At 54.8% G+C, this 68732-nt stretch overlaps 2 protein-coding genes and 1 long non-coding RNA gene across 11 annotated transcripts; 1 reads left to right on the top strand and 2 right to left on the bottom strand.

Annotated features, from left to right (window-relative positions):
• Positions 1 to 5544: 5544 nt before the first annotated feature.
• On the bottom strand, positions 5545 to 23908 carry ENDOU (endonuclease, poly(U) specific). Its single transcript, XM_026000178.2, has 10 exons — positions 23725 to 23908; positions 18407 to 18529; positions 15985 to 16056; positions 15365 to 15502; positions 14733 to 14904; positions 14183 to 14382; positions 10831 to 10944; positions 10319 to 10425; positions 9426 to 9568; positions 5545 to 8741 (listed from the first exon to the last, which is right to left on the bottom strand). Exons 1-10 carry the CDS (start codon positions 23777 to 23779, stop codon positions 8621 to 8623), a joined length of 1245 nt encoding a protein of 414 aa, XP_025855963.2. The 5' UTR covers positions 23780 to 23908; the 3' UTR covers positions 5545 to 8620.
• A 12093-nt stretch (positions 23909 to 36001) lies between these two features.
• RAPGEF3 (Rap guanine nucleotide exchange factor 3) lies at positions 36002 to 58316 on the bottom strand. 9 transcript variants are annotated; one of them, XR_012002880.1, is made up of 28 exons: positions 57435 to 57876; positions 51466 to 51519; positions 51275 to 51381; positions 50797 to 50918; positions 50484 to 50652; positions 49870 to 49978; positions 49384 to 49444; positions 49197 to 49273; positions 48845 to 48991; positions 48251 to 48353; positions 47904 to 48047; positions 47521 to 47599; positions 47163 to 47313; positions 47002 to 47084; positions 46154 to 46193; positions 43574 to 43655; positions 43112 to 43258; positions 41190 to 41287; positions 40613 to 40738; positions 40336 to 40517; positions 39981 to 40071; positions 39829 to 39879; positions 39622 to 39740; positions 38819 to 38906; positions 38448 to 38512; positions 37449 to 37503; positions 37285 to 37356; positions 36002 to 36355 (listed from the first exon to the last, which is right to left on the bottom strand). XR_012002880.1 is itself a non-coding variant. In XM_026000179.2 (28 exons), exons 1-28 carry the CDS (start codon positions 58119 to 58121, stop codon positions 36237 to 36239), a joined length of 2796 nt encoding a protein of 931 aa, XP_025855964.2. In that variant the 5' UTR covers positions 58122 to 58316; the 3' UTR covers positions 36002 to 36236. The 9 variants fall into 9 exon arrangements, 8 of the variants coding, with proteins under 8 accessions (XP_025855964.2, XP_072621566.1, XP_025855965.2 ...); XM_026000179.2 differs by lacking the exon at positions 39622 to 39740 and adding an exon at positions 58116 to 58316 and having other exon boundaries at positions 47904 to 47992; positions 48241 to 48353; positions 57435 to 57647; XM_072765465.1 differs by lacking the exon at positions 39622 to 39740 and adding an exon at positions 58116 to 58316 and having other exon boundaries at positions 57435 to 57647.
• A 4380-nt stretch (positions 58317 to 62696) lies between these two features.
• LOC140599880 (uncharacterized) lies at positions 62697 to 67899 on the top strand. Its single transcript, XR_012002879.1, has 3 exons — positions 62697 to 62877; positions 67116 to 67216; positions 67682 to 67899. It is a non-coding gene; the product is annotated as an uncharacterized lncRNA (long non-coding RNA).
• Positions 67900 to 68732: the final 833 nt, after the last annotated feature.

Here is a 68732-nt window from a genome sequence, read left to right as displayed (position 1 = left end):
AACTTACATTGACATCACAGTCACCCGAAGTCCATAGTTTACCTAAGGATTCACTCTTGGTGTACAGTGCATTCGGACAAATTTTTAACAACTATATATCCATCATTGTTCTATCATTCGGATTATTTTCACTGCCCTAAAAATCCTCTGTGCTTTTCCTATTCATCCCTCCCCACTACCTGCATCTCTGGAAACCATGGATGTTTTTTTATTGTTTCCATAGTTTGCCTTTTCCAGAATGTCATATACTTGGAATATGACAATATTCCGATATGTACAATATGTACAATATGTAGCCTTCTCAGATTAGCTTTTCCCCCCACTTAGTAATATAAATTTAAGGTTCCTCCATGGTGTTTTTCCTGGCTCTATAACTCATTTCTTTTTAGTTCTGAATAATATTCTATTGTCTGGATGTACTACAGTTCATCCATTCACCTCCTGAAGAGCATCCTGTTTGCTCCCAAGTTTTGGCAATTATGAATGCAGCTGCTATCAACATTCACATAGGTGTTATTGTAGGGGCATAAGTTTTCAAATCCTTTGGGTAGATACCAAGGAGAGTAATTGCCGGATCTTATGGTAAGAGTATGTTTTTGGTTTCTTTTCCTTTTTTTTTTTTTTTTTTTTTTAGAGAGAGAGAGAGAAAGAGAAGGTACGTATAAGTGCATCCAAGCAGGAGGGGGAGGAGAGACAGAGGGAGAAAGAGAAACTTAAGCAGGCTCCATGCCCAGCACAGAGTCCGACACAGGGTTTGATCCCACAACCCTGAGATCATGATGTGAGCCAAAATCAGGAGTTAGATGCTTAACTGACTGACCCACTCAGCACACCAAAGAGTGTGTTTTGTTTTACAAGAAACTGCCAAACTCTCTTCCAATGTAACTGTCCATTTTGCATTCTCACCAGCAACAAGTGAGAGTTCTTATTGCTTCACATCTCTACCAGCATTTAGTGTTGTCAGTGTTCCAGATTTTGGCCATCTAATAGCTGTGTAGGGGTATCTCATTGTTCTAATTTGCATTTCCTTGATGAAATATGATATGGAGCATATTTTTTTAAATATTTTTTTATTTCTTTATTCATGAGAGACACACACACACACAGAGAGAGAGAGAGAGAGGCAGAGACACAGGCAGAGGGAGAAGCAGGCTCCATGCAGGAAGCCTGATGCGGGACAGGATCTCTGGTCTCCAGGATCAGGCCCCAGGCTGAAGGTGGCGCTAAACCGCTGAGCCAGGGGATCCAGGGAGCCTGCTTCTCCCTCTGCCTGTGTCTCTGCACCCCCCCCCCATATCTATCATTAATAAATAAATAAATAAAATATTTTAAAAAACAAATAAATAAACCGCTGAGCCACCCGAGCTGCCCTATGGAGCATCTTTTCATATTCTTATTTGCCTCTGTATATCTTCTTTGGTGAGGTGTTTGTTATGGTCCCATTTTTTCATTGAGCCATTTTCTTTTTTTTTTTTTTGAGCCATTTTCTTGTTGTTGAGTTTTTAGAGTTCTTTGTATATTTTAGAAACAGTCTTTTATTGTGTATTTCACAAATATTTTCTTCTTGTCTATGACTTGTCTGCTAATTCTCTTGGTGGTGTTTTTCACAGAGCAGATACTTTGAATTTTAATGAAGTATAGTTTCTCAGCTTCTCTTTCATGGATCATGTGTTTGGTGTTGTATCTAAAAAGGCATCACCATCCCCAAAGTCATCTAGGTTTTCTCATATGTTATCTTCTAGGATTTTTATGGTTTTATGTTTTACATTTAGGTCTATGATCCATTTTGAGTTAATTTTTGTAAAGGGTGTAAGGCCTGTGTCTAGACTGATTTTCTTACATGTGGATGTCTGGTTATTCCAGAATCTCGTTGAAAATAATATCTTAGCTCCGTTGTATTACCTTGGCTGCTTTGTCAAAATTATTGACTACATGTATGTGGATCTATTTCTGGGCTCTCTATTCTATTCCATTGAACTATTTGTCTTTCCTTTCACCAACACCACACTGTCTTAATTACTATCGCTAGCTGCATAATGAGTCTTGAAGTCAGGTGGCATAGTCCTTCACCTTTGTTCTTCTCCAATATTGTTTTGGCTTTTCCGGGTCTTTTACCTCTCATATAAAATTTAGAAATGGTTTGTTGATATCTATAAGATAACTTGCTGGGATTTAGATTGGGATTGAGTTGGGAAGAATTGACATCTTGACAAATATTGAGTCTATATGTAAACATGGAATATCTCTCCATTTAGTTATTTTTATATTTTGTTCATCAGAGTTTTTTAGTTTTCTTCATGAAGATTTTGTGTATACTTCATTAGGTTTATACTTAAGTATTTCAGTTGGGGGTTATTTTAAGCAATAAATGGTATCATGTTTTTTATTTCAAATTCCACTTGTTCACTGCTGGTATACAGGAAACCAACTAACTTTTCTGTATTAACCTTATATCCTTTAACCTTGTTATAATTATTACTTTGAATTATTACTTTGAAGAATTTTTTTACTGATTCTTATAGATATTCTACATAGATGATCATGTCATCTGTGAATAAAGACATATTTCTCAATATGCATAATTTTTATTTCCTTTTCTTGCCATATTGCATGAGCAAGGACTTCTAGTTTGATGTTGAAAAAGAGTAGTGAGGGCAGCCTGGGTGGCTCAGCGGTTTAGCACCGCTTTCAGCCCAGGGCATGATCCTGGAGTCCCGGGATCGAGTCCCATGTCGGGCTCCCTGCATGGAGCCTGCTTCTCCCTCTGCCTGTGTCTCTGCCTCTGTGTGTGTGTGTGTGTGTGTGTGTGTGTGTGTGTGTGTGTGTCTCATGAATAAACAAATAAAATCTTAAAAAAAAAAAAAGAGTAGTGAAAAGGGACATTTTTGCCTGGTACCTGATTTTAGTGGGAAACCTTCAAGTTTCTCAGTATTAAGTATGTTAGCTGCAGGTTTTTTGCAGATTATTTTTAATCAAACTGAGAAAGTTTCCTTCTATTCCTAGTTTACTGAAAGTTTTCATTATGAATGGGTGTTGGATTTTGTCATGCCTTTCTCTGTATCTATTGATATGATATACAGTTTTCTTTTTTAGTCTGTTGATGCACTAGATTATATTAATTGATTTTTGAATGTGAACCAACTTTGCATACCTGGTAAAAACCCCACTTGGCTGTGGCATACAATTCCTTTTAGAATTTTCTGGACTCTATTTACTAATATTTGATCGAGGATTTTTACATCTATGTTCATGAGATATATTGATGTGCAATTTTCTTGAAATGCCTTTGTTTGGTTTTGATATTAGCATAATGTTGACCTCACAGAATGAGTTAGGAAGCATTCCCTCTTTTTCTATCCTCTGAAATAGATTGTAGAAAATTGGATAAATTTCTTCCTTAGCTATTTTATAGAATTTACTAGGGAACCCATCTGGGCCTGGTGCTTTCTCTTTTGGAAGGTTATTAATATTACTTCTTTCTTTAATAGATCATCTATTCAGATCATCTATTTCCTCTTGTGTTTTTCAAGGAATTCATTCATTTCACCTAGGTTATTAAATTTACGAGCATAAAGTTGTTCATAGCTTTTCTTTATTATCTTTTTAACTTTCATAGAGTCTGCGTTATTATTCTTTCATTTTTATTTGTTTCTTAAATAGCCTGGCTAGAGGCTTATCAACTTTTCAAAGAACAAGCTTTTAGTTTCATTGATTTCTGCTCTAATTCTTATTATTTCTTTTTCTCTACTTTGGTTTTATTTTTCTCTGCTTTTTCTAGTTTCTGAAGGTAGAACCTTAGATGATTGATTTTAGATCTCTCTCCTTTTCTATTATATGCATTCAATGCCATAAGGTTTCCTCTAAGCACTATATCTCACAAATTTTGATAAGTTGTATTTTTATTTAGTTCAAAATATATTAATACTTATCTTGAGTTTTTTTCCTTGACCCATGTGTTATTTAGAAAGTGTGTTGTGGGATCCCTGGGTGGCGCAGCGGTTTAGCGCCTGCCTTTGGCCCAGAGCGCAATCCTGGAGACACAGGATCGAATCCCACGTCGGGCTCCCGGTGCATGGAGCCTGCTTCTCCCTCTGCCTGTGTCTCTGCCTCTCTCTCTCTCTCTGTGTGACTATCATAAATAAATACAAAAAAAGATTTTTTTTAAAAAAAATAGAAAGTGTGTTGTTTATTGTCCATGTATTTTACGATTTTCCAGTTATCTTTTGTTATTGATGTCTAGTTTAATTCCATTGTAAGCTGAGAGCAGACATTGTGGGATTCTGTTGTTTTGAATTTGTTAAGAGGTATTTTGTGGCCCAGAGTGTGGTCTATCTTGGTGAATGATCCATATGAATTTGAGAAAAATGTACATTTTTATCTTCTGGATGAAGTAGTCTATAGATGTCTATTATATTCAGTTGATTGATAGTGTGGCTGAGTTTAACTGTATCCTTAACTGATTTTTCTGCTTACCAGCTCTGTCTGTTTATGAGAAAAGGCTTTGGCACCTCCAATTATGGTAGTGGATTCATCTATTTCTTCTTTCTGTTTTATCAGTTTTTGCCTCATGTAGTTTCATGCTCTGTTGTTATATGCATACATCAAGAAGACATGGAGTTGACTCCTTTAACATTATGTAATGCCCTTCTTTTTTCCCGATAACATTCCTTACTTTTAAGTCTGGTCTGTCTGGAATTAACATAGCTATGCCTGCTTTCTTTTTGATTAGTGCTAGCATGGTGTGTTTTTCTCTATTCATTTATTTCTCATCTACATGTGTCTTTATAAAAGTGGGTTTCTCATAGACAACTTATAGTTGGTTCTTGTTTTTTGATCCACTATGAAATCTTTTACTTGTTGCATTTAGACCATTGACGTTCAAAGTAGCTATTGATATAGTTGAATTAATATCTGCCATACTCCTTACTGTTTTCTCTTTGTTCTCCTAGGTCTTTGTTCCTATTTTTGTCTTCCATTCTTTTTCTGGCTTTTATGCTTTTAAGTGAGCATTTAATATGATTCCTTTTTTTCTCCTTTATTAGCAAATCCATTATACTTTTAACTTTTTTTAGTGATTGTCCTAGAGTTTGCAACATACACTTACAAAATTAATCCATGTCCTCTTTCAAAAAACACTATATCACATCATGGGTAATGTGAGTACCTTATAATAACAAAATTATACTAATTCCTTCCTCTCCTCCCTTGTACCTGCTATTTATTTCACTTAAATATGAGGATGAATATGTATGTATATGTCCATAATACACATGTGTATACAAGTATACATAAATATCTGTGTGTATATATACATAATATATATAATTGAATACATTACTGCTGTTATTTTGAACAACCTGTTGTCTGTCAAATCAATTAGTAATGAGAAAATAAGTTTTTATTTTACCTTCACTTTTTACTTCTTTGATACTCTTTTTTCTTTAGGCAGATCTGACTTTCTGATCTATGTCATTTTCCTTCTCTCTGAGGAACTTCTTTGAAAATTTCTTGCAAGGTAGATTGACTGGCAACAAATTCCCTGAATTTTTATTTGACAAAATCTTTATTTGTCCTTCCCTTTTGAAGGATCATTTTTCAGGGTACAGAATTCTAGGTTAGTGGGGTTTTTTTCTCTCAATATTTTTTAAAGCTTTTATTATTTATTTAGAGGGACAGAGAGCATGCACAAGCAAGGGGAGGAGCTGAGGGAGAGAGAGAGAGAGAGAATCTTAAGCAGAATCCATGCTGAGCACAAACCCAACACAGGGCTCAATCTCATGACCCTGAGATCATGACCTGAGCTAAAATTGAGAGCTGGACACTTATGCAACTGAGTCACCCAAGTGCCCTCTCTCAACATTTTAAATATTGCATGCCATTCTCTTCTTGCTTGCATGATTTCTGAGGATAAGTCAGATGTATTTCTTATCTTCATTCCTCTGTAGGTAAGATTCTTTTTTGCCCTCTGGCTTCTCGCAAATATTCTTTATCTTTGATTTTCTATAATTTGAAAATGATATGTCAAAATATAGTGGGTTGTTTGACATTTATTTTGCTTGGTGTTTTCTGAACTTCTTGGATCTCTGGTTTGATGTCTGACATAAATTTGGGGAAATTCTCAGTCATTATTATTTCAAATCTTTTTTCTGTTCCTTTCTCACTTTCTTCTGGCATTCTCATTATGTGTATATAACACCTTTTGTAGTTGTCCCACAGTCCTTGGATATTATGTTTTGGTTGTTTTTTGCTCTTTATTCTCTTTGTTTGTTGGCTTTTGAGGATTCTATTGAGATATCCTCTAGCTCAGAGATTCTCTCTTCAAATGTTTCCAGTCTACTAATAAGCCCATCAAAGGTATTCTTCACTTTTGTTACAGTGTTTTCATCTCTAGCATTTCTTTTTGGTTCTTTCTTAGGATTTCCATCCCTCTGCTTACATTGCACCATCAGTTGTTTCATGCTATCTACTTTGTTCATTATAGCCCTAAGCATATTAATCATAGTTGCTTTAAATTCCCCAATAACTCCAACATCCCTGCCATGTCTGTTTCTGATGTTTGCTCTATCTCTTCAACTTGTGTTATTTTACCTTTTGATATGCTTTGTAATTTTTTCTTGATCGCCAATCTTGGTACATAGGCCTTTGGTAATGTGGGGGGCAGGGAGCATTCTACAGTCCTGTGATTTTGTCTCAGTCTTTTACTGAGCTATGCCTCTGGACTGTGAACTTCACAAGCGTTTTTCAGCTTTTTGCCCTTTTTGAGTAGAAGAGGATGGCTAACATCGGTGGAGCTGGGTATTTCCCTTCCCCAGATCAGTTAGGCTCTGATAATATTCCAGCAGGTTAGCCACCAGCTAACAAATTTCCCCCAAGGGCAGGCTTTGTTCAGAACGACAGAGTGCTCTGGCTATTTCAGAATGGTTCCACTTCTCCTCCCTGTGCCAAAAGTCCAAGAAAGTTTTTCTCTGATACACATTATGGGAGCCTTGTGGAGCTCCTGGAGATAAATTTCACAATACTGTGAGATGCCTGGATCCCCTGGAGTTTTTAACTCAGAGTAGTCTGCACTGTCTCTCCTTCAGGCAATTCATCAACTGCAGTTCAGATTCTCCCATCCTGGCACTGGTTTCTGCAATATTTTTCTGTATGAGAGTCTCTGCTCTCAAGCTTGTCTTTCCAAGGTTATTCCAATCTATATTTGCCTAACTTTCCAACCCTGAGGTTTGCCTAACTTTCCAAACCTTTGACTGGTTTGCCTGCATCCTCTCCTCTCTTACAGATTGAAGAAGAGTTGTTGATTTTTCAATCTGTTCGATTTTTTACTTGTTGTTAGGGTGGAATAGTGACTTCCAGGCTCCTTATATGTGGAGCCAGAAGCCATAAGTACACTGCTGTTCTTCACATTACAAATCTGCCAGGAAGAATTATCTTTCCCTCTTGGCTAGAGAGACTTGATGAGTCCTCAGGGACTTTGAGATACCACATTCTCCACACCATCCTGAAGAGACACTGAAGCCAGCAGCATCACTCTCAGCTCCAGGGAAAAGGCAGAGAGGGAGGAAGTCAGTTGAGGAGGGGTCATATACAAAAAGGAGACAGATTTCAACTTTTCTTAATGACTTTAATTGGAGACTCAATCTCTGTAAACCATAGTTCCAGCCTAAGTCTGTGGGACAGCATCTAGTTCTCCCTGAGGTCAGGGGAGGAGAAATGCATAATTGAGGTTGGAACAGGGAACCCCACTCTCCCTGGTCTTTAACTCCAAAGTAATTCCAGCAAATTATGGCTTCTGGATAAGCCTTAAAGTAATTGTTAACGTCACCAAGCTATAAGTTCTTTCCTTCTGATGCAAAATGTTCCTCCTATTTGGGGAACTCTTTCACAAAATATGTGGGATCAAAATATACCTCTGTACCTGCACTAAACATCTACAAGTAGGAAGCTTCTTGATGCAGTCATTGGGCTGGCCACAAAAACACTCAGGCCTGGAGAAGTTCACTCCCTCCCAAGTTCACTCACTGTGTCAACCCATTATCCTCTCCATCAAGCATGAGAACTTTCCCAGACCCTGTTCTGAGAGGATATAACCCTAGAAAACACCAAATACCCACTGCTTGATTTCCATGACCGGAGTTCTTTGAGGCCCCAACATAGGGCTGAATTGCAGTTTGCAGAGCTGTGTATGATAACAGCCATTATAGTAACCTTGAATTTTTATCTGCTGTTCTTCTTAAGAACGATTGAAAACATCTTCACAGTAACGATATCATCAGGTTTGCCCTCTCACCAACTCCAAAAAAGAGGAAAGAGAGCCCACCGCTTCCCTTTACATTAAAAGGAAATATGAGGACTCGTCTATGGTTTCACTTCCCATCCGGGCAAAGGGCTACAGAAGGCTCCCATCTTCTCTGTGTAGACTCTGTTTTCAAAATGCTGGAGCACAAAGATTTGAGTGTTTCTCTGCATTTTTCTTTTTTGTGTCTTTTCTCTCAATTCTAAGGGCATTTCTAAACTTGGGAATGCCTCCCAGTCTCCTCCATCCTCCTCCAGCCCAGAGCAGATAGGACCTGAGTCCTGCAAGAACTTTCACTGCTCTCATGCCCCTAGCTGGCTCCAAGCTCTATTGGGTAGAAGACACCACATAGGCAGTGGCGATGTATTTCTTGCCATTTCCATAGGTGGACTTGTCCCAGGGATAGGTCTGGATGGCCAAGGGATATCCACCCAGGCTTAACTGGCACCTGTGGGGAAAGATGGCCAAGTCATAGGGGCCCACCGTGTCTTTCCATGCCCATCCCCTGACTGGGAAGATTAAGCCCAACCCATGTAGAAGGGCTCCACCCTGACTTGAACAGCCCCTAAGAGAACCATCACAGCTTTCTCCAGCCATTGTCTCCCACTCCCCATGCCCAGGCAGCCCTTCAAAACCTATGCCTTATTCTCTAGCTTCCTAAAGAACATTGCTCCTCATCTTTCCCAGAGCAGTATTCTAAAGTCTCAGATTCTAGAGCTGAATGCCCAGAAATTAAATGTCTGCTCAGGGTCTCAGAGGTAGTAGGACCCAAAGTCCTCAAATATTAGAAGGTGAAGCCCAGTGGTTTCAATCTATACTCTCTGGGGCTTTCGGGTTCCCCCTCTCAGCCTTGGAGACCAAACAGAGAGGCTTGGAGCCCCAGGGCGACTCCATTTCTAACTGTTTCATCTGTGAAGGTTCTGTACAAGATTTCATGTGGTTTTGCTGCTAAATAAAGTTTGACAACCACAGTCTTATCTAACAACTTCATCTCCCAAGTGAGAAAACTGATGTCCAGAAGGGTGATTTGTCCAAGCCAGTGAGTTGCAGAATCTGGCTCTCCCGACTGTCCTGGCTGCAAACAGCATGTGGCCCCAGCCTGCTTCCCAAGCCTGGTTGGCCCAGTACTTACACTTTGCCTGGCCTGGCAATGAAGCACAGGGAGTAGAGCGCAAATTCAAACTCAGGGCTGCTGCCAATGAAAGCTGAGCCCACTTCCTTATAGTAGCCATCCCAGTTGAACTGCATGGCAAGCACGTCGGGGTATGAATCCCACTGTGGAAGGTAGTAACAGGGGCCTGATGAATATCACGAGGAGAGAGGTGGCAAATGGTAGCAGTTGGCCAAGATTTGGTGAGGGCCTATTAGGTGCTTGTGTGAGTTTTCTGGGGAAGCTGGATTCGTGACATCGACCAAGGGAACAGTCTGCCCTGCTAAGGTGTCTGAGTCTGACTTGGATCCTCTGTCTGGAGCTGTCAGTGTGCATCTCCCTGAGAGGCCAGAGCCAGCACTCCTGTGACTGGTACCAGGGCAGCAGAAACCATAACTGTTTCTTGTGGCTATCACGTGTGGAGGAGAGGGACAATTTATTGTCCCCAAATTATTTCTTGGCACAGGGCAGCAAAGGTCTCTCTCTTTTGTTTTTAAATAAAATATATGGAGTTGAACTCAGACTAGCCAAGGCCACATTCTAAAGAAATTCAGGCAGGGGGTAACTACACATCTCTGAGACTCGTCTTCCCATCTGAGAGTCCTCCCCTGCCCTGAGCCTCCCATCCAGAGACGGTGTTCTCTGCCTCCTGCTCTCTGCAGCTCTGGAGCATTCACTGTTTGGAAGGGAATCTCGGGTCCTGGCTGCCTAAACTCTAGCAGATAGGGGAGTCATCCTCACAATCCCCACTAAGCGGCCAACAAGAGTCAGGGTGAGAGGCAAGTGTGGCTGTTCAGAGTGCAGAGTGCAGAGGGCAGGAAGTCTGGGTACCAATAAGGCTTCTCCAGCCCACGGGGTCCACACTCCGTACTCACAGGGCCGTCGTAGATGTGACTGTAATAGTCAACCAGGCCCTCCTTCTCCTGCATGTAGAAGCGGATCCAGTTATGGAAGCCGGTGACTTTGCCTTTTTTGATTTCACCTATAATAAAGAGTTCAAGGTGGGTGATATGGGCCTCCCCTCCAGCACCTTCTGCCCCTCCCATACCAAGACTGTCCGCCTTCCTCGGACTTTGGCTCATAGAATGCCCATAGCCCAGAGGACCATGCAGAAGTAGAGAGCCACACCCCCAAACACATTTTTCTTCCTATGTGTATCCTTTGGGAGCCCCAGCATCTGGTCTCCTTTCCCCTTCAGAAACTCCAGAAAAGATGGTTCCTCAAAAACAGCTGCTCAGACCCCTTCCTCTTGGCTTGGGAGTGGACATGCCTGTCCCTGCTAGCTGCTTGGCGGCCGATTCATCGGTGCCTGATGCTGCCCTACTCCTGAGGGAAGCTGTCTCTCTTCATTCCTCCAACTCTTTCTTTCCAAGCAGAATGATCCCACCTGAGAAGACGTGTTCAAAGCCACTTGAGTCCTTCTCTTCATTGCCTCTTGAATAGAGCCCAAACCACATGTTCTTCAAGTCGTTGACAAACTCCTGTTCTGAGCTATAGCGATCTGCGGGGAGGAACATAGAGGACTTAAGAGAGGGGAAGGCGGGACCAGGTCCCAGGAAGCAGGGAAGGGCCACCTGCTCTAGCACATCAAGAGACACAGGGTTTCAACCAAAAATGTATTCAATGGGGTGCCTGGGTGGCTCAGTGGTTAAGCGTCTGCCTTCGGCTCAGGTCATGATCCTGGGGTCCTGAGATCGAGTCCCATATCAGGCTCCATGCAGGGAGCCTGCTTCTCCCTCTGCCTGTGTCTCTGCCTCTCTCTCCATGTCTCTCATGAATAAACAAAATCTTTTTTAAAAAACTGTCCTTTTAATAACTATGCACAGTGCCCCAGTTTTGTGCCAAGCCAGATCTACAGGCTGAGGATTCAACAGGGAATAACAAGGACAGGATCCCTGCTTTCACAGTTTCCCTCCCAGTGGAAGAGACAGCTAATAAACGATATGATTGCAGATAAGTGCTATGAAAGAAATAAAGCAGGGTACCCCGTGATGACTAGAGGTGGGTTGGGTTGGGGAGCTCTTCTAGAAAGGAAGATCAAAAAGACCTCTATGAGAAGGTAGCACAGATCAGAGACCTGAAGGGTAAGGAATAGGCCACACAACATCAGGGGGAAAGTTTCTTCCACGTAGAGGGAACAGCAGGAGCAAGACTCTAAGACCACCTGGGCCTCGCGTTCAAAGAGCTAAGGGAAAGCCAGGGTGGCTGGAGCACAGTGAACGCAGGGAGGAGAGGAAGGACAGGAGGTCGGAGAGGCAGGAGCGATCAGGCCTGGCAAGCCATGCCAAGAAGGATGGGTGTCAGTCACAAAGTAATAATACAAAAAGAGTTTCGAATTGCTAACCACGTTCTATGGGCCCAAACTATTTTAAGTGTTTCCAGTCCTCACGTTGAATCTTCACATAAGGTGGGTGCTAATTACCCCCAATTTAGAAATGAGGAAATTGAGGCCAACTGGGGTTGTGTAACTCCCACGAGATCACAGGGTCGATAAGAGGTAGAAACGGCACTTGAGCCCACGTGACCATTACACATGTCAACTGTCTCTGAAGGACTTTACAGCTTCTTGGAGGCGAGAAAGCCGCCGAAGGGTTTTAAGCAGGGGAATTATGTGATTGCTTTGTTTTTAAAGGCCCACTCTGGTTGTGTATATAAAAAGTCAGTGGGGCGTACGAGCAGCAGAGAGAGCAGTTTTGAGGCTAACGCGTCGTCCAGGCCAGAAGCAGTGGTGGCAGCCGTGGAGGAGGGCTGAGAAGTGGGCGGACTGGGGGTAGATTTTGAAGGAGGGTGCGATGGACATTCCTGATGGAGGAACAGGAGGCGGGGAGCCGTGAGGCAAAGAGAAGAATCGAATATAACTCCTGGGTTCAGGCCTGAGCAATGGGATGATGGACTGTGGTGTCATTGATGGGATGAGAAAGACCAAGGAAGAGGGGTGGGAACCATGAGTTCTCTTCCCACTAAGTTCTTTTTTCTTTTTTTTAAGATTTTATTTATTCATTAGAAACACAGAGAGAGAGGGAGGCAGAGACACAGGTAGAGGAGGAAGCAGGCTCCATGCAGGGAGCCCGACGTGGGACTCGATCCCAGGTCTCTAGGATCACGCCCTGGGCTGAAGGCGGCGCTAAACCGCTGAGCCACCCGGGCCACCCTCTTGCCACTAAGTTCTGAGTAGATGCATGAGAGAGCCACGGGAGGTGGAGAGGCAGGTGGGACCCAAGAGAAAGTCGGGGCCGGAGCTCTAACTTAGGGAGCCGCAAGGTACCAACTGCTACTCAGAATCGTGGGTGGAGGATGCCAAGGAGACACCAGACACATTCCATCCTCTCAAGGACTTAAAACACGGTCAGAAAACGAGACAAAATGTACACAAAATAGCAGACAATGGTTTCACCCTCCGGATGGCTACCACTGCCCCGGTGCTAGGCCTTGCACTGAGCCCTTCATGTGCATTAACCCGCCAAGACCCCGTTTCACAGATAAGGCTCCGACAGGTAAGCTAATTTGCTTCACACCACTAGGGTCACACCACTAACAAGTGGTAGTAGAGTCTCCGTGGCCCAAGGCTATTTGGAGCTGCCCACCCCCCACCCCCGCCCCCCGCCTTCTGAGGACACGCTGGAAGCCAGTGGTGCGCTGGGGCAGGTGCAGCGTCAGCAACGCGGGATGTGAGCTAGAGCTTGAAGGACAGTCTGGATTGGGCCAGGGAGAGGGGTGAGGGCAGGATACGTAATGGAACAGCCCGGCCCCAGTATGGGATCGATCCCTGGGTGCCTCGTCTCAGACAAGTCACCTAGGGTGTCAGGATGGCCGAGGGGTCTAAGGCGCCAGACTCAAGCTCTGCTTCAGACAAGTCACCTAGCCTGGGGGTGAGGGGAGGAGGTTGCTGCTTCTCCCTGAAAAGCCGGCGGGGCCTGCTTGGCCTCCGAGTTGTGTCTTGTGTCTTGTGTTTGCCTCAGAGGAGCACCAGGGGGCGGTGCTGGATCGCGCCCTCTTCACAGGGGCAGCCCCGTGTCCCCAGCTTTACCTGCCAACCTCCTTGGGCCTCACTCTAAAGGGACGGCAGGCAGGTGGGACCAGGCACCCTGAGCCCCGGGCAGAGGCCTGGACAGAGCTGCCCATAAGGCGCGGCCCCTGGCGTGGAGGAGAGGACCTGCACACTGACCAGCACAACCTCCTGCCAGAAAGTCCTGCGCCTCAAACCCTTTTTGGTCTGGTTCAAATGTCTCCCTGTCTGGAGCCACTCGAGCCACAGCCCCTCCGGGTAGAACGTCCCCTCTCAGATCTCTTGGTGATTTTCTGTTGCTGCTTCCCCAGCAAAGATGCGGAGAGAGTCCACATCCTTCCTGGACCCGGAGCGGGGCTGGGAGAGAGGCTTAGGGACCCTGCAGGCCCCCCACCAGGAAGGAGTGCCGCCTCTGGGGTCAGCCTCGGGGGTGGAGTGGGGTGACTCCCCCTCTTGCAGAGGCCCTGAGACTGAAGCGGCCAGTGGTGGGGACAAAGGACACAGCAGCTCTGAGTCAATCGACTTCCAAGCCAGACAGGGGATCCCTCAGCTCCTGAGGCCCGGGGCCTGGCCTGGGCTCCTCTCTGGCCCCCTCCCAGGCGGCCCCTGGCCACGGGCCGCCGCCAGCTGCTGGCTTCAGCTCCCGAACCGCGGAGCCCAGCGGTGCCAGGCCCTCCCCGGGCCAGCCCGGGCCTCAGCCCTGCCCGTGGCTCGGGGGCAGGGGCTCACTCACTCTGCCGGCGGAGGAAGCCGAACAGTTCCTTCATGAGCGCGGTGCTCATGACCTCCCCGAGGAAGGCGTCCTGCTCGGCCAGCTGCTGCGCGCTGAAGTGCTCCCCGCGGCCCGTGGCCGGCTGGTAGTTGTTGAGGAGGTTGATGAAGGCCGCGTACGTGGGCTTGGCAAACAGCTTCTCGTTGACGTACGTGAAGAGCCTGCGGGAGGCGGAGGGAGGCCCAATGGGACGGTGAACATGGAGCGGGCCCAGCCCCCCGGGGGGACAGGCATGCGAACACAGGGGGGACTTGAGACACTCTGGAAGCTTCTTCTGCTTCAGCCCCTGGAAGGCCAGGTCCATCAGCAGCCCAGTCATCACGGAAACGCAACTGGACGCCCACAGACCCTCAAAATGGCTTTATTTGTCTCTGGGGACCTATTGTTCTCTCTGCCTTCGATCCTGCCTGCCCTGAGGGGAAAAGTGCCAGGGTGGAAAGAAGCAAAGGTGGGGGGGGCCTGGGGTGGCAGTGGCGGGGGCCGCCGTGCGGGAAGACTGAAGGGGACTCACGGTTCCGGGCAGCGGTCCACTTGGTCTCTGGTCTCCGAGGGCAAGATGCGGTTTTGGCTGTTGAGAATGATGTCTTGCTTCTGGGCCTTGTTGACGTCCGCCCTGTAGATCTTCTCGGAGATGCTCTGGAGCTCCTCCTTGGTTATGGCATCACTGCTGTAGGAGAAGCCCTCTGGGAGGAATTGGGGGGGCTGTCAGCCTCAGGAAGGCCTGGGGGCGCGGGGGCCTCCGTGTGCCCCCTCTTCTGGGCACCTTCCAGAAGCCGGCAGCCAGGCAGAGGGGCCGCAATCCGTCACCCTAGGGGTCGGAGGCCAGGGGCCTAGCGCCTAGAGGATACCTAAAAGCGGCACGTGGCCTTGCCCACAGAGTGGCCACACGGCCCCCTCCTCCTGGACGCTTCTCAGACTGGCATGCCCCAGAGTGACCTGGAGGGCTTGCCAAGGCAGGGCGGTGGGCCCACCCCCAGCGTTTCTGATTCAGTAGGTGTGGGGTGAAGCCCTGGGGTCTCCCTTTCTGATACATTCCCGGATGATACGGATGCTGCGGCTCCAGGGGCCCCACCTGGAGAACCATCATTGCCCCGGAGAGCTCCTCCGTCTCGGGGGCTGCGCTAAAGGGAGCAGGAGACTGACCGTGGTGGCCACAGAGGCCCTCGAAGTCCTGGCAGCAGTTCCCAAACTCTGGGCAGCGGGCATCGCAGTGGCAGGGCTGGTGCCTGTCGAAGGCCTCGTGGCAGCGGGCCTGGCAGGAGCTGGGTGCCGAGTACAAGTCTGGGACGACAGGGAGCCGTGAGTCCAGGGCAGACCCCTAGAGGTCGCCTGGCCAGCCGGGGGGGGGGGGGGGGGGGGGGGGGGGGGGGGGGTCCAACCCCCACCCCCCCAGCCTCACTCCCTCCCCGCTCCTGTGCAAGATCTCCAGGGAAGGAAAACAAACAAGCTGAACTGGTGCACACCCTTCTGGGTCAGGAAGCCCTTTCCGAGAGGCCGAACGCTACTTTGGGGCCTGTTGTTTTGCAAAGTTTCCCACTCTAAAAATAAAAGCTCTTCCACTTCCCTCCAGAGGCCCAGACGCCCTTTCCTGCCTTCCCCCCCCCCCCCCCCCCAGCTGCCTGGCATGGCCTCTTACACCGCCCCGCACTGCCTTTAGGGTCCGCCTGGCTTAGGCCTGCGCCTGCTGCCACCAGGGTGGCTGCACCTCTGGGTCACCCCTTCTTTTAGCCTGAAGACCCCCCTCTTTAGAAAGGCAGACTCACGGCCAGGCGGGGCCTCCAACATCTCTTCCTCCAGCTCCAGGAATGGTTCGGGCTCCTTGGGGTCCTCTTCCACTGGAGGTCAGAGAAGTAGAGTCGCTGGCCGCCACCCCCCAGGCCCCCCACCCCCAGAGGGCGGAGAGGGGGGTTCCTTCCTTTCCCCTCCAGGACAGGCAGTGCAGGGGCAGGAGACACAAAACAGGCTAAGGCACAAGGAGTAAGTACCAAGTGACGAAGGAGACAAACTGAAGATATAAGACAGAGGGGATGGGCCATTGAAGGCTGTCATTAAAAAGTGACAAGAATTTGCCCAGGCAAAAAATAAATAAATAAATAAAAAACAGTAAATAATAAATAAATAAATAAATAAATAAATAAATAAATAAATAAATAAATAAAAGAATTTGCCTAGGCGACAACTCTCCCTGCCCCTCAAACGCTCTGGTGTCCAGTGTGGCACAAAGCGGAGTGGGGGGGGGAGTGGAGCCTTCTGGATTGACACCTCCCATGTGGGTACGACTTCTCTCCAACCTAAGTTGACAGACGGAGAGGCTGGAGCGTCTCCAAATGACAGGGACTTAGGGAACTAAGGAACAGGTCACTTAGGGAACATCCCTTACCTACCCCAGTCAAGGGTGAACTCCACCCAGGCCCTCGGGGACTAAGAACTGTTTCCTGCGATACCAACTTCCCTTCTTTCTTTACAACACTTGGCAATGGCGGTGGAGACTGGGGGGCAGGGGGTGCCCAGAAAAGCAGGTTCCTATTGCTGCCCTGCTCCCTTGGCCTGACTGTGGCCCGGGGCTCTGGGACCAGCAGGGTGGGTGGAGAGGAGGAGGAAGGATGCTCCTGGGGACTCTGGGCTCCTCTCCCTCACGCAGTGGGGAACTTCCCCCAAAGAAGCAACACTGTTCCAAAGAGATTCAGAGGCTGTTAGTGAGTTTTCCGGGTAGTGTCCTGTTAGGATCATCAGAACCACGGGTCAGATGATGCATCGAGCCCACAAACCTCTTCTGATCACTGACTTCGTGCCAGGCCGTGTTCTGAGTGCTGACAACCCACGGGGTGCGCAGCCCAGCCCATGTCACGCTAACGAGACTCTCAAGGGCTGACTTAGAGTCTCAAGCATCAGCTGTATTTTTCCTGCCGGAAAAGGATTCTGAGTTGCAAATCAGACTTGGAGACGGACTGGCTCCTAAGCTAAGTGCTGTCCGCGCCGTGAGATGCCAGCCCGATGGTCCGAGGCGCACAGGCTCCCCTGGATCTGCCGGGCACCGGGCGGGGGAAGACGGCAGGCTCTGATTCTGGCCCTGAGCTCTGGACCAGGGCTTCCCTACCCGGGCCGGACCAACAAAATTTCAGCTAGTAGAGATGGTGTTTTCGTGTAAACTGAATGAGGGTTCCTTCGAGGTGGAAGCAGCTCAGTGGGCACATGGCTGGGCCAGCAGGTACCACTTTGGGAAAATTGGAAAAAGGTACTCCTTTCTCTCAGCAGACACAGCTCTTTACCAAGGCACATGGACTAGCAAGAAGGGTACAGATTCGATTTTGGTCAACTTGCCTTCTCCGACAGGTGCCCTTGTGCAGTGCACAACCTGCACCACCATATGCTGTGGGCTTGCTGGCCGTTACCCACCGTGGCTTCAGTCAGTGATCATGTTTTGCAAACTGAGGGTCAGGGCACATGGTTTGACAGTGAACTTCACAAGGCTTCATGGCACAAAGCAGACCATTGATCTGGCGGTCTAACATGCTGGAAGCTTCCAAACAAGGGGATTATTCAAAATTATTTTTTAAAACTGTGTTGTTGGAGTAGCAGAGAAACAAGGGGCTCTTGAGAGCAGCGTGTGTGCCATTTAATCACTGGACGGGGAATGACGGATTGGAGATGTTGCAGCCGCCTCGGTCCACTCATTCTAGGACGAGTGGTGTGAATCACAACAGTCCCTGTGACACCGTGCGTGCGGTCTACCTGGCGGCACACAAGCTGGAAAGTTCGACTCCGTTTTTACACTGTTGCAACGTAAAGGGTTGAGCAACGAGATGGGGAATGTAATACACGCTATCTTAATGTTTTATGGTTAATTATCATTTTGCCGTTTGGGGAATTACTTAAACTTTCAAGATAGTGTCGTTAATCCTGACCCTTAAGACAGATGTTCCAGGTAAATAACATCCGTTTCCTTGTAAGTTGGGGTCTTACACTGGGGACATCCTAGAGTATCTGGGACAAGTCCTGGCCAAATCCCCGACCTTTGCTCTGCCCTCAGTGTCCTCACTCGGGCCCCTTGAGCCCCACCACCAGGCTTGAACCCTGCTCCAAGCTGCTGGACACCCAAGCCAGCGTCCTTTCAGGCACTCTGGCCATAGGCATGGCCTGGCCCGCTGTGCCTCCTGGACCCTTCTCCCCCACGAGGAGCCTCACCACTGCACAGGTGCTCATAGTCCTCACAGCAGTCCCCATGCCGGTGACACCGGCGGTCACACTGGCAGGCAGCGTCCCGGTTGAATTTCTCATTACAGCGAGATGCACATGACTCCAAGTTTCCTATGAGCAGTAAAAGTCACACACTCAGCTCTCTGAGGAGCCCATTCTCCTCATCGAGGTGCCCCCTGCACTGGGGTTTGCAGACAGGGGCAGGGGCCCCACCTGGCAGGAAAGATCGTTGCTATCTGCAAGGAGAAATATATGCACAGCCACCCATGCACCAGTATAAGCCTCATCCCCACCGCCCACCACCCACCACCTACCACCCACCCTATACCGCAGGGCTCATAGTATAGATGAGGATCACAAACCTGAATGCCCAGTGAGGCCAGACCTTTAATATAAGCAAGTAAAGAAGTGGGGAGGCGGTAGGAAGAGGTGGGGATCGTGGCAAACTTGGAAGTGATGCTCGGTCTGAAATTGGCAGCCACCATTGGTCCCAGCCACCCCTGCCATACTGGGATGCAGGCTCAGTGTTGCTAGAGCCTCTAGGTTTCAAGAGAAGCCTGAATTTTCATGTGACGTTTTCCAATTTTTACAAAATTCAGACAGACCGGGACGCCTGGGTGCCTCATCGGTTGAACATCTGCCTTTGGCTCAGGGTGTGATCCCGGGGTCCTGGGATTGAGTCCCACATCAGGGTCCCCATGGGGAGCCTGTTTGTCCCTCTGCCTGTGTCTCTGTTTTTGTGTGTGTGTGTGTGTGTGTATGTGTGTGTGTGTGTCTCATGAATAAATAAATAAAACCTTTTAAAAAAAAAAATCAGGGCAGCCCAGGTGGCTCAGAGGTTTGGCATCGCCTTCGGCCCAGGGTGTGATCCTGGAGACCCAGGACCGAGTCTCATGTCGGGCTCCCTGCAGGGAGCCTGTTTCTCCCTCTGCCTGTGTCTCTGCCTCTCTCTCTCTCTCTCTCTCTGTGTGTGTCTCATGAATAAATAAATAAAATTTAAAAAATAATTTTAAAAAAATCAGGCAGACCAATGAAAGAAGTCTGTGTGCTGGTGGTGACCCACAGGCCACCCTTCATCTGTCCCATAGATGAAGGTAAGTCACCGCTGTCTCAGTGATCCCTCCTGCCCTCTCCCCTGCGACACCCCCTTCCTCTCATCCTGTCCCTTTCAGGTCTTCTGCTGGTTTGTTCTTTGCTCCCCTTCGTCGGGTCTCCCCTGCACCCTGTGTGCCCCGGTCCCGACTCTCTGTTTCCTCTAGGCTTTGGCATGCATTTGAATTAGTTTATGCTTGGGTAGGGCATGAGGCGAGTATGGGTGAGAACTGGATTCTGGAATCGGATCCCTTGTGTAACCACAGACCACATCCCTTACTCCAGCCACGTGGCTCGCAGAAGCAAATGTTTGGTCCCAACGGGGCATGGACAAAAAAGCTTTTGAAAGAAATGGTACAAATCCACTACCACTCCTAAAATCACAAATGCCCACCCCAGCAAAGACAGCGTCGGGAGCACGCCAGAGCGACAGCTGGCTTTGGGGGCCCTTTCCTTCCACTTTGAGCTTTAAGGGTAATTACAGAGTCTTTGTTTCCACTTGAGGTTCCTGAGGTTTGGATCTCGGAAGGCTGGGTTTAGGGGCCAGGCTGTGGGCTACGGAGGATGTCAAGCCGGAGTCAGGGTTGCCATGAGCGTCGGAACTTGTAATGAGCGCAGAAACCGAAACCTAATTTGCTTTAGATTGAGAGTTGTGGTTGGGATTTGGGCTTTCGTTAAATGTATTGATGAAGTAACAATTTTGCACCAATGCTTAGCGGAGGAATGGGATGGGGGGGGGGAGTGGGTTTAAGACAACTTCTGGGTTGAAGAGTGTGTCAGGATTAGGAGAAGGGAAATGATCCCACTTTTGCTTTGGGACTCGGTTCTGGTGGTGATTCCACACAGGTCCGGAACCTCAACTTAAGCCAGGATGGGGTGGGAGGTGACTATTAAGGACACGGGTTTAGTTAAACTGGCTTGGGCGGTGGGGTTACGGTTTACACAGTATTAATCAGGGTGGCACAGCAGGGCGGGGGGTGGGGTGGGGGCTTGAGAACCTGGACTCCGATGCCAAAACTGCTTGGGGCTGGAATTCTGGTCCTGCTGCTTTCTAGCTAGAAGACCTTGGGCAAGTTATTTGACCTTCTGTGCCTCAGTTTCCTTGTTTCTGAAAGTGTCATAACAATGGAGTCCACCTCACAGAACAGCTCTAAGACTCGAATATGTTGATTTTGGTAAAGCACTTGGTACGGAATGACACATTCCAGCCACACACGGTGGTTAGATAAACAGTGACAGTGTTCCGTGCCCCCCTTGGCTGGAGCAGTCTCCCTGGCGACGTGCTTAATCTGGGTTTCAGGGGGGCCGCCCCTCAGACTGGGGTGTCAGGGCATTTATGTGGCTGACGGTTTCCTAGCTGACATCATTGCTATGAGCCTGTGTTCTGCACATCAAAGAGGTGTCAGGTCAAGGTTAACTAGGTCCTGAGGCAGCCTCAAGTTGCCTCTGGGGCCTCCAATGTGGCCAGGAAGGCAGGCCTTTGATCCAGTGGATTGTTCTCGAAAACAACCAGGCCCACGGCCGCTGGTCCCTTCAGGCTCAGGGGAACACCTCTTGAATCTTAAACGATGCTCCCTTGGAACCTGAATGCAAAGAACTCAAGGGGGAAATTTTTAGGCCGGGAGGAAGGCTCGGTCAGCTGCCTGCCCCGTCAGCCTGGCAGGACACCCAGAGTCCAGAGGGAGAGAATTCAGACAAATCAGGGCACGGCTTACAATGGGCCAGATCAGCAGGGCCCCGGGAAAGAATTCACTTCCTTCCAGCAGCTGGCACCAGTTGAGAAGGGCGCCACGTGAATGGTCAGCTGTGGGGAGCTCAGGAGGCCACCCCCCCGCCCGGCCCCGGCTCAGTGGACTTTTTCATCTCGGTTCAAGAGCCCTGTCCCCGTAAGAACCCCTGGAAACTCCGTCTGCTCAAGAGGACCTGGGGCTTGGGGGGTGGACGGGAGAGGTAGGAGGGACTTTCCTCACGGGCGTCTCGCTGTGCTGTTCTGGGGACACTCAGCGGGCCAGTCACCCTGACTCCACTGGGGCGCCCCCACCCTGTGCCTGCGGCCCACACAGGGCTCTGCGGGTGCCTCGCTCGCTGGCCAGGTGCTGAGTCACTGCTTAGCAGCCCTCCCGCCCAGCTCTCCGGCCTCTGCCTTTCTTCACTTGGGCCTTGCCCAGCTCAGACTCAGGCTTCCCCTCCATCCCCCCCTTGAAAGGCTTAGGGCCTCCCCTCTCTCCTGAGATGCTCAAGCTCCCCGCGCTCTCCAAGACGGCCATATGCTAGAACGCCCACCCGCATCTGCGCTGCCCCCCAGGGGAGTCAGGTCCCAAGCCTGGAGGTCCCTGTTGTGGTCCCCTGAGCCACCCTGAGGGCTGGAGCATCCCACACCCGTGCCCGTCCGGGAGCCCCAGAGGCTGTTTCCCTGGAGACTGGACACACCAAGAAGGCTCATTTCCAGGACCAGCTTCCTGCCTCGTTCATTTGGAACAACCAGTGATTCCTCCGTATGGTCCATACTCCTGCATCTAAGCTCTGGGATGCTAGAACCCGGAGAGACAAGAGCCGAGCCTCCCCCCCCCCCCAACCTTAGGAAAGAAGGCCTACCCGACTTCCCATCCATCCACAGCCAGGCCCCATCACCACCCCAGGCGCAAGGGCTCCACCTGCACCTCTGAAGCTACTGTGGCCTCTGCCCCCGGGGGTGTCCGCCACCCCAAAGGTCTCAAGGCACCCTCCTGTCCTGAGAGCGGGGTGTACCGACCCAGCGGCCACTCCTGCACACTGAGCTGGAAGTTCTCACACCCTCGCTGTTGGCCCAGGTGGAGCTGATTCCCAGCCGCTCCACGGTGGGGCCAGAGTGGAGGTACGCGGTCCCCCCAGTTCACGGGGGCCTGGGAACAGCTTTCTCCTCCAAAGGTTTTTGAACCTGGAATCCCACTAGGGGTCTCCTTATACACAACCTGCCTGGAAATGAGGACATTGCTCCCAGGAAGATTTATAAGCATGATCGCAATCAAAACCCCAGTTCAGGGCAGCCCGGGGGGCTCGGCGGTTTAGCGCCTGCCTTTGACCCAAGGCATGATCCTGGGGACCTGGGATCGAGTCCCGCGTCGGGCTCCCTGCATGGAGCCTGCTCCTCCCTCTGGCTGTGTCTCTGCCTCTCTCTCTCTCAATCTGTCTCTCATGAATAAATAAATAAAATCAGAAAGAAGGAAAGAAGGAAGGAAGGAAGGAAGGAAGGAAGGAAGGAAGGAAGGAAGGAAGGAAGGAAGGAAGGAAGAAAGAAAGAAGAAAGAAAGAAAGAAAGAAAGAAAGAAAGAAAGAAAGAAAGAAAGAAAGAAAGAGAGACTAAACTGTTAAAAAAAAAAAAAAAAAAAAAAAACCTAGCTCACCGAGATCTCAGTCCAGGTAAGATGCTTTTTCATTCACTGTCTTAATCAATCCTCACAACGGTCCTATTTAGGACCAGCCCGGCTTGGGTGGGATGTGTATCAAGCTCTGATTCTTTGTCCTCTGGGCGGAGGAGGGTTGTCTCCACACCTCTCAGCTCAGCCCCCTCCCTGGCACTCGTTCCCACTCACCCATTAACCAACCGCCAACTAACACATCAGCATCAGCACTTTGCACAGCCCCTGAACAGAAAGCCGTGCTGTTCCTCTGCCGGTCCCATCCCCTGCACCGCTAGTCTCTGGAGGCCAGGATCCTTCTCTCTGCTCTACTTCCTCCAAGACCGGGTCCAAGACCCATTCCTCCGCCCACTGGTACAGCCTAGAGAGCCCCCAGCCTAGCTCTCGGCCCAGGGCTCCTCCGCTTTCCCCCTGAGCCTGCCCATTCTCCTGAGGCTTTACCCAGAGCAAGGCCCCACCCCAAACAACCTCACCTGCCCCTGGGGCAGAGGAGGGAGTGACCAAGGGCAGCCAGGCCACTCAAAGCCAGCAGGCCACAGCACCAGCGGCTTTATACCCTACAGCGGTCCCACAGACAAACCCTGGTGAGATCAAAAGTCAGGCTGGACTGAGGGATGTTTGGGTCTGGTCTTCCAAGGAGTCTAGGTTAGTCCATCAGGGACAACTAGACTCTGACACGGACAGGTCTAAGGTGCTCCATGGCTTTAGGACAGAGCTGCCCCTCCCTTGCCCCACTATGCTCACCCCCTACCAGGTTCCCTAACCGGCTGCTTTTTTACTCCAGGGCCCTTTCACCCCCACCAGATGATGACTTACCAGCCCAGGCCAGGCTGCAGAGCGCGGCCACGATCAGGGGCACACAGGCCCTCATGGTGCCCGGTTGGAAGCCCCAAGTGGATTGGCTCTGGGACTTTCACTAGAGTCAGGTGAATGTCACAGCTCTCAAATGAGCCTTATTTCCCAGGCTGATCCTTTTAAAGACATCAGAACTTGTGGATCTGGTACCTCCAGATCCTTCAGGAAGAAAAAGGGGAGGGAGGGACCCCGGATGGATAAGAGGTGGAGAGGGGGTGGAGCCCTACAGCTGTTAGAAGCCAGAGGGCAGGTGACTAAGCAGGCAGGTAATTCCAGATGTTTAGAACAGGTAATACGAGGTGTTCGTGGCCAGAAAATAGGTCATGCAAGCTGGCACCTCAAGATGGGCCTAGTTGGGGAGACGGGGCTCTCCGGCCAAAGTGTGAGAGTCAATGGGCTTGTCTTTGGGTGATGTCCTCCAAACACCCACCGACCTGCAAGCCACTGTCCTGACCTTCCAAGCAGCTGCAGAAACGAGGGCCCCTCTTATTAGCATCAGACCACCTGTAGCTAAATCACCCCAGAAGTAGCTGCAAATGGTCTCTATTTCTTGCTGAGTCAGCATCTCAGGGGTTACAGGTTTCAGGTTCTCACAGGTTCCAGCTTTACGAGGCCAGGGGTGGGCAAGAGCCCTAGAGGCAGCCAGAGGATGCACCCTGGGGGCCAGGAGCCCACTCCTTTCATCCCCTACTTACACTCATCTTCCCGAGGACCCTCCCCTTCTCGACACTCCTTCCTTCCCAGGCCCAAGAGCAGAAGCACAGCAACATGGGGCTGCCAAGTTTCCCCTCCTAGAAAGGTAAAATCTGCTAAGTGAAATGCCCTTTCCAGAAAGAGCACTGCGTGGACATTCAGACTTCAGTAGAAGAGAACTCTCACATAAAAAGGTGAAATTGATAAACCATTGAGTCTATAGTGACTTTTTTCCAGGGGTGAAGTAGGGGAGCGTGTCCTCCTCGGCTGGAGTGCTTGAAATGTGGGATACTGAGCTCCGTTTCCTCATCTCTGGAATGATGGGGTTGGACCTGACGATCCCTCCCAGGTTCATTTTGGGGCTTCCCCCTGCCACGCCCAGGGTGAGCCACCAAGGTTGCTTGAGGAGAATCCCCCAGCCTCGCTGTGTGGGGATGAGACCACATGTGGAGCTCCGGGGTGCAGAGGACAGCTGCGGCAAGCCACCTTGCAAGGTGACACGTCAGCTGGGCCCTTCCATGGAGGAGGGTGGCTGGTTGAAGAAGTAGGAGCAGAAAGGCTGCTTGGCTGCTGGGGCAGGAGAACAGGCTGCGGCCACTGCTGGCAGGAGCCCGAAGCCCCGGGGGCTGGTGGCACCCATGGGGATCTCGGACTCTGGTTAGTTTAGGGAATAAAGGAGACTGTCTCCAGCTGGGCCAGGAGAACCATGCCTCAGAATTTTGGGGTGGACGGTGCCCTCCAAGGGCCCTTGGCTGAGGCCGGATGTGTGGAGTCCGGCCAGGGCAGCCCCTGTCCAGCTGAGCTGCCTGTGGGGTAGAGCTTCCAGGGCAGGGGTGCCCCCTCCCCAATAGGGGAATTTTAGGTCAGTAGGGGGACGGTTGAGACTGACTCCATTGAGCCAGAGGGCGCATCTGAAAGTCCTGGGTCCTCCAACAAGACCCACAATTCCAACTTTAAGGACAACCACCAACACCGATGGAGCATGTGCCAGCGTATCACACTCCACGAGCCTCCCATGCACCCTCTCCTCCACTCTCACTACAACCCTTAACAGTACTATTGTTAACCTCATTCGCAGAGGAGGAAACTGAGGCACAGAAAGGTTGGGAGGTACAGCCAGGAGCACCTCAGTAAGTTATGCAGCAGGGCCTCCAACCAGATGCCACCCTAATGGACACTGATGCTATGTCGTCCCACAAAACACATCAACAACTGCTTCATCACATCTGGGGTCCGACACAAAGTGGTCTGGGCTCAGATCGCGTGGAATTGAAGGGACCCCAGTGGTCACCTGGCTCCACATCTCTTAGGAAGTTGCAAGCCCTGCACAGTCCTAAGAGGCTGTCCTGCCTCCGCTCGCGTGCCTCTGTGCCTCTCAGGGCTGCTCATCCCCGCTCCCCAGTTCTGACTCCCAAACCCCAGGACCGTGTAAGCCAAGACGTGCTGACATGGAGAAAAGTCGTTAGGACAGTAGGAAAAAATCCAGCTAGTCAACGTAGGCACACACATCTGTGCACTTGTGCAAAGATGCCTCAAAGCCAATTAGATGCACATTGATGTATATAGAGATACACGCATTAAATGCTATTTTGGGGGCGCCTGCATGGTTCAGTCAGTTAAGCATCTGCCTTCGGCTCACGTCATGACCCCAGGGTCCTGGGATCGAGTTCTATGTCGGGCTCCCTGCTCAGTGGGGAGCCTACTTCTCCCTCTCCCTCTGCCTCTCCCCCTGCTTGGGCTCTCTTGCTCTCACTCCCTGCCAAATAAATAAAATTTTTTTTAAAATTAATATATAAATGGTATTTCAGATAGCAGCTGGCCTGGTCTGGACAGAAAACTCTGCTGCTCCGCTTTCCAGGTTCTCCCCCAGTTAGGTTTTCACATGGGCTTTCCGCCCTTGATTAAAAGGAGTCCCAGGAGGCTGGGTCCTGGACACTTGGGGCCCGAAGGGGGTGGTGACAGGTACATGGGGAAGTGATATTCCCGTGATGAGAACACCAACAGAGATGCCTCCTCTGATCAGGAAGTGGGGACAGGGTGCAGCTGGGGAGGGTGAAGGCACATGGGCAAGGATCCAGGAGGCAGCCAGGCCATCAGCCATGTGGGGAATGGGAATTGCGTGAGCAAATATTTACTGAGCACTCACTAGTATGCCTGGTGCTGTGCTGTTACTGGACTGGCAGGATTCAGGCCCAGCTGGAAAACTGCTCTTAGAACCTATTGGCTTCTTGTGGGCTGGAGGACAGAGAAGGCTCGGCATTGGACTGTGGGGCTACCAAGGTGGTGAGGGGTCAGGACCAGCAGGCTATGGGAGAGATGGGCCCGGGGAACTACCAAAGGGGACATATGCCGAGGCCGGCCCACCCACCATCCTTGTCCTCTGTGGAGCCAGGGTTGCGTCACTTCAGCACAAGGCCAAAACTGGAGGGGCCCTGCAGCTGGCCCAGGACAGGTAAGGCCTAGAGTCGCCTCCCAGGGGGACCCCTGGCACCTGAAGATGCTAGACCTCCAGCCTCTGTCCCACCGTGGCCTGGAAGTGACCCAGGATAGAGACCCAGGACAGTCACCCACACCTGGTCCCCTGTGAACCACCTCAGTCTGTAGTTCCCTCTTCATGAATGAGTTTTAGAGCGGCTCCGTGCGTGGTTTTCTTTCACATTGATTTGTGTGTTGTGTACCACAGTAGGGTTTCCAGGTATTTCTTTTTAGGTTTGTGGGCAGCCCTGATAGTCAGCATCATCCTCTCCACCTGCCTTGGATGCGTTAGTCAGACGTGCCACCTAGGCCATTCACCGGAGTCCCAGGCTGTGCTTCTGGTTCTGCTGGTCAAACCCCAGGCCACTCCTTTACCGGCCATGCCCTTGCCTGTCCTGTCCATCTCCTACTCACCTCTGGTCTCAGAGCAAGGCCACCCTTCCATGAGGCCTGACTTCAGCCCTCCAGCCAGAGGACTCCCTCCCGCCTGTGGACCCAGTTCTTGATATTTGTCCCAGGCGCCTTTCACACATCACCGCACCTCTGGTGCTGTTGCCAATGTGGTGTCGGTTAAGCTCTGCGCTGACATTTAATTTTTCATCCATACAGGCTGTTTCTTCAGCTCCCCTCTGAAATTCCTTTGGACAGGGAGTCTGCTTCCCGGGTCCCCTCTACTGTTTGGTTTTGTCATTGAATATATGTTAAATAACCATCAACATGTATGAGGGACCAAGAATAAATGAATGAGCAAACTGAGCCTTCCAGCCCCACTTGTTATAAAGGCTCAAGGGAAGATAATGAACAAAACAGAGAGCTGACGGATCCCTCTTTGGGATTAAGAAGCTTCTTAATTTGTACCTGGTGGGGGTTTTGGGGCGGTGGGTGGAAATGGGTTCTCGGCATTCATCGTGCAGTTATGTTTTCATAGCAAACACACCCTTTGGGGTAGTATTTCATGTTTGTTTGGAATTGGTGGAAATTTAGGGGCATCTAACCCCCCAAGCCACCCCCTTGGCATCACTACTGCAAGGGGCAGCCAACGCAGGGACCTGACAGGGCCTGGGATTCCAGCAGCTTCTGAATTCACAATGGAATATAACAATATAACTCAACCTTATCCCGCTTTTTAGGATCCCAAAGTAACCACCTTCCATACATTCTTCTTCTTCTTTTTTTTTTTTTTTTTTTTGGCCAGTGGTGCTAATGTTTCTTTTACGCTGCCTAATAGTGTTTATAAAATAAAATTTCTGTTTCATGTCCTCAAACCCCAATAGGTTTGGGGAGGGTCTGGAGGCAGAGACAGGAACAAAGCGAAGCAGATGAGACAGGCAGACAGAGATAAGGAGGTTCAGAGAGACAGCAAGGGAGTGAGCAAGGGCAAAGGCAAGAGGGCGAGCTAGAAGCAGCCGAGCAAGAGCCAGGCCCTGGCACGAAGCACCTCACCAGCCCTTTGCCCCAGGTGTGTTGGCACAGCTGGCCTTTCTGCCCTCAACAAAGACGACAGTGGAACTGGCAGGAGCGGTTCCTACCCATCGTGTGAAGATCTACGACCTTTCAAAATTGTCATAATTAGTGTCTAAGGGGGGTTGGATGATAGGCAATTTCCTCCTTTCTCAGCATTGGCTCATTCACCTGACTTCGCCAAGCAAAACGGATGCCAGGACAGCTCAGCCTCCAGAAGGGGAGGGTGACAACCCAAGAAGCACACGGAAAGCTGTGATTGTGGGAGCAGAACACAATGCTGAGACTATCTGGGTTCGAATTCTAGTTCTTCCACTCACCAGCTATACAACCCTGGGCACATTTCCTGACCTCTCTATGCCTTGGTTTCCCCCCATAACTGTAAAATAAAGCAAGTAAGAGTACCTGACGAGGCTCTTGTGAAGATTGAATGAGGTAATACTGGCAAAGCTCTTAGAACAGTGCCTGGCACCTAACAAGATCAGATAAATGTGTGTTTTCAAAAACCAGGGCCAGCCAAGGCAATCTTCAGAAAGAAGACCAAAGCTAGAGGTACCACACTCCCAGATTTCAAGAAATAGTACAAAGCTGCGGTAATCAAAACAGGATGGTACTGGCACAAAAACAGACACGCAGATCAATGGAACAGAACAGAGAGCCCAGAAATAAGCTCACACCTCTATGGCCAATTATTCTATGACAAAGGAGGCAAGAATATACAACGGGGAAAAGACCGTCCCTCCAATAAATGCCGTTGGGAAAACTGCACAGCTAGTGCAAAAGAATGAAACTGGGCCGCTTTCTTACACCCTACACGAAAATAAATTCAAAAAGGATTAAGGACCTAAATGTGAGATCTGAAACCATAAAATTCTCAGAAGAAAACATAGGCAGTAATCACTTCGACATCAGCCATAGGAACATTTTTCCAGCTATTTCTCCTCTGGCAAGGAAACAAAAGCAAAATTAAACTATTGGGACGACACCAACATAAAAAGCTTTTGCACAGCAAAGGAAACCATTAGAGAAGATATTTGCAAATAAGTTGCAAACGATACATCTGATAAAGGGTTGATATCCAAAATATATAAAGGACTTATACAACTCAACATCATCAAAACAAATAATCCAGGTAAAAACCGGGTAGAGTCTGAATAGACATTTTTCCAAAGAAGACATAAGAATAGCCAAGAGACACACGAAAAGATGCTCAGCATCACTCATCATCAGGGAAATGCAAACTGAAACCACAATGAGATGTCACCTCACAACTGTCAGAACAGCTACACTCAAAATGACAAGAAATAACAAGTGTTGGTGAAGATTGTGGAAAAAAAAAAAAAAAAGGACCCTTACTACACTGTTGGTAGGAACTCAAACTGGTGCAGCCACTTTGGAAAACAATATGGAGAGTCTTCGAAATTTTTAAAATAAAATTACCACGTGCTCTAATAACTCCACTACTGGGTACCTACCCAAAGAAAACAAAAACTAACAAACTAACTCAAAAAGATATAGGCACCCCTATGTTTATGGCGGCATTATTTATAATAGTCAGCATATGGAAGCAGCCTAAGTGTCCACAGATGGACGAATGGATAAAGAAAGAAGAGGGGAAAAAAGAAAAAAAAGAAAGAAGAGGGAGATGTATCGATATCAATATCTATATTTATATAGTCCGACTATTGGTCATAAAAAAAAGAACGAAATCTTGCCATTTGCAACAACATGGATAGATCTAGAGGGTATTATGCTAAGTGAAATGAGTCAGCCAGAGAAAGACAAACACCATATGATTTCACTCATATGTGGAATTTAAGAAATAAAACAAATGAACAAACAAAGAAAAAAAGAGACAAAAAAACCAGACTCTTCAATACGGAGACTAAGAGGTGGTTACCAGAGGGGAGGAAGGCGGTGGGTGGGGGGGGAAGGGGGTGATATTAAAGAGTACACTTTACATGATGAGCACTGGGGGGTGTATAGGATTGATGAATCATTATATTGTGCACCTGAAACTAATATAACACTGTACGCTAATTATACTTCAATTAAAAAAAAAAAAAAAAGCAGGGCCACAAAAGATCTAATTTGGAGAGGATGGTTAGGGAAGCCTCCGTGAAAAAAAATGACATTTAAGACAGACATGAAGCATGGGAAAGTGGCAGTCTCTCTAAACTCGTCATAATGTGATTCCTTTTTATAAATTTTAAAACCAAATTCGTATTTTAAAAATACACTGTGCTTTTGAGTATGTTCAAGCGTGTCACTTTTGAGTATTTCCAAGTTTAGGGAGATGACTCTCAGTGAGTCACACTGTCTAACTCACCTGGTTTGGTTGCCAAAGGGGACCACTTATTTTCTGGGGGCAGGGCTGTAGCCTAGAGGACTAAGCTTCCATCTGGGGGAGCTCAGAGCTTCAGTGGGTAACAAAACTCCCCTAATCCGTTGTCTCAGACTCTTCCCTTCCTATTTCTCCCTTAAAGTGACCATGAGAGGGGTACCTGGGTGGCTCAGTGGTTGAGCATGTGCCTTTGGCTCAGATCCTGATCCTAAGGTCCTGGGGTCGAGTCCTGCATCAAGCTCCCCTTGGGGAGCCTGCTTCTCCCTCTGCCTAAGTCTCTACCTCTCTCTGTGTATGTCCCATGAGTAAATAAATAAAATCTTAAAAAAAAAAATGTGACCACGAGAAGGGTTAGGAGCCTGATCTTCAGAATCTTTCCAAGTTATGTATCTACACAACAGGGGCCTTCTACAGACAACCAGAATTCAGGCAGGTGGCAATACTTAAGGGTAGGGGACTTTCTGAAAATCCTTCTGGCAAAATGGCTTGCAACTGACGCTCCCTGCCTCAGACAGTCCTGGCGGGAGGCCACCCCTGGGAAGATGCCCGGAGAGTCTGCAGCTTGATGACCAAGAGGGGTCTGTGTCCCATCATCTCTTCCGTTGACTTGAGCAGCCTAAGTCAAGACACTGAGAGTGGGAAAACATCCCAAGTCCTTCTAGGCAAACTCCCTGTTTATAAATAAGGAAGCCAAGAGAGAGGAAGAGACTTGCCTGAGGATGAGGCCACGTGGCCGCTGAGGCCTGGGCTCCCCTGGCTCCACCCACTGCCACCCACGGAGGACTGCCCTGACACCCACCTGTGCTGCCTCAAGCTCCGGTTTACGAGGCACTTTTCTGGAAGGCAGAGTAAGCTAAAAATGCCTTGCTGGCATGACCCCAGCAAAAAGTCCTCCTCTCTCCACCCCTCCACGCTGGCTATGGTCCCCTCAGTGCCAGGAAAGCCTGCTGTCTCCTCCACTCAGCAACCCAGAAACAGCTCTGGCTGCCACAGCTCACACCCCAGTAAGGAAACTGAGGCCCTGAGTTCTCCCCGAGGGCCAAGAACAGGTCAAGCAGAGTCAGACGAGGCCCTGAGTGTAGGGCTCCTTTACCCAGGGTCCACACCGGTCAAAGTCTGAACATTCACAAGCAACTAGAATCCCACACCTTCCCATAAAACATGGATCTGGGCTCTGAGCCACCCTCCCTCTTCTTCCGGGAGTCCCTGGGCCCATGCTCCTTCCCCAGTGTCCACCTACCACCAGCAACAGCATCCTTTCTGACCACGACAAGGCCACCTGCTCCAGGAAGTCCCCAGGCATGACCAAGAAATGCTCTCAGAGCACAGCTGAGTCAGACTCAGCTTCTCAGAGGGATCAGCTTTCATCACTACTGGGAGGGACAACAGCCATTCATCACCCAGGCCCTAAGCCCCTTCGCACCTGCCCTCAGGTGCCCCGTCCTGCAGGGCAGCAGGAGGGTGGGGCTTGGGTCTCGGAGAGTCCAGAATCTCAGAGAAGGGTGCCTGGATTGGCCGGGGCAAGTGACCAGGGCAACTGGACAGGCTGGGGCCTTAGGTCAGGCCCGTGGCCCTGGCACCTGTGCGAGAAGCCTAGCACTTATGTATGGGGCAGGGAATGAGGATGCATTTTAGAAATGCGTTTACATTCTGGCCTGTCCATCCCTGGAAGGAATGGGGGGGCCAAGAACAACTGCAGGGTCAGGGTTTGTCCCAGCCACCAGCCACCAGCCCCCGTACTGTCCGATGCTCGGGATACTCTATGGTTCGTACCAGCAGTGAAGGGTGAACAGCCCCAGCTCTGGGAGGCAGAGCTGTGCCTAAATGCTTGGGGTGAGCAGTGAGACCCTGTGACCCTAGGCATCCACCCCTCTCTGGACGTGTCCTCTGGGGCGTCTTATCCCTTCTGACAGCCTTGCTCCGCGTCCATCTGCCCGGCCGGGTGGTTGGCTCCAGGAAGCCAGGACTACCTGTCGCATTCACAGGGCCCTTGCCACGTAAGATCTCAAAAATGGAGGGTGGGGGGAGGAATGTACACATGCCTGGGCCCATTTCTCTAAGAGAAGAAAACATTGGGGTTCAGCGAGATTGCATCTGGAGTGCCAGGGGCACAAGGAAAAGACAGGGGTGAGCAAAGGTCCATGGCACGGGCCCAGCTGAGACACACCCAGTCTCTTCACCAGTCCATCTGCTTATTAGCCAGCTACGTGACCTTGGGCAAATCATTCTGTGCCTCAGTTTGACTGTAAAAATGGGGGTGGGGGTAGAGATATGTGCCCTAATATCAGTCTAAAAATAATAGAGGTGGTGGGACGCGTGGGTGGCTCAGCGGTTGAGCATCGGCCTTCAGCCCAGAGCGTGATCCTGGGGTCCCGGGTTCAAGTCCCACATCGGGCTCCCTGCATGGAGCCTGCTTCTCCCTCTGCCTATGTCTCTGCCTCTCTCTCTCTGTGTCTCTCATGAATAAATAAATAAATAAAATCTTTAAAAATAATAATAAAAAATAAAAATAATAGAGGTGAAAGTATGCTGGAAAGGATGAAAACTATTCAGATCTAAGTCCACCAGCATGAGAAATGCTATGAATAACAGCAATAGTAAAAAAGATTAATCTTTGCAGCTGGGGAAGCCTAGTGGCCCGAGGCCCGGGGCTCGTGGACGGAGAGCAGGGCTGGCTCCCAGGGAGAAAAGCCGGAGCAGCCAGAGGGTCAGACGGTCGGGCTCCCAGGCTGCCCTCCCCTTTCACCAGATCCTGCTCGGCCTGCTGGAGAGGCATGACCCTCCCTGACGTGTACCCCGCGATTAGCGTCCCGGCCTTCGCAGAGAAGGTGAGGCGTAAGGGAGGGGTGTGTGTGTGCATCTGAGGGGAGGAATTACCTGCTGTATTCTGTCCCCCCCCCCCCCGGGGCACAGTGTGTACACACACACACACACACACACACACACACACACACACACACTTCTTCCCTGCTTCATATCCTTTTAGGTAAGAGATTTTTTTTTTAAGGCCTCATCTTATACTCCCCTCTCTCAGCACTCCCATGAGGTCATTCTCCCATCATCGCTGTCCTGAGGCTGGGACACCAACAGGGAGACCCCACACACAGCCCAGGCTGCAACACACGGTTCGATGCCCCCCCCCCCCACCCTAGCCCCCATGCCTAGGCAGTCAGGGAGGAGAAGGTGACGTGGCCCTCAGAGCAAGAAGCCACCATGACCTAGAGCCTTTCCCTCCTCCATGGCACCCAGCCCAGTCAGCAGGGTCCCAGCGCCCAGCCTGTGTCCTCTTGCCCGTCCAGGCACTGTCTTCCTGGCCAAGCCTCTCCCAACAGGCTCAGAAGGTGCACCCGAGAGATTAAGGCAGCGGGGAGGTTGCAGGGCAGTCCGAGGCAGAAGGGAGGTTCAGGGCCAAAGCTCTCTCAGGACATAAGTGTGACCACAGAGAAGAAAAGTAGAAATGATGATGGGGGACCCCAGCCCTGAGCACACTTGGCTTCCGTCCTGGGGTGGCAGGGCTTACCTCGCCCTGGGGTCTGAAAGGACAGCAGAGGGCTGTGGCCGGCGGGCTGTTCCGGCCTTTGCCAAAACCCCATCAGACTCTGGATTTTGGAGGGAAGAGAGCCCCTGGGAGTCCTGATGCACCAAGGCTTGGGCCTCCTGTCATGACTGCTCAGCTCCAGAAGCTTCGTGCCCCGTGGTCCTGCATCTCCACCCACAGGCAAGGGGACCAGTCGGTTACCCTGCCGTCTGCTCTACCCAGGCTCTCCCTGGAGAAGCGGGCTCTGCCCAAACTCCACTCAAGGTCTTGCTGCCCACCCACCCCGTCGGGCGGAGGACACAGGACTGCCAAGGCCGTCCCCTGGGCTCTGGAGTCCCCTGGGCTCTGCAGGCAGAGCCGCAGTTTGACTCGTTTGTCCCTAAGGGCTGCTAGACTGAGATCATCATGCCCATTTTACAGACGGAGAAATGGAGGCGGGCAACCGTTCCTTAACTCTCTGTGATTCTTTCAGAAACCGGAGGTACAATCGCAGCTGAGCTGCTTCCTTCCAAAGGCTCTAACCCTCTCCGGAAACAGCTTGCATGTGTGTCCCGACCTGGGGGTCAGAGGTCTGGCAGTGCAGGGGGGGAGGGGAGGGGAGGGGAGGGGGACTTGAGCAATATGGGGCCACACCTGCTGCCTGCCAGCCCCCAGGTATGGGCCCACTTCCCCCAGATGCCCGATGGCCCTGCTGCTCGATGCCTACCCTAGGGTCCCCCGCAGGCAGAGGCCCAGCACCCCTGCTGGGCTCAGGGTCACAGGAGGCAGAGAGGTGGGAGGCCCCACCTGAGGCTTCCCCACAGGAGCCCCCTGGGTGGGAGGCAGTGCCGAGGGCAGGGGCAAGGCCTGAATGCTGCAGAGCTGGCTGGGACCCTCTCAAGAAACTGGGTTTCCCGGAGCCTGCTAGGCCTCGACCCTTCTATCACTGGCCACTTCCGCGAGGACCACCCAGCAGGCTGAGCTGTGCTGCAGATGGAGGGACAGACGGAAGGACAGCACGTGCAGCCAGGAGGGGCGGGCCAGGAAGCCAGTTGCAGCCCGACTGTACCGGGGTCTCAGACCACAGCGGGGGTGCTCGCAGGGGCTCCAGGCCCAGCAGCCGCCGAGGCCCGGGGTCAGGGGTGGACGGCAGGCAGTCCGGGGGACCCCGAAGCACCGGGACGGCTCGCCAGCCCATCTGGGTCCACCCGGGCTCTTGGGGTTGGGAGGGCCTGGCCTTCGCTGACCCAGCCCAGCAGGGCCCGCCTCAGATCGCCTGGTAATTTCTGGAAGCTGCAAGGCCCCTGGGGATCACCACTCCCCTACACACAGCCCCGGCCACACCCGCCTACCCGCCTATTTATCTCCGGCTCCAGGGCCCTGGGATGAAAAGCAGGACCGCTCCCCAGACCCCGGACCCCCACCCCAGTCCACCCCTGCTGCGCCCCCAAGCCCTCCCCCCCCCCCCCGCCGCCCACCCCTGCAGCTCCCCACCACCCCTGGCCCCCTCCACCCCCTCCACCCCTGCAGCTCCCCTCAGACCCCACCCCCTACCCACCCCTGCAGCTCCCCACCACCCCTGCCTCCCTCCACCCCTGCCGCTCCCCCCAGGCTCCCCCCTCCCATCCCTGCCGCTCCCCACTGCCGCGCCCCCATCCCCCCTGCTGCCCCCCTGCCCCCCACCCCCGCTGCGCACCCCAGGGCCATGCCCCGCCCTCCGGGCCTGCCCACAAAGCCTGAGGCACACGATCTGGGAAGAGCCTGGTGCGCAGAGCTCTCTATTGAACAGAGTCCCAGCGCCTGCTCCGCGCTCCGCCCCTCCGGGGCTGCCTGTCCCCCATCCTCGGCCCTGGGTCCCCGCCGTCCACTCCGAGGTCCTCCTGGCCGCCGGTCGTCGGTCCTCGCAGGGCACGGCCCCTCCAGCCGCCCGCGGAGAGCCCGCCCAGCTCGCAGCCGCCCCAGCCCTGGCTGTCCTGGCCCCGCTCAGGGCTCCAGCTCCCGGGACAGGCGGGACAGCTCCCGCTGGTTGTCGATGACCTTCAGCTGCTGGACGTAGGCCCAGGTGCTGGCTGCGCTCCGGGTGCTCAGGGACTGCTCGGAGCCTGCAGGTGGGGGGCGTGGTCAGGGTGACCCGGCCGCGGAGGGCCCCGCCTCCCCCCAAGGAGCAGATGGCCCTGGCTGCCCCCCCACCCCGCCACTCCCCACAGCCGGTCTTGAAGACTGCCCACTCCTCCAACCTGGGGGGGAAGTGTGGTTAGGGGCTCAGAGCCTGAAAACAACAGGTCCCCGAGGTGACACACAGCGTGATGCCCCTTGTCCTAAATTCAGAAACAACTAGAACTAAAGAATATTTGGTTCTTGGGACCCCTGGGTGGCTCAGCAGCTGAGCACCTGCCTTCCGTGCAGGGCCTGATCCTGGAGACCCGGGATCGAGTCTGGCGTCCGCCTCCCTGCGTGGGGCCTGCTTCTCCCTCTGCCTGTGTCTCTGCCTCTCTCTCTCTCTCTCTGTGTCTCTCATGAATAAATAAATAAAATCTTAAAAAAAAAATATTTGGTTCTCGTAATATTTATAGATGAACATTTGAAAGCCTGTACATACGTGTATGTAGAGGCGCCCATATAAATGTATCTACATATCTACCACGTTGCAGTGGCGCAGGAGGAGGGAACCCTATGTAGGGAGAGGAGGCGATTGCCAATGGGCCGCTGCCTGCCACTGTACTATCACGTACGTAAAATAAAAGGTCCATGATGACAGTGGTGTACAAACCGTGGACTATGATTAATCCCTCTTCGTGCAACGGAAGGCCAATTAAAAAAATCAGGCCTAGAGTAAGAGTGCCAGGGTCCCCGGCTCTCTCACTGTACCCCAGCCTCCCAGGACTCGGGCCTGTTTGTGCATCTTTAACCGGGGGGATGACTCTCCACCGACCCCGGAGAGGCGGCGGGAAGGGCTCACAGCATCACAGACCAAGTGCCTGTAAATGCCAGCCCCGGCTGACCTGTCAGCCCCTGGCCCTGCCCCACTTACACGTGGATGTCCTCGCCGCCTGGCTGTCCTCGTGGAGGTGGGATACGCGGCTTCTGAGTGGTGAGAGGGGCACTGGGTGGGGTGAGAGGCGGGAGTCAGGGACACAGGGCCAAGCCGGAGGCTGGAAGGGGACGTGGTGGGGTAGGGGGTACCAGTCCTCTCACCGTTGCTGTGGCTTCGGCAGTGGTGCAGCATCCGCACGGCTCTGGCCATCATTCTCTGTGGGTAAAGTAAGGACGTAAGACCAGGCCCGAGGGGCAGGACCCTGGCATGGCCCGTGGGGCAGCTGGAACCAAGCCCCTTTGAGTGGGAGTGCTCCTAGGGACTAGATGGGACCACGTCTGTGTGCCCCCAGCACACCCAAAGTCCTGGTAGGGACCCCTGGGAGAAAACCCAGAGACCAAGAAGGGCTTAGAGCAGGTGAGCTAATTATTCCCCAGTATGCAGGGGAGCGAGGCAGGGGCTATTTTTTAAAAGGAGTATTCAGGATAAAGAAGATGTGGTCTGTGTATACAATGGAATATTCCTCAGCCATTAGAGACGACAAATACCCACCATTTGCTTCCACGTGGATGGACCTGGAGGGTATTATGCTGAGTGAAATAAGTCAATCAGAGAAGGACAAACGTTATATGGTCTCATTCATTTGGGGAATATAAAAAATAGTGAAAGGAAAAAAAAATAAAAATAAAATAGTGAAAGGGAACAAAGGGAAAGGAGAGAAAATGAGTGAAAATATCAGAGAGGGAGATAGAACATGAGAGACTCCTAACTCTGGGAAACGAACTAGGGGTGGTGGAAAGGGAGGTGGGCGGGGGTGGGGGTGACTGGGTGATGGGCACTGAGGGGGGCACTTGGCGGGATAAGCACTGGGTGTTATGCTACATGTTGGCAAATTGAGCTCCAACAACAACAACAAAAAATTTTCAAAAAAAGCAACCTTAGAGAAAGAAATAAGAATAATTATAGAACTATAACAATAAATAAATAAATAAATAAATAAATAAATAAATAAATAAATAAATGGAGTATTCAGGTTTGTGTTATTAATAACAACTCTAGATCATCTCCCGCCCCCCGACCCCCTTCCAAGGCCACAGTCCTATCCCCTAACCCACACTGGGGCAGGCGGAGGGGGCAAGCACCACTCTCCCTGAACTCACCATCTTCTCAAAGTTGATGAGATTCTCCACCAGTGTGTGGTTCCCCTCATGGATGAAGGTCATGTCTGCGGAGAGATGGGTTTTGCTTAGAGGTCCCCGAACTCCTTCCCCTTCCCGCAGCCCAGGACAGCCTTGGGCCTGTCCCTGCCCCGCACTGCCCTCCTCCTCCTCTGGCTCCCCTCTGACCTCCCAGAGCAATTTCCCTGTGTCTCTTGGGCCTCATGTCAGAGGCCATCTGATGTCACCAGCACTTGTCACAACACCTGCTTCTAGCCTGTGAACCCTCCAGCACCCCCAAGGGTCGGGAGGACATCCAGACAGGCGCAGGAATGGGTGGGTGGAGGTGGCGAGGTGAGCCCTGGTCCACTCACCTTTGAGAAGAAGAGGCATGAAGGGGATGATGGGAGGGGAGAGCTTGGTGAGGGCCAGTCGATAGACTCGGTGGTTCCACGAAGGGTCCTGGGAGGGAAGAAGCCACAGTGAGGGAGGGACGGCCCCACTCGGCATGACCCACCGCGGACCACGACACAACCAGACACAGTCCCCTCGGAGCTCTGCCTCCTCTGGGCCCAGGTGTCACCCAGCAGACCGGAGGGGACCCAAGGCAAAGGGCAACCAGCAGTCTGCACATGCGGCTTCCTGGCCTCCTGCTACCCCCTCCAGCACTCGTCAGGGCCATTTATCCCAGGGGCCCTGGGGTTTCATGGAAAACTCTCTCTCCCTCTCCCTCTCTCCCATCTCTGTCCCTGTCCCTCTCTAGTGGGGAAATTCCTCTGAACCTCTTGAGTCCACAAGGTGAATTTTTTTCTCAAGAGCTCAGAGCCGGGCTGATAAAAGCCCCTTTGTGCCAGTTCTCTCCTGAGCACCCTCAAAACCTCTTAAGCCCCTGGCGGATCCTGGCAGGGGTGTGGGAGGGGCAGGCAGCTCCTTAGCTCTTCCCTCATCTTCTGGCCTCGTCTAGCCTCATCAGCACTGACAGGCCCTGGCCCACCGTGGGGCCCGGTGCCAGCACTTGCTTCCGGGGCGCTGAGGCAGGTCAGCCGGGGACCAGCGTTCCCCTGACGTTCCCCCGGCGCTTCGGAGCCCAAGGCCAGACACCACCTGCGCCCTGTCCTGGTCTTCATATAGGACCTGCTGGCCACAGCCAAGGCCCCCCCGGCCCCGCCATACTTACCCACACTGAGAGATAGAATACACTGTGCACCCCATCATACTGCTAACACTCCATTCCTCAGCCAGTTCCCCAGACTCACAGCCCAGAGGCAACCTGGCTCTGGCCCAGGGCTGGAAACCCTGGAAGTGGTCAAAGACAGGTAGAGGGGCTGCTGGGAAGCCCAGAGCCAGGGATTTCTGGAAGGAGGAGCCAAGGCCCAGCACTCACCAGCAGCCTCTCCAGGGCCGAGTACAGCTTCCGGACTTTGTGGGGCAGCCGCTGTGGAGGAGGGGCAGATGGAGCCATCACCACTCTGGGGTGGGAGCCCCACGCCTCAGCAGCCCCCCAGGATGGGCACGGGCCCTCCGCCTCACACCTACCTCCCAGGTGTGGGCCAGGCGGCTGATGGCCGAGTTGCTGAGGCCAAACATGACAGCGAAGAAGGAATTGAGATTCTTCTGCTCCTTGAGGCTGTGAGTGGAAGACCCAGAGGTCGTCAGGGGACACGGCCAGGCCCGCAGAGTTCCACACAGACAACAGGCAGCCTGGGGCCCGGGATCAGGCCTGGCCCGCACGGCCTCTGTGGGGGCCGGGGCTAGGTGGGTAGGGAGGCAGGGACTCTGGGAGACCCAGGGAAGCAAGGGGATGGCGGACTTGGCAACATCTGGACCAGCGACGGGGTGGGGGGGCCGGGACCCCGCCACACACACACCCAGCCACCCCACAAGCACTCACTGGGCAGCCAGCTTGATGAACTTCCTGAGCAGCTGGGCCCGCAGGCCCGGCACAGGGCAGAGACACAGCTCTGTGGCCACCCAGTACTGTAGCTCGTTGAAGCGGCGCATGAAACGCTCCAGGTTGGCGGTGGTGACGTCCCGCAGATGCTGCGGGCCCAGCACATAGTGGATCAGCTCCACCTGGTAGGGGACAGCAGGAGAGATCAGCCCACTCCAGGCCAGGCGCCCCCCACCATCTGCGCCCCACCCCACCCCTTCAGCTCCGCTCCCCACACCTGGTGGATACTGTTGAAGAGGTTCCAGTCGTGGTCCGTCAGCTGACCCGCCAGGTCCTTGGCGCTCACCAGGTCCAGGCCCTCAGCAGAGCCCACGGTGGGCCCCAGCTGCTCGGGGTGCGGGGTCTGTGGGTAGAAGAGAGCCCAGGAGGGGTACCTGAGGAATCCAGGGGGCAGGCTCAGGGTAGGAGGAGAGAGTTTGGGGCTGGACTCCATCCCCATGGTCACAGGGATGTCGGGGAGGAAAGGGTCTACCGGGAGGAGGGCTTCCCAAGAAGGCATCTACCCTCCTGCCAGCTCCCCAATGCTGAGGCCCCCTCCTTGTAGGGCTCCTGCCTCCTGGGAAACCCGCAATGAGGAGAGGTCTTCTTTTCCCTTGAGAGCTCTCAACCAGCTCTCTCCCTTCCCTGGCAGCTGGAACCTTCCATCAGCCGAGGCCCTCTCCTTCCACTTCCTTCTTAAGACCCAGCAGCAGTCAGAGCCAGGCCCTTCTCTTTCCTCCCTGTGTGACCCTCCCCTGCACGCACCTCTGCCCCCCTCCCAGACAGCTCTTCCCTGGCCCCCTGCCTGTTCCTACCAGCTCATGCACTTCCTGTGGGTTGACAACAAAGAGCCGCTCGTTGAGCCCCAGGGATGTGGCCACACCGCGGGCATCCGGCTGCAGGCCAATGGCATCTGCAAAGACAGCAAAGGCTGGACCAGGCTGGGCTGGTGGTGGGGGGCGGGGGTTGGTTGGCAGAGACGGAGGCCAGGGAGCCACCAAAGGCAGGGTGGAAGCCCCATGTGGGAGGCTGAGAGGTCGCTTCTCCCAGAAGCCCGGTTGGAGCTCTGGGCAGGTGCTCTAAACGCACAGGTGCCTACGCCTGCTCATCCGAGGAAGACGAGAAAGGATTGTTAGGGAGACAAGCAGAACCCGGGCAAACTCCGGGAGCTTCCTCCTTTGTCGAGTGGAGACAGCAAGACCCACCCTGACTACTCATGAGTCTAACAAGTTGACTTATGTACGTCGTGGTGACAAGTACCCGATGCATCTAACGGCCCTTGGAACACTGGGAAGTGCCTCACCAGGGCTTGGTGTTGACCTGCAGCAGCGTCTACTGACGGAGCCAGTGTTTCTAGGCACGTTTGAACCCCCAGTCTTAGACCAGTAGCCTCCAAAGTAAGATACGCAAGACCGTCACGGGTCCAAACAGTAACAGCTCTTCTACTTTATTTTTGTCATCTGTCCCGCATTTCTACTTTGTGGGTTGCTCTGTGATTATATAATGCGAGTGTGGGAATATATGTATATGACTTTTAAGCAAATACACACATAGCAGGGGGTTTGTAGTAAAAATATCAGTCACCCGGGGCGGTGATCTCAAGAGTTCCGGCCGCGTAGTAGGCTCTCGGGGCCTTGGGCAGCGGGAAGTGTCCGGGCGGCCACCAGAGGGCGGTGCTCCCCAGACCAGAGCACAGGTACCCCGACCTCCTCCGGTCTCCCCACTTCCCCAAGGGGGAGAAGACCTTGCTTTTCTGGCCTCCTCTCCCGGCCCTTATTCCCTGGCTGCCCCGAGTTCCGGTCCTCCTAGCGGAGAACCAACAGCGGCCTCCGATGGCCCAGGTCCCCTGAAAGCAGGTCTCGGGAACTCTCAGGCTGCACGTCCTGCGCCCCGTGCTAAGGGTTTTATCTGCACCTGCTCTCCTCTGCTGGCCCCAGCAGTCCTGTGTGATGGGCACCGCTGTAGCGCTCATGTGACACACGAGGACTCGGTGGCTCAGAGAGGGTGAGTGTCCTGCTCGGATCTGGATCACACAGCCAGTCAGCAGGGGCCCCTGGGATCCCAGCCCAGGTCTGGGGGTGCCGTTGATGCTCTTAACCGCCAGGCTTCTCTCTTACCTGCCGTGGCGCCTCCAGCCCCTAACCCACTGCTGGCCCGCAGCTGACTCTCAAATATGTTTGCTGACTGACAAAACGAAGGCAGGCCACCTCGGTTCCAGAGCCGGACGCTCTCACCTGCTGTGCGAACTTGGGAAAATTGCCTCATCCCCCTGAGCTTCAGGTTCCTTATCTGAAAATAGGGTGAAAGCACCTGTCTCCTAAGGCTGGTACTAGGGTACAACGAATGTATGAGCATGATAACCCCAAAACCTCTGTAGGAAGCGTCGCGCCAGCGGCCGTTCCCAACCCTAGAATAGATAAGCTCACTCAATCCTCACGCTTCCTCTGTGCAGGGGGCCTATCACCCCATTTTACAGATGCTGAAAAGAGCAGAAGAGATGAAGTTTCCTGCCCACGGACACACAGAGGGGGGCTAGAGGGCGGGGCTCCAGCAGGGCTCTGGGGCACCACACGCAAAGCACTTTGGAGAGACATAAGCTGCTCTCAAATGCCAACCATCGTTAACACTGATGAAGACGGTCAAAATAATGATCTCAATTCGGGGGGCCGGGGGGAATCTGGGCAGGGATCTGAGGGCGCCTCCCTCAAGGCCACCCCCACCCAGAGACCCAACTCACCACCTGCAGAGTTGACCTTCACCAGCACCTGCCCCTTGGTCCAGCCATCCTCCTGGGCCAACGCTGCCATCACCTCTCTCACCGAGGCCGTCACGGGCAGCTTCAGGGTGAGCACCGAGTGGTCTGGCCGGCAAATGTCATAGGGGACTGGGGAGGAAGACCGGGCTGGGCTGCAGGAAGGGGCTTCTTGACCCCCGCACCCAGAAGTGAGCACGCAGCCAGTGTGGCAGCGGGAGGGGCCCAAGGAGGCAGGACGGTGCGTGGCAGAGGGGGGAGGCCTGTGGATCCCCTGGGGAGGGGGGTCCTGAGCTGCGGGGAGGGAGGCCCCGGGGGGCACACCCTATCTGGCAGCCTGGAACAGAGACCCCCAGGAGAACGGCGTGCCCCCCTCGGCCAGGCCTACTAAGGTCAGGGTGACGACAGCAGGCCACAGGCTACGCCTGGCTGGCGGGGACCACCAACCTTTGTCCCCGACTCGAATGGCACGGTTGCTGCAGAGGAGGGGCTGGTCCTGGCCGGGGAGCCAAACAGGCATGTTCCTGGCCTGAGAGGAGAAGAAAGTAAGGCCCAGAGGACACCGAGGAGCGCGCAGAGCCGGACAGAGGACTCTGTCCCCGGGAGCATGGGGCCACACGGCATACCCACCACCGGCTGCGTGGACCTGGGCCGGGTGAGGCGTCAGGCACCAAGGCTCCCCGAGGAAAGGCAGGTCAGCGCCCCGTGTGCGTGGGCCACCCCTTTGCCAAACAGGCCCGGAGCTGCCCTAATATGGGCGCACCTCAGCTCTCGGCCCTGGGTTTCTCTTCCTTTTCCTCCCCTGGCTACCACCGGCTAGTTGTCCATTTGCTGCGTGCCAGGCTAAGCTACAGGCTAATTCTAAGGACCTAAATATTCACAATAGGGACGCCCGGGGGGCTCAGCGGTTGAGCGCCTCCCTTCGACCCAGGGCGTGATCCCAGGGTCCCGGGATCGAGTCCCGCATCGGGCTCCCCACATGGAGCCTGCTTCTCCCTCTGCCTGTGTCTCTGCCTCTCTGTGTCTCTCATGAATAAATAAATAAAATCTTTTAAAAGAAAATAAATATTCACAATAGCTTTTTGACCAAAATATTCTTCTTCTTCCCATTTCATAGATGAGAGAAGCGAGGCTCAGAGAGGTTAGTAACACGCCCAAGGCCACAGAGCTGCTACGTAGCAGAGCTGGAATCCTGGAAACCTGTGGCTGGAATCCCTCGGGCTGTGCTGCGATCCAGCGACACCCGGCTGTCCTGTCCAGCCCCGCAGGCCTTCCTCGTGTCCTTCCAACTCCCGTCCGGAGTCTTCCCCCTCCCAGCTCTGAATGCAGCAGACCCTCCGGATGCTCCGTGTCGACACTTCCAAGTCTCAGAGCCCTCCTCGGTGCCCCCGCACGGGGACAGACCGCCAGCGTCGCCCTCTCTCCCAAGCCCTGCCCTCAAGCACCCCCTGGATGCTTCCCTCCCTGGGCTCCATCTCCCCAAACTCAACGCCTCCCTCCGACCAACCTCACCCTGCTGCCAGCCATTCTCCCGGGCGTGGGTTCCTGCGTCTCCTTGCCCCCCACCCCGACTGCCCCCACCCGGCTTCCCCAAAGCTTATCATCTTGTTCTGGGGGTTCCTGTGAGCCCCTCCTCCCGGCCCAGGCCAAACCCCAGTTCCATCTCCCCAACCATTCTCCACTGTTAGCCATTAGCCCTCGTGTGCCCCCGCTCCCCTCCCAACCTGCATGACGGGGTCACCTTCCTAGTGCAGCTTCAAGACCCCCATCGGGCTCCCTACTCAGAGCACCCACTGGACCTTGGCTCCTTGGCTCTCATCATTCAGAAGACAAGGACCAAACCCCTGACCATGGCCCACAGGGCCCTACATGCCATGGCCCCCGCGTGCCTCCCTCTGGTGGCTCCGTCCCACACTCCCACCTGTGGGGTCCCTACTGGGTGGACTCTCCACCCCCTTGAACCTGACTACGCCTTGTAGCTCTCAGCCCCTGTGGTCACTGTCCCTGATCCTGAGCCTGTGTCAGCCCTTCCCTTCTCTGTTTTCAGAGACCCCCGCCTTTGCCATTATACATCATGACACTGTGCGGCAGCTCTGGCCCTCGCTTGACTGTGAGCCCCACGAGGCCAGGGGTGGCTCCCCCCACGGCTGCACCATCGGCACCCAGCACCGAGCCCGGCACACACATGACGGTGATTCCACACTCATCCCTGAGCATCAGCCACAAGCCAGGCAGCGTGGGAGCCCTGGGGAAACAGAGGTCCAGACCCCTCACTCCTGAAGCCAGGATTCCAGTGGCATGTGACAGGCACGGACAGGCAATAAGCAAGCGACAAAGAAAACAACTCCACCTGGTGCCAATGCTTTGAAGAGAATCATAGAAGACCCCTTGGCAGGGGTGGGGGGGCTGGGGAGGGGCTAGGGATAGGGAGATGGGGGCAGGGGCCTCTCTGAGAACCCAACATATTGGCTAGGTCAGAAAGACAAGGGGGGGTGCACAAAGAGCCAGAGAAAGAAAGTTCCAGGCCCTGAGGTGGAAACCAGCTTTTCGGCAGATAATCCAGAGAAGGAGCCTGTGAGAGTCTCCAGCAGCGAGGGGCAGGGCCTGGAAACCAGCCCCATCCTACCTTTCCAGTCCTTTCTCCCAGCATTCTGCTAGAAATCTCTGGCTCCCAGAATGCTGGCCACCAGGAACCCCTGGGCCTCGGAGGCTGCCTTCAGGCATCATCCCTCACTGCCCCCCCAACTGCTACCTGGCTCTGTGAACATGGTTGACCTCCCCAATGCAACAGAAGGCCTGGGGGTGAGGCCGGGGTGGAGGCGCGACCCTCGCCCTCTGTGTCTCCCCACGAGGCCTGGCCCGAGCCACACACAGTTCCTGTTCTGTGAACTCCTATCCCAGCCCCCGGGGTGTGTCTGTGCGTGGGGATCCTTCCCAGGCTGAGCCCCGGGGGTGGAGGCCAAAGGAGGGACAGAGGAAAGAAGCTGGGGCCAGACACAAGAGGGAGGAGCTGGTCCGCGCAGACACCTTCATCTGAGGAGACGCATTCCCACAGCCGTTCTCCAACCTGGGGAGCAAGCGAGAAGGGCAATGAGATACGAGGGACCCGAGGGACCCCTGCAGGCAGGGCAGGATGGGGCGGGGGCAGGGCCAGGCGCTGGCTCTGGATTCCATCTGCCCTCAGCAGCCGCCCAGTTGTGCAGACGCGGCAAGCACCGGCCGAGAGGTGCAAAGCTACACTTGGAACCCAGCCTGTGCATCCTGTGATCCTCCCAGGCCCGCAGCAGAAGGCGAGGGCGTTCCCCGAAGGCATGTGCCCCGGTGTCAGCCTGGGCAGGTGCCACTGGAGGGGAGCTCTCCCTGAACCTCACCTGGCCCCATGGGGATGGCTGGGAAGGCCAGGAGAGGCCCGAGGGAGGCCGGCAGGATGCGGCTCGGGTGAGTAGGAGCAGAATGGAGAAGTGGGAAGAGCAGGTGCGCTCGGGAGAGTACCCGCCTGCGTGGTGCAGGAGGACGCGTGACCTGGCGTGAGGGTGAGGCCCAGGGGACCGGTGAGGACTGAGGACGGCTGCTGAGAATGAGCAGGGCCGGACAAATGGGCAACCACAGCCGACACTCTCGCGTGGCACACACCGCCCGCAGGGCCCTGCTCCGGGCCCTTAAGGTGCTGTAGGATTCCATCCTTGGGAGACAGGCGCTCTCCCAGTGTGACAGACGGGACCCCAAAGCCCGGCGAGGGGGGATGTGCCCAGAGCAGCGCGGCCACGGGTGGCGCGGCCTGGATTTCAAGCCTCGGGTTTGTGTGGGTGCTCAAGAGTTGGTGCTGGGTCCCCGCCGTGCATGTGCAAAGTGAACTCAGAGCCAAAAAGCATCACCTGTGGTGTCGCCGCCTCTCTGGCCACTGCTCCCGCAGCAGGATGCAAAGCCGGGTGTCTCTGCTCACCAGGTCTGAGAGTTTCTGGGAGGAGCGGAGATTCATTGACACGGATGTAGCTGTGCCTACAGCCCCGTCCAGCCCTGCCTCGCCCCCAGGTACCTGGAGAAAGCCGGTGGCCACGGGGTCGGTGTAGAGCATGGGGCCATATAGGGCCACCCACTGGCTGACCAGCCGCAGGATCTGCTGCCTTTTGTTGCAAATGTAGGTGCTGTGCTCCTGCTCACTGCCTCCCGAGGGCTCCGCGTGGAAGGTGGGCACCAGTCAAGGGAACCACAACATCCAACCGGGCTACCCACCACACCTCAGGCAAAGGAGGGGCAAGGACGCCCAGGACCCACGGACAGGCTGGCCTGGGCATGAGGCTGGTACTTCGGAGGGTTCAGCACAGCCGTGCTGCAGGTGATCCCTTCTCCCTGTTCCAAACAACAACCTCGTCACCTTGGGGCCGGAAGGATATTGGTGCAGGAGGGCAGCACAGAGCTGGGCACTGGGCATGAAGACGCTGTAGGTCAGGAGGAAGTCACTGAGGAATGTCTCTGGAGGGCAGGGACAGGGGAACAGGAGGGAGCGTCAGAGGGCACATCTACCGAGCACAGACATACGCAGAGCTGGGGTGCCCCTTCTCCCCACCTCATAATGGGCCACGTACCAGCAATGCCCGGGCCCTATGACAGCACTCCCCACCCCAGCCAAGAGCACAGGAATGAGGACATCCTGCCGACTGGCCAAATGGACCAGCCCGGCACCCAGTGATGTCACATTCAGGGTGTCTGGCCCTCGCCCAGTCTACACTGCCCATCCAATGAGTCACACAGCAGGCAGGGTATCTCTGGCCCCTACCTGTTGGGTCATGAGCACTGGAATCAGGTCGCATGGCCTCCAACAGCAGTTCTAGGATCTTCTCTGGGGTGCCAGACATCACCGTATACCTAGCAGAGATGGCCAATCCATAGCACGTGCGCCACCGCTCCCCACTGCCCACATCTGAACAGACATCAGGAATCCCATCACCCTTCCCTATTTGCCAGCTCTGTCCCACCCTGGGGTTGGAGGGAAAGCTGGCCCCTTCCCCCCACCAGGGGTAAGACATGGGGGAAGGGAGTAAAGACTGGGAGACAGAAGGACAGAAGGTGGGTGAGAGAGAAGGTGTGCAGAAGGAGCGGGGCAGGTGTGTTACCGGTTCCTGCCTGGGGTCGGGGGGCGAGAAGGGCCGGCGCCCTGAGAGGCTCTCTCCAGTACCAACACCACTTTGCCATGTTCTTCTAGCCTCATGGTCTTGGCTTCCACATCCTGGAGAACAGGCCACACCTAGGTATCAGTCCACACCTTGCCCCCACCCCGCCCCCATCCTTGGGCATATTCCCCCAACCCCATCCCAGACCCTGAGCCCTACAAGGCTCCGGCAAGGACATTCGGCCCCTTTCCCACCGGTTCAATGGCCATGACCTTGGATCTGCCCCACTCCCCGCCCTGCCCATCATGCAGGCTGAGCTCTCTCCTCCACCCATCCCTCCGGGACCTCCTTCTGTGGCTCCCACTCTCCATTACGCGTGGTCCCCCACCCCTCTGTAACCGCCACCCCACGGTCTCCCACACCGAGCTGGAGCTCTCGGGTTTCACTGACCGTCCTCACATGCCCGTGTTCCAGCACCACCTCTAAGCTTCTCTGGCCCCTACCTTCCCTGCTCCCTATAGGCCCTCTCTCATCCCTGCCCCCTCCCGCTTCTCCAAAGAGGCGTCCCTGCCATGTCCCCTGCCCTCCCCATCCTCAGCAACGGCACCTTGATGATACGGTTGAAGTCCTGCTTGTCCACGCGGAGGAAATGACAGTTGTCTTCTCGCAGGATGATGGTGGCCGCCCGGGGCGCGTCGTTCACCAGAGCCAGCTGCCCAAAGTCATCTCCCTCATGCAGGGTGGTCACCAGCCCCTGCAGCCAGGTCTCGGTCACAGCCCCGCCAGGCCTCCCCCCTCACCCTTGTCAGAGCAGACCCACAGGGGACTGGGGACAGGCCCCTAGGCAGGAGGAGACCTGGAAGATTGGCAGTCTTGGGTCCATTCAAGGTCCGGCCAGAGAGGGCTTGGACAGGGGAAGCAGGTGCCACCCAGGGGGTGGGGAGAGACGCAGAACTCACCTTGCCATGGGTCACCACGTTGACAGATCCCTTCCAGATGATGTACCACGAGGTGCCCTTGTCTCCCTGGCTGAACACTGAGAGGAGCACAGATCAGACACGCCTGGGGTCACCCTCCACCGCTCCGTGGCTTCCACCACGATCAGGCCGCTGGTGCCCTGCTTCCTGTCCACCCCGTCCAACTTACACACGGTCCCCGCTTTGCTGTGCGGTTCAAAGAGCAGAACTGCCGCTAATTCCCGCTTCACCTGTGAGGCAGGGAGAGGAGGGTCAGTGTTGCGAGTCCAGGGTAGGAGGGGCTGAGTTGGGGGGAAGTTAGGTCCGAGGGCACAGGTGCCCGGGGTGGGGCGGAGATGCGGCTAGGTCAGGTGCCTGGGACTCAGCAGGAGACACTGCAGGGGGACCCGATGGGCTAGGAGAGGCAGGAGGACTTTTGGACAAGGATGCCAGGAATAGGAAATGAGATGGAAACTTCCTTTTTTTTTTTTTAATTTATTTATTTATATATATTTTTAATTTTTTTTAATTTCTTTTTTAATTTATTTTTTTAGAGATGGAAACTTCCAAGCCACAGGTCGAAGGGCAGAGAAGTAGCGCCTGGCTCGGCAGTGGGGCCCTCGGGGGTCCCAGGGAGAGGAGGCCCCAGGGAAAGGGTGGAGGCGGGCGGGCTGACCGAGTTGGAGAGATGGGCCACAGCCTTGATGTGCAGCAGCTCCTCAAAGATGAGGTCCAGCTCCTCGTCCGTGCGCTGACCCGGGCTGCGGGCATAATGCACCGTGGGCCTGCGAGCATGGGAGCCACGTCGCCCACCATGCTTGGGTCTGGGGCCACTCGGGCCCCAGCGGTGATCGCTCCCAAGCGCCCACCATGCACCGCCCACGCCCCAGGTGCCTCACATGCATTATTTCAGCCCACCCTCACCACCCCCCCATGACGTGGGCATCGTTATCCTCCTCTGACAGAAGAGGAAGCTGGCATGGAGAGCCCCGAGGCCACCCAGCCAGTGGCCCATGCAAGTGGAATTTGAACCCAGACCTGCCCACAGACTCAAAGCCTACCCCCTCTCAGCCACCGCAGCCCCTGAGTGGGCAGGGTCCTTGTAGGCCCTAGGCCTCGCCACCAACGGTTACAAAGGAAGAAACAGGTTCAGAGGTGGGCTGGGGGGTCCCCAGATCACACAGTGAGGAATAAGAGAACCTCTCAGGGATGAAACTGAGACTACGGAGACTACAGAGTCTGAGAGCCGGGCGAGGCCTGGGGTTGTGGGGCGCAGGGCACCCGACTCACGGCTTTCGCAGGGCCACGGTGAGCAGGGCGTCGGGGCCCCGCTGGGAGAGCAGGGCCACGGCCTCGACCAGCTCCTCCTCCAGCTCGTGGACGCCCGCGGGCTCTGGCTCCGGCCCGGGAAATCGGTAGAATTGGGTATCTCGGTCCTGGAAGGTCCAGTCGTGTTTCACTGCAGGGCAGAGGCCCAGGCGTGAGGGCGGAGACCAGCTGAGGCCGTGGGCATGCGAGGCCCCCATCAGGATGTGCGCCGCCCCCCACCGCCCTTCCCCGGGACTGCCCGGTCCGGGGGCCCCCACGCCGGGCCCACGCTCACCATGGCAAAGGGCACCTTCATCCAGCAGCACCTGGCAGATTCCAACGGCCTGGCTCCGGGAGTGGACCCCGAGGCCCAGGGCCAAGATGCCATCCACCAGCTCCCGGCCGGAGCAGCACTGCCTAGGAGAGGTAAGGGGACGGGAAGAAGGGGGAGAATGAAAAGGCAGGAGGGCCTTGGGACGCCCGGGTGGCTCAGCGGTTCAGCACCTGCCTTTGGCCCAGGGCATGAGGCTGGAGACCTGGGATCGAGTCCCGCATCGAGCTCCCCATTGGGAGCCTGCTTCTCCCTCTGCCTGTGTCTCTGCCTCTCTCTCTCTCTCCCTGTGTCTCTCATGGATAAATAAATAAAATCTTTAAGACAAAAAACGGGCAGGAGGGCAAACCTTCTGGCAGAGAAGTACCCTTCTAGGCCTGCAGCTGGGGTAGGCTCGGAGGCCCGCCACAGAGCAAAGGGGAGAGAACACGGCCGCGCTCACCGATAGAGCCGAAGGTGGTATTTCCGGTCTCGGATAAGGGTCGGAGAGGTGGCCAGGAGGTGTCGATGCAGCTGCTTCCCCGCCCTGAGCACCCTCTCCGTGGAGGCCTAGGACAGGGAGCAGCAGAGCTGGCTAGGCCCCGGGCCGAGGCCCTGAGGTCCCCTCCCGGCTCCCCCCGGCCCAGCTGGTACCTGCTCCAGGCTCTCGCTGAAATCCAGGGACTCCTCACTGTCGGTGAGTGGCGTCTAGGGGGGGAGGGCCTGCCCGTTAGTGCCAGCTCCTGGACCTCAGCCCCCCACCATCCCCGTCTCTCTCACCCCTAGCCCTGTCTCCAGCTCCAAACAGATGCATTTAGCTACTCAGTCAACCAATAAACGGATACTCCCTGAGCACCCCTGTATGCCAGGCATCCGCCTCTTCCCTATCACCCTATCACCAGACCCCTGTCCTCCTGGACACAAGCACTGCACCTCGACAGGTGAGATTCCCACGCTGCTTACTCAGGGCCCAGGTTCACCCAGGCTCCCAGGTAAACCACACCTGTGTAGGGGAGAGCGCTGAAAGAGCATGAGGACGGTTGGGCCACCTGGCGGCTCAGTGGTTGAGCATCTGCCTTTGGCTCAGGGCGTGATCCCCGGGGTCCTGGGATGGAGTCCCTCATCGGGCTCCCCGTGGGGAGCCTGCTTCTCCCTCTGCCTATGTCTCTGCCCCTCTCTCTGTGTCACTCATGAATAAATAAATAAAAACCTTAAAAAAAAGAGAGAGAGCATGAGAATGGGAAGTAAAAAAGGTCCATGACAGGGGGAAGGGGGCAGGGGGAAGGGAAGGAACCAGGCAGGTGCGGTGGGTGGGGTGAGATCGAGAATGTGAGCACTTCTGGAGATTATGCACGGCTGTCTGGCCACCCCAAGCATGCGTGACTGAGCAACACAGGCTCTTCACCCCAAGACTTTGTGACCCCGTGCTCCTGGCCTAGGGTCACAGAGCCTAATCCCGAGCCAGGGTTTGTTCCCAGCCACGAGACCGTGGGACTCCTGGACTCAAATCCTTGCTCCTCCTCCATTTACCAGCAGTGTGACCCCCAATATATGGTTTAACCTCTCCGTGCCTCAGTTTCCTAGTCTATTAAATCTATAAAACACTCCTAATACCAATACAGAGGCTTTGGGAAGGGCTCTGTGAGTTAATGTGTGTTGAATGTTTAAAGCACTCCCTAGCATAGAGTTGTAGGTACTTGTCAGCTATTATTACTCATCTTCGAAGCCGAGGGCGGGCTGCTTGCTGGAGAGCCCCCATCCTCTCTGCGACGCTGCTGCTAGACCTAATCCTGCAAGAGTGAGTAAGACTCGGCGGCACCCAGGACTGGCTCTGGAAGACGGGATTTACGAGGAAACACGTTAACAAGGCCCTTGGGATCGACTGAGCCATCCAGGACCCCGGGCCCCTGTGTCCTGGGATGTTGGCCGTGAAAGCGCCTTACGATCCTTCTTTTTCTGCCACCTGAAAACTGGAATTTGTGGACGTCTCTGGACAGGAGGCCATCCCCTCCTGAGCCCTCCCAAAGGGAGAGTACCTTACAGTTCACCAAGCACGTCTCTCTCCGTGATTTCCTCTGATCCTATATAGAATAGGACCAGATGTAAAGTCGGAGGAGCAGGGATCGTCTGCCCTCTCTGACTCAGGAAACAGAAGTCTTGGGGTGAAGAGCCTGTGTAACTCAGTCACGCGTACTTGGGGTGGCCAGACAGCCGTGCGTAAACTGCAGAAGTGCTCACATTCTTGATCTCACCCCACCCACCGCACCTGCCTGGTTCCTTCCCTTCCCCCTGCCCCCTTCTCACCAGCTCTCTCTCCTGCTGGGCCCTGAAAAGGACCTGGCTGGGGAGCTGGGGCACAAGCAGGCCTGGGGCCAGAACCCCCTGTCCTGGCCCTGGCCTCTTCCCACCGTGTGCCAGGCAGAGGCCTGAGGTCTGGCACGCACAGGCGCCTGGCCCCGGGCTGGGCGGAAGTCACTAGGTGTCCCTAGGGTATCCCTGCCCGGGTCATGGGGCCCAGCCTGGTGCCAGACACAGAGCCCTAGAGACTTAGCAACAGGAAATGAGGAGGAGGAGGAGGAGGAGGAGGAGGAGCCAGGGAAGGAGGAAGGGCAGGAATGCTACCCAGCCAGCCCCCTGTGTTGGAACAAACAGTGCTAATGACTTGTTGTTGTTCATGTCAAAATGCCCAGGTGGCCCCGGTCCCTGCCTCGGCTCTCTTTGGTGCCCACGACCCAGGCTCCAGCATACGCTCCCTTCCTGGTATTATTCTGACCCTGGAGGGCACATCAGGAGGAGAGGTGCCAGCTCATGAGGTCAGACTGGGCACACCCCAGATCCCAGATCCCAGATCCCCAGGCTTGTTGAAGCCATTTCCTGCCCTGGCCCAGGGAATAAGCACGTGGGTCAGAGGAAAGGGGGCGCGGGCCCATCAGAGCCGAGGAAGGTTCCTGAAGGCATCCCTCTCAATTTGCCGAGGAGAGCGGGAGCCCAGAGAGATGGAGTAACTCACCCGGGGTCACACAACTACTCAGAGATTCAAGATCCTGCTGAGTAAGGAGCACCGACCCCGGTGGGAGGCGCCTGGCTCCTCCTTCACACTAGGAGAGGGAGGCTCAGAGATTCTCTAACCTGTCCCCAGTTGGTGAAGCGGGGCCCCAGGATCCCCACTACGCCTGTCTGATTCCAAAGCACCGGTCCTTAGCCGCTGCGCACTACCGTCTCCCAGGCGCCTCCGTGGCCTCACGTTTCCCCCACTTGGTGCTACGGACGGATAAATCCTGCCTTCAGGAACGTTCCACGGGCAAATAAGTTTGAAAAACATCGCGTTAAACAAAATTCCATGGGTTTGTTATCGTAGTCCCTCTGGGTCCCTCTGGGTCCCTCTCTGCACTGGGAACATCCTAGGATGGGGGTGGTGGTACTATTCAGGGGATGAGGTCAAGGCCGGCAGTGGGGGGCTCAACATCCAAATCTGCATTCCCCATTACCACCCGGGTGTGTGACCTTGGCTGCTTATTAACCTCTGTGTGCTTCAGTCTCCTCATCTGTAAAGTGGAGTTCCTGATAATAGGAACGATCTTATGAGGCAATTATGAGGGTCAAATGAGTTAATAGCATGGAGCGTTCAAAGTGATGCTTGGCTTGTTGGTAACCGCTTAGTAAATACTAAGTAACTTTCCTGAACTTCATTATTTTATGATGGGGGCCTCTTACCTGGACACAATGCAAGCAATGCTGTACCCCGGCTGGCCCTGTCTCTGATCTGATAACCCCGAGTGTCACCTCAGGGCTTCTCAGTTGGAGAGAAGTGGCTGGTATGGGTAGGGGTGAAGGCCCTCGCCCACTGCGTCCCCTCCTGCCCGGACAGGAAGGACTCAGGGTAGAAGAGGAGGTGGTAGTTAGCTTCCCTGGCACCAGCACCATAGCCTGCCCCACCCTCCCTCCCTGTCACTCGGTGTCAGAGCCACACTGGAGGGGCTGGCGCAGAGCCAGAGAGCCTCGTGGGGACCTGTCAGACCAGTTCCCTTGGGCCATGGCTTAGGGTCTCAGGCCAGGGCTGTGTGTGTTGGGGAAGGGGGAGGACGCATGGGGAGGGGTGATGCTTCGGGGTGTCAGGGTTACAATCTGCAGCCAAAGAAAGTACACCATGAGCTTGGGCTCCATAGCCAGAGCACCAGGGACAGAAACCGAACTTTGTCTCTTAGCAGATGCGTATCCCTGGACTGTCACTTAGCCACTCTGTGCCTCTGTCTTCTCATCTGTGAAATGAGATGATGACGAGCATCTATCTCACAGGGTTATTGTCAAATTACTTGCTATGACAGGGGTAAAGCCCTTATAATAGTGCCTGGGACCCAAGTATTAGACAACTATTAGCTGCGACCATCGCTTGGACAGGTGGGACGAGAGCATGGCTTCTGAGTTAGGGAACAGAGCCACCTCCCCCAAAACAATCACTCAAAGGGAAGCACCCCAGGCTTCTCTGAGCTTGTGAGACCCACCAGAGGCATCCTGATCCTGCCCCTGCCTCTAGATAAATTGATCCTTCTCCGGCTCCCAGACATGGGACACCATCTCCTCTCCCTCTCATGTTTTCCAGAGGAGGCGGTCTTCCGTCCCATTCCAGCACCATAGTTGGTAAATCCTTTCCCTGCATAACCTCAGGCCGCCCTGCGGCTGCCTGCTTTCATTTTCTCTTGTCCTGATCTAGTAGCAACAGCAAGTGCTCTCTTCAGGCCCCAGGAGGTGGATGGGCTTCCCCCTCGTTTTCTAAGAGGCTGTCGTGGCCTAAACAACTCCCGGCACTGTCCTCCTAGCCTCCACCCCTTTACGGACATCCACCCATTCTTTACCCTGCAAGTCCACACTCCCTGCCAGCCGCCGGTTCCCTCATGTGAGCCCCTCGTAGGCCAAAGGCATCATCTCCAGGTGAGAGGTGTAACTTCACGGGTCCCCAGAGCCTCTTAAACACAGCTGCGGTGGGCTGAAACCACCTCACCAGCATCCCCCGCGATCTGCCCTGTTCCCCGGAGGTGGTCACCAGGAGAGGGTGTGGCCCTTGCTCCTAGCCCTAAAAATCTAAGTTCCCTTTAACCTCCCATCCCCACCTACACCCCACACACCTGGCAGGAAAGGGGCTGTGTTTCTGTGACTTTCACCCCCTTTACATCCCAGCCACTCTCACACCACCCTTCCAGCCTCTCCACATACCCCAGCTCTTCAATTCTGGGGGTTAGGAGGGTCAGGAGACAGCCTGGCGGCCTCTTCCACTGCCTGTCCCAGACTTTGGGTCCCAGGGGAGCCTCCAGTGACCTCATTGTCCTGGCACCTGCCCTCTCCCCTACTCCCCACCTTGCCTCTACAAGCTGGGAAGGGGACAGGAAATGCACAAGTAATTATAGCCTGAGAGGGAAGGAGGCAGGGAGGGTTCCAGCCCACAGGCTCCAAGCAGTAGCTACAGCCAGTGACCTGGAGGGGTGGGGAGATGGCTTAGCCCAGAAGGGGCCGGCTGTCCCGCTCCCCCTGGAGCCCCATCTTGAGCAGGACCCAGGCCCAAGAGGTCCCTGATTGGGAAGACGCAGGAAGGGAGGGAGGGTTTGGGGGAGAGCTAGGGACTGATGCCTCGGTTATCCTCTCAATTCTGATTGAGGAGCCCCCCCACACACCATCACGTTGGCAGACCTCATTCTTCTCACTCAGCCTCATATTGTGATAAATATAAATGGCAGTAGGGCAAGAGGCAGGAGGAAAGAGGCAGAAGGCGGTGGTCATTGTCCTCAAAGGAACTTGCAGATAAGAGACCTAAGTGACAAGCTCTCCCAATTTTGTCACCTGCTCCTGCTTTCCCTCTACCCCTTTGCCTGAGTACCCTCCCAGCAGCCTACACTCGCGCCCAGTGCTGTCTCCATGGCACACAGAATAGACGCATCCCGAATCTCAGGTGACTCTGGGAAGTCTGGGTGGTCGGAGAGAGCTTCTCTGCGGATCTGGATCCTGCAACCAGGATCCCGTCCACCACCCCGCACCCCTCCCCGGTGCCCCCTGTGCCCCCCTCCTCCCCTCTCCTTCTTTCTTTCAACTCCAGGATGTTCTTCCCCAGCAAAGGGAGACCCCAGCTCCGGTCTCCAAACTCCTCAAAATCCTCCCCTGAGCCCCTCCCCAGAGCCAGATGCCAAGCAGCACGCACATGCCCACCTCTCACCCCGAGATCAAGAAGAACTGGCGCAGTTCAGTCGCTCTCCTAAAGGAGAATGTTGCCACGGCGATACATCCAGAACAGCAGCCAAGCTTACCTCCCCCTCCACCTTGACCGGGCCCCAGTATTTCACACATGCCTCCCACCTCCACACGGAGGACAAGCTGGCACCTAACTCACGGCGCAGGGAGGTGACAGGTAAATGACAAATCCCCTCCCCCTCCCCCCTCGCCAGCACGGGAAGATGTAAGATGTGAGGACCACATGTGCACAGCCACACGCCCTGCAGCTGTGTGAGCCACCCACGCACACGGCGACCAGGCTGCTGCACCCACCGACCAGCCCAGCCGCAGCCCCGACACCCCCAGCAGCAGCCAGGCCGTCCTGCAGCCCTGGCGCCCGGCCCGGGCTGACGATGGGCACTTACCCAGCGGAGCCCCTGGATGCGGCTGGGACGCTGGTGCTCGAGCAGCAGCTGGTACGAACAGCTTCGGGGCCGGTGCATCCTCTTCAGCACCATGTTGAGCAGGGTCCCCTCCGGCACCACGTCCGGGAGGCCTCCCACCCGGGACGCTCCTAGAGCCGGGCTGTCCTCCACGGCCAGGCCCACCTGCCAGCGGCTCTCACCTGGCCAGCCCACCTGTGACGCAGGGCAGGGAGGCAGAGAGCCATGGGGCTGGGGCTGGGGCTGCCGGCCCGGGGCACAACCGCCCCAGGCAGAACCACTTCCTCGCAGTCCTCTGGACTGGTCAGGCGGAGGTGCTGCAAGGCTGCCAGGAGCCGGGGGAGGGACAGGAAGACCTTCACTGGGGCCTGCCGGTCTGGCGCGCTTCGGGGTCTTCCAGCTGGCCCCGCCGGAGATCGGGCCTTTCTTCCCGGGCCTCTTTGGACTTCTGCCCCACCCACTGCCCTTGGCCTCCGAGGGATCCCCGCCACCTCCCAGCATGAGGCTGTGGACTCCCCGGAGCCCCCAGGAATGCGGCTTCGCCTCCAGCCCATCTTCCCCGTCTCCCTCGCCCCTGCCCAGCACTGTCTCCCCACCCAGGCCCCTACCCACCATGTCAGCCTCCCCTCCAGCTCCTCCGCACCCTGACCCCACCTTACCCACCTTCATATTCCTTCTCCAGCTTGCACAGCCCTGTAGGCTCTTGCAAAAGGCTGGGGCTGGGCGGGGAGGGGACCCTCAGCGGGACCCCGACTGCTCCTGAAGGGGTGCGGGCTGTGAGCCCCCCGCGAAGTGAACGGGGCTAATTCCTGGCTGGACCTGCTGCCTGCGGGGCCACGGGCCAGCCGGGGTGGGGCGGGGGGGGGGGGAGGCTCCCTGGGGGGGCGCAGGGGGCGTGGGGGGAGCCCCCCCAGCCAGCGGCGAGGAGCCCCGAGCCTCCGCCTCTGTCCCAGACGAATGAGCCAGCTGGCACGGGGCGCCGAAGCGAGGCCGCAGCTGGCACCGGGCCGGCGGGAGCTGTCACACCCCCTGCGCTGCCCGCCCCTTCCCTCCCGCGACGCTGCGAGCGCGGGGAGGCGGCGCCCGGCCCGACGGGGCGGGGGGGGGGGGAGGAGTCGCGGCTCGCGGCGGGCGGGGCCGGAGCAGCCCGGGGCCAGGAGCCGCGCGGGGCGCGTGCCGGGGTCCGGGGTGCGGGTGCCGGGTCCGGGGTCCGGGTCCCCGCGCTGAGCGGCCGCACCAGCCGCCACGTGGCCGGGAGGAGAAATGCAAACAAGGAAACCGGGGAAGGGGGAGGGGGGTGAGTCATTGCGGCCCCACCCGGGAGGGAAATCCGGGCTGGGGCCGCTTCCCGGCCGGGGGCGTCCTGCCTCCTGTTTCGGTCCAGGGTCCCGAACAGCCCGGGGGGGGGGGGGGGGGGAGGGGGAGGGGGGAGGGGGAGGGAGGGGACTGGGCTGCTTCCCCGCGGGGAATCCCGCTGCCGAGCCCCCCCCCCCCCCCACACACACGCAGGCACGGGCGCCGTGGGGAAGTTGAGGCTGGGGAGAGAACAGGGGCTGCCCCCGGGACGCACGGGGTCGGGGTCGGGGTCGGGGTCGTGCGGAGACGCGGGAGCGGGGGTTGGGAGACCCGCGCCCCCCGCACGCCCCCTGGCTGCGGGGCGCGGGAGCAGAGCCTGGGGTAACAGGGCGCCCCCTGCAGGCTGGGGCTGGGGTCGCCTCCCGGGCTTGGGTCCCCAGCACCGCGCAGACGCCCCAACCGCCCTCCGCGCCCCGCTGCAGCTCCCGTGGGGGCAGGGGGTGGGGGGGGCCGTGGCTCCTGGGGGATGGAAGGGAGTCGCTCGCCCCGCCCGCAGCTTTCTAGGACTCACTCTTCTGGCCCAGTCCCTGTCCCTATCCCTTTGCTGCTGAGCCTCCCTGACCCGAGGGGGGCAGGTGGGGGACACTAACGAGGCATCCCGGCCCGCCTGCTTTGGGACTGGGAGCCCCCATCTCCCACCCATGATTATGTTCTCGTGTTCTCGGAGGCAGATTTTAACGGTGATTAAAAATCTCAGTTGTAAGGTGTATTTTAAAAATCCATCGAGGAGTTCATCAAAATGAAAGTTCTCCACTCCTCTCCCCACCCCCACCCCCAAATTCAGATTCAGTCCTATACTCCTCTCCCCACCCCCACCCCCAAATTCAGATTCAGTCCTATGGGCGTGAAAATGGAAAAATCTGCATTTTGAGCTAATACCCCAAGGTTATTTGCTGGGTTCACATTTTGAGAAATGATGTGGGACTCGATCCCGGGTCTCCAGGGGTCTCCAGGATCAGGCCCTGGGCCAAAGGTGGGCTCCAAGCCGCTGAGCCACCCAGGGATCCCCTGATGGTGGAGTTTTAAATGCCGCTTCAGGAAAGGAGGGGAGCCTGAGAATAAGTTTGGCCCCAGGCCCAAACCCACACCCAAGTTCTGGGAATTTGGAAGAAGGGAGAACAGCTTAATTGTTGGCAGGAAAGAATAAGAGGCTGGGGCCACAGGGGTGCATGCAGAAGAGAGTTGAGGTTTTAGGTTGCTGGGATTAGTGACCTGATCTGGAAGGTTGAACACAGGAGTTTCAGGGGACTGGCAGTGGGGTCAGAAAGGCCCCCCCCCCCATTCCATCTTTATACTTGCCCTTACTTGGGCAGGTGGAAAAGGAGCTGGGAAATGAAGTAGGACATCTGCGGGCCCGCAGACCTCCCAGCAAGCCACCATAGCCCACAAGTGCCTGGCACTGTTCCAGGCGTTTCGTGATCACTGCCCCTCGCTCCCCTGTGAAGCAGCACTGCCATTATTCCCACTCTATATAGATGGGGAGGCTGAGGCTCAGAAGTATTAAGTGACATGCCAAGGTCACCCAGCTAGCAAATGATGAGCTGGGGCTTCAACCCAGGTTGCCAGGCTCCACTCAACCACCATGCTATCCTGTCTTGTTTTACATCATATCCATTCTCCTAACCTGGACCATATGCCCGAAAGAGAAAGCTATGGAAAGGGCAATTGAGTGTGTGTGCAGGGGTTGGGGTGGGAGGTACAAGCATCCAAAGAAAGTCATTCACATCAGTGCAAACCAAAGTGTCTCGAACCCACCTTCCCCCCACCTATGTTCTCTCTCAACGCTATTTTTTCCTTGCCTTTCTTTTCTCACGGCTCTTTCTCAATCCCCTTCTCCCAGGAGGCCGAGAGGATGCCCGGGGTGATTGCCTGTTGGCTGGCAGCCAGGGCGGACCATAGGCATTGGACCTCCCCCTTGTCCTGTTCTTACTACGGCAGGCAAGCCCCCTGCCTCCCACCGAGGCAGATGATGGGCCCCGAGTTTTGCTCAGGATTCCTGGGTGAAGGCTGCCTAGCAGAATGGCCACTCAACAGATATTTAATCAGAGCAGAGGCCTGCAGGTGGTGGGGGACAAGGGGAGTGTGTCTGAGAAAGACACCCCAAGACAGATGGTGAGGCATCTGGGGAACAATCTTGCCCTGCCCTGGTGCACCCTTCACCCTGTCCTGACTGTCATTAGATGCCTGAGGGCATGTTAAGACAGACAAATAATAACAGTTACCCAGCATCAGGCCCTGCTCTTGATCCTTTACATATATTCACTTTTTTAATCATTACGGTAATCCTATGAGATAGGTATTATTGTCATCCCATTTCACGGATGACAGAAGTTGAGACACCAGAAAGGTCAGATGGCCAACCCCAGGTCCCCTAACTAGGAAGATGTAGAGCTGAGAATGCTTCTACCCAAGCCATCAGGAGTCCCGTGTGCTTTGCCATTTTGCAATCCTGCCTCTCAAATACATGGACAGTTCCCACGAAGGAGAAAAAGCCCATATCCAGAGTCCTTTCCCCCATAGCTGGGTGCACAGGCTCCAGGGGGAAGCAGAGGGAGAGGCAGATGATGGAAGCTGAAGTGCAGGGCCCCTTGACACGGTCTACCCACGGGATGAGCTCTCTGGGTAGAGAGAGCTTCTGGGCCCCTGGCCTGGACTTGGCTCTCTTCTGCCCACCGGGGCCTCTTTGCTGAGCTGTCTACTTGCCTGGCCCACAGCTTCCTGGATCTGCACGGGGCGCCTCTCAGGTAGGCGTGTCTGCACTCCCTCCTCCTGCCCCAGGAGCCCCACAGCAGCCTAGGCCACCGGCTAGATCCCTCCATCTCTCCCCCACATCCAATCAGCCACCAGCTCCGGTTGAGCCAATGGAGGAATAATCTGTTACATTCAGCTCTTGGTGGGTGGTGGGTGGTGGGCGCAGTGGTGGCCTCTTCCAGCACTTGCTGTTGCGGGGGGGGGGGGGGGGGGGCTGCTATGTCACTCTGTAGACTGCAGGTCTTCATCCCAGAACGCTCTCTTCTTGCAAGTGAGGACATTGAGGCACAGAGAGGTGAAGTTAGCTGCCCACAGCCACGCAAGGAACTTCGGTAGAGCCAGCCTTGGGCAGCCAGGCTGCGGGGCTCACATCACCCCTCTTGCTACTGCCTCCCCGCTGCTGCTCTAGGCCTCGCCCTCCTCAGCCTATCCTGCTGTAGGAATGGGAGTGCCAGGAACGTTGCTCAAAACTAGGAACACCCCCCCCAAAAAACAAAAAAACAAAACAAAACTAGGAACCCAGAACTGAGCAGACCCCCGGCTGCAGCGCTACAGGGCCAAGCGGATTTTTCTTTATCTGCTTAACACACCCATCTGGTCAGGCCTCCCTGCCCAGCACAGCGTCTGATGTAAAGATTAACGGTGCAAACAAAATGAACGTGAACTGTGGGAGACCAGCTGGTGACCAACGGAGGGCCTATACCCTGGGGACCAGGGGAGGGAGAGGGGCTGCTTTTCCAGCTCCCGGTAGCCCAGCTTCCAAGGCATTTGGTTCCATCTCCCTCCCTCCTCGCTGCTTCCCTACCACCCCCTCTGTTCCCTGTCCTGTGGCTGGTTGGTGGGGCAGTGGGAGGTTAGAGGAAGCTTTAACTAACGGGCCTCCAGCGGGACTGCAGAAAAGGACCAACTTGGAAACCAGAGGATGGAAGGGCTCTGCCTGGGAACCCCGGCCTGCTGTAGCCTCCCTCAGCATCTCTGGGATTCCACGTTGGCCATGGCTGGCCCACAAGGGAGGGGGACGAGAGCCCAGTGCCCTCATCGGGGCTCTACCTCCTGGCTCTGGAAGGTTTAAAGTCTTCCAGTGCTTGCCCAGATACCTTCCCCTGAGGGTGGTTCCAGTTCAGTTCCTCCGCCCCCTCCTCCCTTGCCCATTCCTGGGGTGGGGGGCAGAGGCAGGGAGCTGGAACGCTAGCGGGGCACAGAGCCAAACCTTCCCAGGACCGGCAGGTCAGAGCCAGCTGCTCACGGGCCACTTTGACAGTGGCGAGGCCACCAAAGGAGAAGAGCAATGGGATCCTGCTTCCTCCAGGTGGGGGAGGTCGGTAAGCTGGGAGGGAAGGCGGGTGAGGGCCGGGGACCAGTGGGGATCTGATGACTGAGGCAAGGGACCCCATGCGTTCCTGGAGGCGCATTCTCCTGGCTGGTGCTCAAGCTAGTCATGTGTGACAGGGGCAAGGAAACAATCACTGAGCAGGCCCGCGGTGGTGACGGTGGTGGCCCGAGGGTAAGGAGAGGCTGGGAGAGCAGGAGGGAAGGCAGGGGCAGGTCTGGAGCTGTGTGGGAGGGAACAGGCCTGCCTAGCAGGCAAATGAGCTGTTCTATGAATGTGCATAAAGTAGGAGCTGCCTTCTCCTCCCAAGGTTCAGCTTCTCGAGGGCTCCGTGTGTGTGTGTGTGTGTGTGTGTGTGTGTGTGTGTGTGTGTTCCAAATACCCAGGAGACTCTGCATCTGACCTTGAGTGATCAGTGTTTAGAAGTGGCAGCTCCAGTCTAGTTGTAGCCACTGTGGCTCGGGCTCAGGTGCCTCTCCTTCTCCCTCACTCTGTCAGAACTTCCAGCCTACACTTGCCTCTGCCCCAGCCCACCCCACTCCTAGCCCTTCCTTGAGGCTGACCACCCACACCACCTCCTCCCCCTTGCCTCTTCCCAACATTCCCGGCCTTTCCAGAAGCCTAGTCTCTCAAATCCTCCAATCTTCCAACCTGTCCTGGGCCTGTGGCCTTTGTTCAGGACTCAGACTCTGCACGCACTTGACCCTCCCGATTTAGACACCTGGCTGGAGCAGCTGCAGGAGCCCGAGGGAGGGCTCCTCGGAGGGCTCCAGCCCCTGCTCGTGAGATGCCCACTGCTCTCTGCGTCCGGAACACTGGTTGAGGAGGGCCAAAGATGTGGGTGATCCGGCAAGCAGGCCAGGGTGGGAAACCCCTTCCTAGCCTCAGAGCCGACCTCAATCCTGCCCACAAATCCCAGTCAGGAAGTGCTAGGGCCAGAGGAGAAGCTGAAGAGTCCGAAGACTTGCCAGCACCAGAACCGCTGCCCCTTGTCCTCTCTCCTGAGACCACACGGAAACAGCCCAGAGGAGGGTACAGAGATGGGGTCCAGCGAGGGAAACAGAAAAGAGAGGGGTCTATACTTCTGATGGAGAGAGAGAGCCATGGGTGGCTCCCCCCACCCCTGGTGTCAGTCTACACCACCAGGATAGAGAGGCAGCACCAGCCGCTCAGACCTCCCGCGCCAGGCCCCGGGCCTCAGGAAGTCCTTCCTGCTCTTGGCCTTGGCGCCCCCTCCTCTAGAGACCTCACGTCCAGAGAAATGGAGGGTCGGTCGGTGTACTGCACCTAAACACGATGTGGGGGCAGGTATGGGGAACCCCCTTGGCGTTTTTGTTCTCATTCCACAGAGGCCTCTAGAGGCTTGAATTCTGATTTAATCTCCCCTGATGCCTTTGGTTCTCCCTAGGCCCCAGGCTCCTCCTCGGGCCTCAGCTGGAAGCAGGTGCTTGCCGGGGTGCCCCACAGCCTGCAGGGCCGCACACCCAGCACTCACCACAGCCGACATCAAGCCACTTCCTAGTCATTACCAGTGATGCCTCCTTCGAGAGAATGTGAGCTCCTGAAGGGCAGGCCCTGGCCCTGCTTTGTTCATGGCTGCACGCCCTGCACAGTCCAGGCCTTGTGCACAAAAGGTCCTCAAGAGAGGTTTCTTGAGGTCAAAGAACTGCCCCCTCTCCTGTACGAGCCCTTTTCCACCTCCCTCATGCCTCCCCCAGATCTGTCTTTCTTCCTGGTACTTGTCCACCCAGGTCTTGACTTGACTCCACTCCTCACCCTGCAGCGGGCCATCGCTAGCCCGCCCCTCCCTTCCTCCAGGAAGCACCCTCAGATTCTTGGGTCCCATGCTCTGGGTCGGGCACAGGTGACAGCCTTGTTTCCTATCCCTTTACTTCATCCAGTGTCCTTGCAGCTGGACCAGGGCTGGACCAGGGCATGTATCGATTAAGCCTCTGTGATGACTTCCTCAGTTAATCAATCCGGTCACCAAACTCGAATCAAAAAGACAGGCTGTCCACAGCCCCGAGCCAGGCTTTGTCCTGCAGGAAACGTCAGCACCCTCCCCTCCTTGCCCTCAGCCCCAGGGCTCTCTCACTCCCCACAGCTCAGAGACTAAGTCCACCTTGGAGGTGAGGTACAGGCTCTTTCTCCCCACCTCCACCCCCACCCCCCAGCCAACAGCAACCCCATGGGGAAAGGGAAAGAGAGTTGGAGTAGGTACCTGTGCTTGAAGGTTCAGGTCAGAAGATGGAGGTCACCAGGACACCCGCCGGGCCCCACGCTGCCCTACTGCACAGGGCTGCGGCTGTGATCACACACACACTCCCCCTCCCCACCCCCTGCCTCTGATACTCACTTAGCACTTGAGTTCAAAGACCTGCTGCCTGTGCTCAGCACCTTCTCACACAGCACCCTGCCCACTATGTGGACTCCTAGGCTGTCAGTGGGCAGGCAGAGGAAGTGGGGTCTCACCGAAAAGGCAGACTCAGAGCAGTTTCACTCTCACCCTAAGAGGCAGAGACAACCCCTTCTAGGGGCAAAAGGCAGCTGCAGCCCTGGGGAGGAGTAAGGGGGCGTGGGGAACAGGTGAGGCAGGGGGTGGAGGGGTGCAAAGTGATCTTCTCTGGGGATTCCTCGACTCAGCATGTTTTCCTACCCCCTGGACAACTGAGATGCTCATAATGGGGCCAGATCGTCCCTTCAGTGGCTCTTCCTCTTAGAACAGGCCTTTCTGCTCTGGTCTGTCTGGCCTCGGGAGGAAGACAAAACTGCAGGACATGGGGCTGGAGTGAGGGGATGATCCGATTCAGGATCCTCAACCTTGAACTCCACGGGAGCTGGGGGTGAGCAAAGGGCCCGTGTGATGTCTGGGGGGAATCTTGTGGAACTAGCCACCGAAATTCAAGCACGGGAGATTTTTTGGCCCAACCTTGTAAAGCTGGGTCTCAAGGCAGAGGTTGGAGGGTGGAGAAAGCTGGAGAAGGCTGGAAAAGGCTACCCCCTAGAGGTAGGACCAAAGAATTCTTTATGGACAGCAGGCCACGGTTATATTTATTGTACAAATCTGTAGGGAGTTCCTCCCCCTGGACCTGGCCGTTGACTGGGCACTGGGAACATGGAAGCAGTCGAGGCAGGCAAAACCGTGACTATCACGCCTCGCCCTAGACTCAGGGATTTCCTGGAATGTGGAACTTCTAGTGGTAAAACCAGGACTGTCCTGGGCAAAGCCAGAGGAGTTGATCCCTAACAAATAAAGCCCCTGCCCTCATGAAGGTTATATTCCCAAGGGTTAGGAGGAGTGGGGGTTAAAGGATAAATGAACACAATTTCACCCAGTGATGGGTGTCATGAGAGACACCAAACCATGTGGCAGGTTGTGCTTGAGACGAGAAGGACAGCACTGCGTCTCTGAGGAAGTACAGTCTGAGCTGCTGAATGATGACGAGGAATTAATCTTATGGGGCACTCAGAGAAGAGATAGATTTCCAGGCAAAAAGGCCCCCAAAGGGACGCCTGGATGGCTCAGCGGTTTACAGCGCCTGCCTTCGGCCCAGGGCGTCGTGATCCTGGAGTCCCAGGATCGAGTCCCGTGTCCGGCTCCCTGCAAGGAGCCTGCTTCTCCCTCTGCCTGTGTCTCTGCCTCTTTCTGTGTGTGTCTCTCATGGATGAATAAATAAAATCTTTAAAAGAAAAAAAAGCCCCCAAACCCTGGGGCAGGAGCAAGCTTGACACATTCGCGAAACAGAGAGAAGGCCCGTGTGCCAGAATTGGAATGAACGGTCAGACTAGTTGGAGCTGGCGAGGCCCCGATCAGTTCACCCCACGAGAGATGGGAAGCTCACGGAGGGAGTAAGCAGGGGAGCCCCTTGTTCTGCTTGTTATTTTTCAAAGATTGTGCCAGCCGCTGACGGGGGGTGGGGGGGAGCTGAGGAAGACCAGTTAGGAGACCCTCAAGTGGGCAGGTGGTGATGATGGTGGCTGGACTAGGGTGGTGACAGGGAGAAGGAGAAGAAGGACAGGGCAGCCCCAGTGGACTTGCTAAGGAGTTGGAAGTGGGGAGGAAGGAAAGGGAGGACTCAGAAATGATGCTGGGGTTTGGGCCTGGAGCCATATGCCACACAGCCCTAAGCAAGGTCATGCCCCAGAGGGCAGGCGAGGTCACTCTGGGTGGGAGTAGGGAGCAGAGAGGAGGAAGCCCTGACAAGTCCAGTAAACTCAATCCACAGGAATACAGCTTTGTCGGAGGAGATACGGAGGAGATACGTGTCTGGAATGCGCCGGCTCTGGGGGAGGAGGAAGGAATGTCTTAGGAGGCGAGACGCTGCAGGTGAGAGGTAGAGTCTGTCTTCATGCTGGTGGGGCCCAATTTAAAAGTGATTCCTGGGGCGCCTGGGGGGCTCAGCGGTTGAACATCTGCCTTCAGCTTGGGTCGTGACCCCCAGGTCCCAGGATCGAGTCCCATATGGGGACTGCTTCTCCCTCCGCCTGTGTCTCTGCCTCTCTCTGTGTGTCTCTCATGAATAAATAAAGAAAATCTTTTAAAAAAATAAAAATGAAAATAAAATGACTCCTGAGGGATTGATAGTTCAGGCGGGTCAGCCACATGGGATATGTTTACATGACCTGAATTGGGATGAGGGATGGTGTCTTAGGGTAATCAGGTTAGCTGTAACATACAGCCTGCAAATCTCAGGGGTTTTTAGCACAACAAAGTTTGCATTTTTCACTCCAGGAGGACAGAGTGGTTTTGTTTCATTCATTCATTCATTCATTCATTCATTCATTCATTCAGGGGTCCCAGGCTCCTTCCATCATGTAGTGCTGCCATCTTCAACATGTGACCTCATGGGACGCCTGGATGGCTCAGCGGTTGAGCGTCTGCCTTCGGCTCAGGGTGTGATCCCGGGGTCCCACGTCGGGCTCCCCGCAGGAAGCCTGCTTCTCCCTCTGCCTGTGTCTCTTCCTCTCTCTCTGTCTCTCATGAATAAATAAATAAAATCTTTAACGACAACAACAACAAAAAAACCCAAAAAACAAAAACATGTGGCCTCCTAAATCATGACAGGATGGAAATAGGGAACTGAGAGCGCGTGGAAGATTTTTATGGGTCCAGCCTGGAAACGCATTGCTTCTGCGTTGATTCCATTCCATTGTCCAGAGCTCAAACCCATGGCATCAGTTTGACTGCAAGGACACTGGGTTGTGTTCCAAGTGCAAATTTAGTGGGTAATGTGCCAGAAGAAGAGTCCCTAATGGTGAGCATTAGTGAGCAGGGGCAGTGCCTATCTGTCTTGTGGGGGGAGTGGGCAGTGGTGTCTGTGTTGGCTTGGGATGGGAGCATGCTCTCTGAAAGCACCTCGGAAAGACAGCTGATGTGGGAGGACGTGTATATGCGGGCACACTCACATGTTGTGCAGAACAGAAAGAATCCTCCCATTCTTTCCCATTGTCATGATCTTTCTCCAGATAGGATCTTAGTTATCCCACACCTTACCACTGAAACAGTCTCGTGGGTGCTCTCTCTTCTACAATTTTCCTTAAAAAAAAAAAAAGATTTTATTTATTTATTCATGAGAGACACAGAGAGAGAGGCAGAGAGAGAAGCTGGCTCCCTGCAGGGAGCCCCATGCAGGCCTCGATTCCTGGGACCCCGGGATCATGCCCTGAGCCCAAGGGAGGTGCTCAACCGCTGAGCCCTCCAGGCGTCCCTCTTCTACAATTTTCTTGTCCCGTCAAATCTAACCTGGATATCACAGTCTCAATAGTCTTCCTATGACCTGGCTTATGTCATGCTACTCCTGTTCAATGAGGACAACGACAACAGTCTTAAGAACAGTGAAAAT

The sequence above is a fragment of the Vulpes vulpes genome, chromosome 8 (genome assembly GCF_048418805.1).
Source record: "Vulpes vulpes isolate BD-2025 chromosome 8, VulVul3, whole genome shotgun sequence".
Taxonomy (NCBI): domain Eukaryota; kingdom Metazoa; phylum Chordata; class Mammalia; order Carnivora; family Canidae; genus Vulpes; species Vulpes vulpes.
This window is presented reverse-complemented; position numbering and strand designations above follow the sequence as displayed.

Excerpts from the sequence above, each read along its gene's own strand:
- ENDOU (XM_026000178.2), bottom strand. The coding sequence starts at position 23,779 with ATGAGGGCCTGTGTGCCCCTGATCGTGGCCGCGCTCTGCAGCCTGGCC. Across the intron at positions 10,945-14,182 it reads CGGCTTCCTCCGCCGGCAGA|ATCGCTATAGCTCAGAACAG; the intron begins GTGAGTGAGCCC and ends TCCTCCCCGCAG. Across the intron at positions 9,569-10,318 it reads GTCACATCTACGACGGCCCT|TGGGATTCATACCCCGACGT; the intron begins GTGAGTACGGAG and ends TACCTTCCACAG.
- RAPGEF3 (XM_072765465.1), bottom strand. Across the intron at positions 51,382-51,465 it reads TCAGCGAGAGCCTGGAGCAG|GCCTCCACGGAGAGGGTGCT; the intron begins GTACCAGCTGGG and ends TCCCTGTCCTAG. Across the intron at positions 38,907-39,828 it reads CGGCCCTGGAGAGGCTGCTG|GACCCTTCGTGGAACCACCG; the intron begins GTGAGTGCTGGG and ends CTTCCCTCCCAG.